This window comes from Gobio gobio (genome assembly GCF_949357685.1).
Source record: "Gobio gobio genome assembly, chromosome: 6".
NCBI classification, from domain to species: Eukaryota; Metazoa; Chordata; class Actinopteri; order Cypriniformes; family Gobionidae; genus Gobio; species Gobio gobio.
The window spans coordinates 42,515,581-42,587,669 of record NC_137102.1 but is presented as its reverse complement, the minus strand read 5'-3'; the positions used below and the strand labels follow the sequence as shown (position 1 = coordinate 42,587,669).

Sequence of the window (72,089 nt, the reverse complement as noted above, 5' to 3'; positions counted from 1 at the left end):
AAAAAATGTAGCATAGATTAATCATTTGCATTAAAGGAACACTCATTTTACAAGTCCCCTAGAGTTAAATAGTTGAGTTTTACCGTTTTAGCCAATCTTTGTATCTGGCGGTAGCACTTTTAGCATAGCTTAGCATACATTATTGATTCTAATCAGTCCATTAGCATCTCATTCAAAAAATAACCAAAGACACTTTCAATATTTTTCCTATTTAAAACTTGACTCTTCTACAGTTAATTTGTGTGCTAATACCAACTGAAAATGAAAAGTTTCAATTTCCTACACCTATATGGCTAGGAACTACTTTCTCATTCCTGCGTAATAGTCGCGGATCTTCGCGGCCGTACAATGGCTGCAGCGGCGCAATGCATACGTGGGGAAGACATTGCACATATGTTCATTTAACCGGATTCGTTTGTAAATAAGAGACTGGATTTGCAGACAGGATGAGATTACATGAATGCGTGAAGCTAATCACTAATGTGAGTAAAAATGTTTTATATGTTATAGTATTGCATTGTTTCAGATCAAATTCAATGTTACATTGTGTACATGTCTAACTAAACATAACTTACCACTGTCACAGGGCAGCCCAATGTCCCGGGGCTATGCGTTTTCCAGACGGGCTACCAATACATATCATCATAAATTGTGAAATAACATTCCTTTCTTGATGTGCGTTCACTCTCTTGACTTGATGTTAGAAGGAAAAATACAATCGCGGAAGTTTTGATCATGCAGTCTGCAACGCGTATATCCACCGATGGGGTGGGCCAAGTAATATAAAATAACATTCATATTAATTGTGGGTGGATGAGAGATAAATCATTGTGTTTGCTCTGGTGTTCCGGTTGCCATTTGTCACACACTTTCAAAACAATGCCTCATGCGTACTGATGTGGGAGCCGAAGCTCATTAAATATGCAAAGCTTATCCAATCCTAGCCGTGGGCGTTTGCTTCCAAGTGTTCAGTGCCGCACGCCCATCAAAACCGACCGTGCCTTGAGAGAGCCTTAAAACCATGGCATAAAATAGCCTATTAATTATTCATTATGATGTTTTTGAATGTAAAAACCACGCAAACGTCACAAGTAGACCTCAGAAAACAGTGTAAAAACAATTTAAAAGCCAGTTCATGACACCTTTAAAGGTGGGGGAGGGGTAGAGTTGCCTTCAAAAATCTGTTGAATCACATGTGGTATTTCCTGATTTCCTGTTCTATCACGTTAGTTGATAGTATTGGTGTCAAAACAAAAATGCAAATGAAAATAAAACTGCTTTTAAAAGCATAAAACAACAAGGTTTAGTAAGTTATTCGATTCAGGAGACTACATTTGTCCAGTTTAAATGAAATTGCACATATATTTAAACGTTCTATCTCACACAGTCACGACCAAATGTCGTTGGGTACACAATGACAAATTTAAACAAGCTTAGGTCAGTGTTCAAGGCTCAGTTATAAGAAAGAGACTGCAAAAACATGATGACTTGGACTTTTTCATAGCTCGGCAAAAGAAGAAATCACAGAAATCGGTAGGCACTTGTCGCTGATGCAGTAAGACTCTCTTCAAACTGTTGCCCTGCCATGACAGTATCTGACTTGAAAGATGAAAATGCACAAGCATAAAGTATCTTTTGAGCCTGAGAGAGAAATATATTAACATGAAAAATATTAACAAATAACTAAGATAAGGTTTAATTATACAGAATGCAAAAAAAATCTATAATTTGTGTCCTTCATGCATGCTAAACACATGTAAATAAGGTCCAGCACACACTCAATCTATACACGAATAGTGAGTATTTGGTATTTTGCTCAGTATGCTACTTTCTATAGCTGACAGCAAAACGCTGCACTATTCCAGTCCCACCAGCCAGCCCATGTGATTTAGCTTGATGCACAGTGCCGCATACTCCATGACCCGCTGCGAAAAGCAATAAAGTTTTTTTTTGCTGGTCGTGCCTGTGGGCATGCTCAAAAGGACACAGAGAGCAAAGGAACAAAAATACACAAAAGCAAAGTGACCACAGCCGCAAACATCAGTCTTAACTCTTCTTTTCTGACAACGGCATCCCCGCTTCACTGTCTCCCTTCCAGGGCCACCACACATGTGAAATAGAGACACTGATAATAAAACAAACAGACATGCTGCATTTATATGGTCAAGTGTCATGAGCAGAGGTGAATGGCTTGTGTCAAAGTAGCCACTCAGAAGACCGGAGATGACTAATGATGGACCTTTTTCATAACTATCATCTGAAACCTCCATCATCAAACACAATTTCACAGACATTAAGCTTGACCAACAACCACAAAGGTGCCTGCTTCTGTCTGCTATAAGGTGCGTGGTGTTACATTTTAAGATAAAGCTGGTTTTAGAGTGTGGTTTTAGAATCAATGATTCTAGTCAACATTCAATGTATACAGTCAATATATAGTAAATACAGTATGCAGTCTATGTACACAAAAGTGTGATTTTTGTTTAGTTTTTTGCTTTTATTCAGCAAGCATGTATTAAATTGGATTTTATATGGGGGGGGGGGTGCATCACTGATTCAACAAAAATTAAGCACCACTCTTCGAGCTTTGTCTTTATATATATATATATATATATATATATATATATATATATATATATATATATATATATATATATATATATATATATATATATATATATATATATATATATATATATATATATATATATATATATATATATATATAAAGACAAAGCTCGAAGAGCTCTATATGCCATTAAGAAAAAATTCCAAAACATTGACTTACCAATTCCAATCTGGTGTAAAATCTTTGATAGTGTGATTCAGCCCATAGCGCTTGGGGTTTGGGGTCCACTCAGTGATCAGAGCTACACTAAATGGGACAGACATCCAACAGAAGCCCTACACACAGAATTCTGCAAACTCATCCTAAAAATACATAGAAAAACACCCAATAATGCATGTAGGGCAGAATTAGGCCGATTCCCTTTGATTATTAATATGCAAAAAAGAGCCCTCAAATTCTGGATGCACCTAAAAGCAAGTCCCACAGAATCGCTACATTTTAAAGCGTTACAAACCCAGGAACTGAACTCCGAAAAAAGTCCCCTCAGTCAGCTGGTTCTGAGACTGACTAACCCGACTAACTCTACTAACACTAACCAGTCTCAGACCAGCACTGCTTCTCACACAAACATCAGAATAAACCAAATTATCAAACTATCTAAGAATACATATCTGGAACATTGGGATCAGGAAACTAAATTACAAAGTAAATTACAATCCTATCGAACTCTAAAGTCAAATTATGAATTGGAAGAATATCTCCAGAGTGTCAGAGACACAAAGCAGAGACGGATCCTGACCAAGTACAGGCTCAGTGCACACAGTCTGGCCATCGAGACCCAGACACAGAAAGAGCTGGTTACCCAGAGAGCAAAGGGTGTATGTTCACTGTAGGACAGGAGAGATCGAGACAGAGACGCACTTCCTCCTTCACTGTCAAAAATACATTTCCATAAGAGACCTACTTAAACAAATTCAATACATTAATAAAAAACTTTACAGCCATGACTGAAGTAGATAAAATAAAGATAATATTAGGAGAGGGACAGACAGCAGCACTGGCTGCGAGATACGTGTGTGTGTGTGTGCCACAGCCTGAGAGACAGCAGGTGAATGTGTGTGTAATGTGTGTATGTTGCGTCTGACCTCAGTATGTTTCCCTATTGTCCACTACAGTGACCCTCAGTACATGTGAGTGTATATATATGTTAAAACACTGTGGTATTGTTACACTGTTTATTTAAGTTTAAGTTATGTTGTAATATTTTCCTCTATTATATTGATGTTTATTATCATCATTAATATTATTATTAATGTTCACGTATAATTATTTATGTTCATATATGTATTATTATTTATGTTCATATATTCCTAGCTTTGGCAATATTGTACGATTTACATTCATGCCAATAAAGCAATTTTGAATTTGAATTTATATAGAGAGAGAGGGGGGGGGGGGGTATATATGAAGACTTCAGATGCAAAAGCCTTTAAAATAAGCATTCTGTCAGGATTCTATGTATAGGTTTCTACCTAAGTACCGGTATTCTGAATGGGCTGAGGCTGGGATTTAGTGGGTTTGCAGTGAAAGTATTTTATAAACGTATACTATATGCAGAGAGCATTCACTCAGTATCGTTATCTCATTTTTGACCTAAGTGGCTTTTAGAGACTTTTGCATCTGAACTCTTCATATATATATATATATATATATATATATATATATATATATATATATATATATATATATATATATATATATATATATATATATATATATATATATATATATATATATATATATATATATATATATATATATATATATACAGATGCTGGTCATATAATTAGAATATCATCAAAAAGTTGATTTATTTCACTAATTCCATTCAAAAAATTTAACTTGTAAATTATATTCTTTCATTACACAGACTGATATATTTCAAATGTTTATTTCTTTTAATTTTGATGATTATAACTGACAACTAAGGAAAATCCCAAATTCAGTATCTCAGAAAATTAGAATATTACTTAAGACCAATACAAAGAAAAGATTTTTAGAAATCTTGGCCAACTGAAAAGTATGAACATGAAAAGTATGAGCATGTACAGCAGTCAATACTTAGTTGGGGCTCCTTTTGCCTGAATTACTGCAGCAATGCGACGTGGCATGGAGTCGATCAGTCTGTGGCACTGCTCAGGTGTTATGAGAGCCCAGGTTGCTCTTATAGTGGCCTTCAGCTCTTCTGCATTGTTGGGTCTGGCATAATCGCATCTTCCTCTTCACAATACCCCATAGATTTTCTATGGGGTTAAGGTCAGGCGACTTTGCTGGCCAATTAAGAACAGGGATACCATGGTCCTTAAACCAGGTACTGGTTGCTTTGGCACTGTGTGCAGGTGCCAAGTCCTGTTGGAAAATGAAATCTGCATCTCCATAAAGTTGGTCAGCAGCAGGAAGCATTAAGTGCTCTAAAACCTGGTATACGGCTGCGTTGACCTTGGACCTCAGAAAACACAGTGGACCAACACCAGCAGATGACATGGCACCCCAAACCATTACTGACTGTGGAAACTTTACACTGGACCTCAAGCAACGTGGATTGTGTGCCTCTCCTCTCTTCCTCCAGACTATTGGACCCTGATTTCCAAAGGAAATGCTAAATTTACTTTCATCAGAGAACATAACTTTGGACCACTCAGCAGCAGTCCAGTCCTTTTTGTCTTTAGCCCAGGCAAGACGCTTCTGACGCTGTCTGTTGTTCAAGAGTGGCTTGACACAAGGAACGTGAGAGCTGAAACCCATGTCTTGCATACCTCTGTGCGTAGTGGTTCTTGAAGCACGGACTCCAGCTGCAGTCCCCTCTTTGTGAATCTCCCCCACATTTTTGAATGGGTTTTGTTACACAATCCTCTCCAGGGTGGGTTAACCCTATTGCTTGTACACTTTTTTCTACCACATATTTCCCTTCCCTTCGCCTCTCTATTAATGTGCTTGGACACAGAGCTCTGTGAACAGCCAGCCTCTTTTGCAATGACCTTTTGTGTCTTGCCCTCCTTGCGCAAGGTGTCAATGGTCGTCTTTTGGACAACTGTCAAGTCAGCAGTCTTCCCCATGATTGTGTAGCCTACAGAACTAGACTGAGCGACCATTTAAAGGCCTTTGCAGGTGTTTTGAGTTAATTAGCTGATTAGAGTGTGGCACCAGGTGTCTTCAATATTGAACCTTTTCACAATATTCTAATTTTCTGAGATACTGAATTTGGGATTTTCCTTAGTTGTCAGTTATAATCATCAAAATTAAAAGAAATAACAATTTGAAATATATCAGTCTGTGTGTAATGAATGAATATAATATACAAGTTTCACTTTTTGAATGGAATTAGTGAAATAAATCAATTTTTTGATGATATTCTAATTATATGACCAGCACCTGTATATGGTAGGTTGGTATAGGAAAAATATGGTATAGGTTGATAACACTGATTTAATTCAATAACCGCTTGTCTATCTGTGAAAATGTTGTTGATTTACTCTGGAAAATGATTGTTGATCTCTCAGAAGACTTAAAGGAATGTTCCAGGTTCAGAACAAGCCATGCTAAATTGACAGTGGCATAATGTTAATTACCACTCACCTTTAAAAAAAAAAAAAAAAAAAAAAAGGGGGTAAAAAAGAAAAGAAGCACAATTCTGGGTATATCATCCCTCTTAAAGTGAATCTAGATAAGATCCTCTAGATAAGACCCTATTCCTCAGCTGGGATCATACAGAGCCCTCTAAAGCTATTCGAAGCCCTTTGAAACTGCTTTGATTTGGACCTTCAACCCATTGGTTGCCATTGAAATACATTATATGGAGAAAAATCCTGGAAAGTTTTCCTCAAAAAACTTAATTTCTTTTAGACAGAAGAAAAAAAGACATGAACATCTTGGATGATATGGGGGTGAGTAAATCATCAGGAATTTTTCATTTTAAAGTGAACTAATCCTTTAACTCCTCCAAAAATCTATCAACCTTGTCACAAATGCTGTCATCTGAGCTTAACTTGTACTGAACTCAGAATATCATTTAAGAAGGCTATTTTAAAACATGCAGCAAAAATAGTAATATAACAATAGCAAAAAACTGCCATCACTTCCCTTAGGTGAGGTCAAAATAGCGGCCGGGTCATAGATATATACATAGATACCGCATTAGTGCCTGCGTGGATCATGGCGTCGAATGAGGAATCTACGTATATATATGACCCGGCAGCTATTTTGACTTCACCTACGGGAAGTGATGGCAGTCTGGAGAGCTGAAGACATACGTCTGATATGAGGTGATATATTTGCATAAATACCGTTCGGTTTCTCTCAGAAACCGATCGTTTCGTGTCTTAAGACATCAATGTGTCGTCACGAGCCGCAGGGTTTAATTTGAAGTTGTCTGTCCATGTTTTTTTTACTCTAATAGAATTCGTCTCCATTGACAAGCATTATATTAGTGACACACAGCAACGGTTGGAGTTAAAAATCTTCATTTGTGTTCTACTGAAAAAAACGAAGACACCTACATCTTGGATGCCTTAGGGGTAAGCAGAAAAACATAAAATTTTCGTTTTTGGGTGAACTATCCCTTTAAACTACCTCATGTCTCAAAGCATATAACATTACAATAATAATGAACATAAACAACTTAAAGAGCACTGACCCGTACCACCTGACTGCTCCAGATTCATTTCTGCGTTGACAGTGTTGCCACTGAAAAATTAGAGTCACAAACCGTTCCAAGTAACGTCACAGGTTTCCATCTCTTCCAAATTACAGTAGTCATGATGTGAGCGCACCATAAGCACGTTGTTTTGTTATGTCTAATTCTGCATAGCATGAAACGCACTGATGACATGTGATGTCTGCGCGAGTAGGGTGCGAGGAGGAGGTAATAAAATACGTTGACAGGCAGGTAGGACATTGAATCGTTGCATTCGGACCAAATATATATATATATATAAACATACATACATAATAGCCTACATTTAGACCACTTAACTTAATTGCTATCAGGATGTTAAGAGACTTTCAACCAACATAACAAAAACGTTTCAGGAACAAATCACCTACCCTGCCTTTAATCCACATTAAATAATGCTTATTGTCAAAGACAGACATGGGGGGGAGATGAAAGACAGAATGACTAAAGCCACTAAGATATGACAAACAAAATTTCATGCAGAATTTAGTACAAGATTGTCTGATCATGTAAGGTTTTTACATAGACCTATATATTTAAATGACCATTAATTGGAATTAATAAGCACGACTGGAATTAATGAAACATTATTATGATAGAAACAAGGAGGGATGGGCAAACGGGGTATCCAACAGGAATGACAAGAGTGTGTCCGTCACGCGCAGAGATAGCATTTTTTTTAAAAAGTTCCTCTCACCATGAGGGAGGCAGGATGCGCGAGAGGAACCAAACGCAATTACACCAGGCGCGAGCTGACGCGCGGCCTCGAGGACTGAAGCACGCTGATTACATAAAGTCTCAAGAGTCTTTAGGCGGACAGTATATCGGACCTAGAGTGGTTTCCTGACAAATTGACCTCTCATTTGTTTTCGATCCGGGAACAGCTTACAAAGTGAGAAAAACATCCGTTTTATCCTTGTATATTCAGTCACAACCACAGAATTAAATTAAATTGCACTGTATTTTAGCCTACATCTTCCAGACCAGAAGTAGGCTATTACATTTTTTTCTTGAAGTGAAACCGCAACAAATTATGGTGAGGCTGAACCTGAGCACCCCAATGGAGAAAAAAGCCCAGCTTAGACCAGCTTGATGGTTTGCTGGTCTTAGCTGGCATCCAATCTGCACTGCTGAAAAAAGCTGCTTAAAGACCGACGGAAAATGAAAAGTTGTGATTTTCTAGATATGGCTAGGAACTATACTCTCATTCCTGCGGTATAATCATGGGACTTTGCTGGCCATGGGTGCAGCGGCGCAATGATATTACGCAGCGCCTGTTCCTTTAAGCGGGTCAAAGATGTTTATTTTACCCAGGGTATACTGTGAAATTGAAATTCAATTCAGAGCAAATCAAACTAAAGCGAGAGATTTATCATGTATGCTACGGCCACCTGACAGATGGTGGCACGTGGGTGCATTAGGGTTATTTTTTGACACTGTGAAAATCATCTCGCTGGCACCTAACAAACTAACCAGCTGGTCTCTCACAGTCACACAATCCTATTCTTCATTTTGGCTTTGGTTAAGATACAGTTTGACTATCCAAATCACTACAGACTTACGTGGATTGTATCACAATGCTTGTTGAATCATAGGACAAATAGTGTGAAGATGATCCATAAATATCAGCAAGCACGCTGCTGGTACTGCAATTTCAAGTAGCTCTTCCTACATTTTTAGACCTTGAAGTGGAAGTTTATACAAATTGCTCATGAGAGAGACAAATGGTAACTGGGTCATCAAGGCTAACCAGTGCTGCTCCCATTGCAACGCACCCACAACAATATTTTGCTATAATGCATGTGAATTGCATTTTCTAAAAGCTAACCATTATGGATAATTAAGGAAGTTGATAAGTATTCAAAGTGCTTTCAAGAGTGACCTGCCCAAACATCTCATTTCACCACTCAAAACAAATACATGTTCGATGCTGCAGATGTTGTGCAACTAAATTACTTCAAAAACATGATTAGCAAATGTGATTTGTAGCCATGTCGTAAGCAACTCTCTCTATCTCTTCATTTTCTCCCAGCAAAGTAATGGAGAAGAACTCCCCATTTACATTTATTGAAATCCCATTTGCTTTCCATCTGCTAACTAGCCACCTGTGAAACTAGTTTTTAACAATCATTGGGGCTCAGGGCCACCACATCGTCCCATAGCCTTTATTAGTGTTTATTTTCAGCTATAAAACTACTGAGGGGGGGCCACAGCGAATCCTTGCATTATAAAACAACGTGACAGCGCACATTTGGTGCTGGGACACTAAGGTGTGCTGAAATGAAAATCAGAAATAAATTCCCCCTCTAATTAAAAAAAAGGACAACCAAGTCCAGACCCGAAAGCCTGAGGACAATTGCAAAACAGCACAAAATACAATCACTATTTTCCTTGACAGCTTAAGGTGTTAGAGATTGTTTACTTCTGTTCAGCAAGCGCAAGCACTAATAGCCCACAAGACAAGACCAATGCAGACAAAGACACAATGCACTATTTGCATCTCTAAAATACTATTACGAAGCAGTGGTGGCAAGAGGAAGGAAAAAGTAAGACACTTAAAACAGGGCCTCAGGCAAAAGTGAAGAGGAAAATATTCAGAGTTCCTGTGCGGATGGAGACAAATGGGAAAGATGGAAGAAACTAATTCCATTACAAAAACGAATAGATTTTTATTAAGCCATCTGAGCTGATATTAAAAGTTTCATCTAGAAATACAAGCAGATTAGATACAGTACCCTCTAAATAGTTGAACACAAATTTAGGGTAGAACTGCATATAGGCTTTCAAAAATGTATTTATAATTACACAATATACCAAATTAATCCCATTAAAGAGCAAATCACTTAATTTGGAGACTTTTTTACAGATAATATTGATCAATTCAAAGACAACTTTATTGTGGTAAAAACATGATGGTGATATTTCAAGCTTCAAATCCCTTAAGGAATTTACACACGGGTCAGGGGGCATGATTAATTGCGTTAATTTTTGCAAACACATTTTTGTATTTAATTAATCACAAATTGATTAAGAGCCCTAATTTGATAAAATATCAAACCGGGTGCCATTTATTTGAATGAAAAAATAGCACAAACACAATAATTAGACCAGTGGTTCTCAACCTTTTTGCCTGAAAGGTTGAACACAATGTTTGAAGGCCCACCATATATTGACTATTTCCTCTGGTATTTCTGCTGTAATTATGACATTATGAATAGAAACAGGGAGTGTTGATATTAAATGAATCACATTTCATTTTGTGGTTCCAGAATATACATGATTGTTTGTTGTTCAATAAAACGATAGTAACTGAGGGATTGACTTCTTGGGGGGGGCTTTTTTTAGCATTTTGTTTTTACAGTATAAACAAATTATTTAAAGTGTCATGAAACTACACTCACCATCGTGTAATTGCGTTCATGATTAGACCTACAGCTGTATCAGCGTCCTAATTTGCACATATTTCATTTGAAGAAGACGTGATTAAATATGTGTGTACGAGCGTTGTTAAACTCATTTTTCCACGCAGAAACCACTTTTATGTTGTTAGAATTCTCCGTAGTGCAATTTCATGCGTAATACACCGAGGTGATTGGGTTAAGAGTTCATTCTCATGAATAAAAGCAGAAAATGGTTCACGTCAGCTAGTTTTGCTAGACGTACGCATTGATGTCAGAATCCATGATGTTGCTCCGACTATGCTTTTCAAACCCGAAGACAGAAATTGCTCCAACCAAGTACAAAAAAAAACAAATTCCACTTATGTGTAAACTTAATGAGTACCTTTAGTGTTTTCATTGATGTGCAGTCTGTACATCTGTGTTTACAACTAAATTTGTGATAGGGTTTCAAGACCCTTTAAGGACATCATGCAGCCCTAACTAAAATGATCTTGGGACAAGTTGCCTAAAAAAGTACCTGGACAAGAAAAGTATAGTTTTGGAGAAATTTGTTGCCACTTTGCAGATGCAGCTGGTTTGATATTTTGTTATCTAATGCAATGACATTCATACATTAGGTGTGACTCAAGGTTCAAAATAAATTTAAGACACTGTGCAACTTGTGAATACCCGTCAAAACGCTTACCAACCAATACATCAGGATCAAGAAGAAAAAAAAACACAAATAGCAAAAATGCAAGGTTTTATTGAGAGTAGGTTTAGTAACTGTGGTCACTGCATATACATGTGAGATGTGAAGAACAGAAGCACACTCCCACTCAGCAAAGCTGGCAAACTGGAGTTTTGGCTTGTCATAGTGTCCATTGGGATACAGCGCCCCCTTATTTTATAATCACAAACAGCAAGAAGAACTGCAATGGATGGGGTTGTAATACTACTGAAACTGTGGCTGAAAACTCGACGAATAACATACATGAGAAAACTAACGGAAATTGATCTAACTTCAAGAGAAAGGGAGATGAGAGGAAGAGAGAGACAGCTTTGGGTTTCTCATGCACAGACGAGCCAGCTCTTACAAAACAGTTGGCATTAACTTTCCTCGAAGCAGATTTCATTAAGTTAACCGAAGTGCCTTTCAGGTTACATCACTAATCTGCCATTCATTCTTCATGTGACTGGTCTCACCCTTCCTTTTGAAACTCAATTGACCTCTTCCCTCATCTCCATCCATCCCTCCCTCCCTCTATGCTTTCTCGCTCTGGTATTTAAGGTGCAGCTGAAGCACGTCTTCCTGAGAGATCCTTTCCCAACCCTCGCTGTGGACGTGGTAGAGATTGACTTGGCCTCCGCTGTAGGCGTCACGGTAAGTAGCTTGGTAGATAGCGCGGCGGCCCAGGTCACAGGCTTCCTCTACGGTCAGGTCGTAGCGAAGGCCACTGTCGACGACACCGTAGGCGTACATGGATCCCGAACCAACTGCGAACAGGTCTCCGCACACGCGGTTGCCCTCGGAGTCCACGTAGTAGAGCCCTGCGTTCAGAGGAAAGCAGAAGGAAGAGAGAGACCATCAGAACTGCTCTATATCCTGCTGTGCTAAAAAGGCAGGCGCCTCCACGAAAGATGAAAGCGTAAAAAGCAGCAAAACCCTTAAGAGAGAATTCAGTAGATCAATGTAATGTTATGAAGTATGAACAAATAATGTTCTGAACTATACAAGGTCAAATCCATCTCGATGTGTACATGTGAGACAAGGAATCATGGGAAACAGTTGGTTTACTATTTTTTTTTTCTGACAGCCGGATGCTCAGTAGCTGAAGCTCTGTCTCTTGGTTACCTAGGGGCTTCAGCCTAAAAGCAGGATGGGAAAAAAATGAAATATTACAGCTTACATCTTGCTAATACTAAGTAAGCTAAGGACAAGCTACTGACCAGGCACAAGCAAACACTGCGTCTAACCCAGGGCGGCGCCTGAGGTGCTATTGATCGCTCCAAAAACACCAGAATTAATTATTGATCTATACCTGAAGACCTGACCTCAACCCAAACATGATGGACGACGCAGATCACAGTTGGTGAACTGGTGGGTCACTGTCTGGCCCAGAAGCAGACCACTTCAAGGCAAGTTTCAAGTGTCAGAAAGGCTGCGCTATGACAAAACGAACTCCTACAGTTATGGTGACTACGTCCCATCTGTGCTCCAGCAGAACCAGGCTGCAGATGGACCGTTAACCAGATAGTTCACCCCAAAACGAATAACATCATCGTTTACTCACATTTTGGAACATAAAATATATTTTGAAGAATGTTTCAACTGATTTTGTCCACACAATAAAATTCAGCAAAACAACATTTGACTCATCAACAAAAAACGAAAGCCATACAGGTTTGAAACATGAAGGGGAGTAAATTATTTTTTGGTGAAAAGGCTGCACTATATATAGAAATTATTGAAATATTCAAAAAATAATAATGAAATCGCAACTGAATGATTTAAATTAGTGGCGTCAATGTTAACACATGCTATTACGTTTTTCCTGTTTAGCACATTAAAAGTCTTTAACGCAATTAACGCCGTTTTTCTGTCATCTTTTGGCTAGAGTTATGTTATATTATATGATCATACTCCTAGGCCCAATTCAATTTCTACCCTTTGCCCTACCCCTTTGTTTTGCATGTTCACGTGAAGGGGTAGGGGTGTCTCAATTGTCTTTTGGCTGGAGTGGTAGGGGTAAGGGGAAGGGCTAGAAAGCCCTTCAAACGAAGAGCTTTCGGGACCATACTTTAAATGAAGGGGTAAGAGGAATTTCCCTGCATACACCAACTGTTGTGTTGTGATGTTGCCACTCAGGATCGATCACTTGTATGTTGCCTGGCTGCCAGTTTCTCCGTAGCTTGCAAAAACACGCTATTTGAGTGATGATCAGTTAAAATAAATATCTTGTCATCCTTCGTAATGCAGTCGCTATTTACATTACGTAAACTCATTTGTAAAATCTTGTGTTACCAAGGCAACAAATGACACAGTAGAAAACAAAACCATATCAGTACTGGCCGACTGGGCACTGAATGGAATGGGTTAATAAACCGAGAACATTTTGGCCGATGGAAAAGCTTGTATGTTCTGTATCATTCTGTATCGTCTTAGGAAACTCAAAGGCTCATATGTTTTCGAACTGAAAACGAGCGCCGTTTTCTTAAGTCCAAATAAAGCACAAAATATATATTTTTTTAAATATAAAATAGATTTGGGATTGGGCCTTATACATGCAAATGCTTTTAAACCATTCAAGCGCAACAAGACAAAAGAGAATGTGTTGTCTGTGAAAGTCCTGACACACGATGCACAGACAGAAGCATGCCAGAATAGAGTTCTCTTTGTGCTTGAATGAACAATAAAAAGATTATATTAAAGTTTTCATTCTTTAAAAGACCTAACTTAATTTCAACAATTATGGGGTGGTCCGTCATTATGGATTCAAGTGCATGAAGACAAGACCTTGAGTCAGAGGCAATTAAAAAGTTCAGTTTTTGACCCTTCTCAATATTTTCCATAGCCAGGAGTAATGCTCAAACCTCAGCTGTGAAGATACAGCCTTACTGTGCGTTCACACCGCCGGCGGCGAGAGTGTCAAAGTGGCCACCGGAAGTCATTCATTTTCAATGGGAGCCGGCTGCAAGCTCCGGCGAGAACGTTAAAGTGGCCGGAAGTCATTCATTTTCAATGGGAGCCGGCTGAAAGCTCCGGCGAGAACGTTGAAGTGGCCACCGGAAGTCATTCATTTTCAATGGGAGACGGCTGCACGCTCCGGCGAGAGCGGTGCGTCTCGGAAGATTTGTGAGTTGAAATCAGGTCAGCTTTATGATAACGAGCTATGACGTGTTTCGGCTAGTAAACATCTATAATCTACATGTTGAAATTAGACTAGCACTTAACCACAACCACACAAGGCTTTTAATTTTATTCACACACACCACACAAATGACTTTTAACTTCTTTTTATCCATCTTTTTTTTAAACTTTCATATTTAAATGATTTCATGAAGTCAATTTATACTCTCCTTGTGGTCAGTCAGCACAAATGCCGATCAACAGGCTTGTTTGATTTGCAGCCCCTTTAAATAAAGTTTTTAAAAAGACCAAGCAACCGATCTACGTCAGGGCGTCAGCGTGTCCGCAAATCTTTCTACAGCGTCGTTGGCAGGGCGGCCAGAGCTAATTTTGACACTCTCACCGGCGGTGGTGTGAACGCACAGTTAGTCCGGAATTCAAATCTCATACTGTTGATCTTCTATCACCGATTCTGCTGCTATGCTGGTTCTTAAATAAATGTAAAAGAGTTGTGATAAAATTAGACTTGTGTCAGATCTGCGTCATGTGCAGCAGCAGTAGGCCTTAAAGTGACAGCAGCCACTAATGCTGTCTGTCATTAAAGTTAAAGTTAATCAAAGAACAAAAGGTAACAGAAAATTACTCACTGCTCTTGATTAAAGAACTTTTGTAGCTTTAATAAGAATTCATCTATATTTAGTTTATAATTTATGACTGTTTGACAACTTTCTGTATATTTCCTACCTGTTAGACGGGTATGAAGGAAACCGGTAAATATGACATTTATTATGGGTTTATGTGAGGATTGTTTTAAGTTCACTTAAATTTTTATTTTAAGTGACTTTTTTCACTTAAAAGTTATATTTTTTTGAGGCCTAATAAATGTTTTTGTGAAAAATGATATCTTTCAACTACACTAACGCTGAATGGCTATAATTATTGTTTAAAGGTGCACTGTGTAATATTTATAAGGATCTATTGACAGAAATGCAATATAATATACATAACTATGTTTTCAGTGGTGTATAAAGAGAACATAATGAACCGTTATGGTTTTTAATTACCTTCGAATGAGCCATTTCTATCTACATACACCACGCGTCCCCTTACAGTGAAGTCACCATTTTGCGCCGCCATGTTTCTACAGTAGCCGTAAACGGACAAACTTCTCTACAGAGCACTAGCCACTCTCTGCTGTCTCAGACAACGACATCTTTGTTCTGTGTCGGCCACCGTAGCTTCTCTGTGTGCTTCATAAGGGAGGGGTGAGCGGTGGAAGGTTGAAATTCACAACCTCACCCCTAGATGCCGCTAAAATTTACATAGTGCACCTTTTAAAAAAAAAAATTTTATTCATGTTGACATCAGTAGCTGTATTCATGTCACTGATACTGGCCTTCATTCATAAAAAGATGCCATTAATCAAGTATTTAAAATATACTGTCCATGTTGTTTCTACATTAATTTGGAGAGCAATTGTGAAATTACTACATTATTAAATATATCAAAAACGTGTTTTAATGGCGATTAAAATCACAGAAGAAAAAAATCTGGAATTTATCTAGTTAATTTTTTTTAATTGATTGATAGCACTAGTTTTAATTTTTCAAAAAGTTAAGCAACGTCAAAGTTGTAGTTCAATGCAGATAGCATAAACACAACTGTTACTTTGTGTGAGTGTGCTCTCCAATGACATATGTGACACTACAACAAGCTGTTGTGACTCTCTCATACCAAACTAGTCAGAGAGAATGAGTCAGCCCAAGGCACCAAAAGAGCATGAAACATGTGGTCTCTATAATATCAAATTGAGTTTACACACTTAAGCCGCGTTTCCACCGCAGGAACTAGGAACTTTGGGGTGGTACTCTGTGTGTTTCGACCGCAGGAACCAGGGTCTAAATGAAGTTCCGGGTAAATATTTCCCCCTCCAAACGGCCCTGCTCGCGAGGTAGTACTTTTTCAAAGTTCAGGAACTTTCGGGCGTGGGACTTGGGCGCTGAACATGCTGATTGGTTGAACTCACGCAGCATTTTATCCGGCATTTTTAAAAGTCTTTTGTGAGGTTTGTTCTGCGTTCAGTAAATATCAGTCTTGCTCTTTCTGTCCGATGGCACGCGTTGTCTCAATAGCTGACAATAACATACGTTGTCTTATTTTAAATTTAGCTTTACGAGCTTTCAGAATACGCTTTAGTATGCTCGTCTCTTTTCCGCCATTTTGTTAATTACCTCTTTAGTAAACCAATATATAACTAGCTTAAGCAGCGCTGCTTGCATCTCCTCCATACTTGTTTTTGTTGCAGACAGTATTGCAAAAAAATTATTACTGTCCGTCGGTGACTGGGAGGAACAGTCGCGGGCAGTCCCAAGTAGACATGTGCCGGTAAACGGTAATGCGATATACCGCAATAATGAACATGCACAATATTGTTATCGTGGGCACTTCAAAATATCGGGAATAATTATTTATTACGAATTATTCCGATTTTTAGAATGAATTTTAAGAATACTTTACCCATCAACTGTTTAAAATGAACAACACATCAAAGAGGAATGCGCACTGATGTAAATAGGCTGTGCATGAGCCGAGCACATGGCGGAACGCCTGAAGGAGACGCGCTGAAGTGCACATTCACATTCACCTGACAGCAGAGGGCGGTGACGGAACAGCAGAAATGCAGCCGTTTCCCCGGTAACCCTCGTAAACAAAACTATATGGTGCTCGTCATCACATAACCTAATACTTAATACTTAAAGACTTAAGGCAATTCATTTTCAAACTTGAAATTTTTTTATTTTAATATGGACTAAATTACATGCCCTAGATATTGTTTGAATATGTTCTGACTGTTGTTCAATCACACACATTACAATAAGGCTCCATTATTTAACATTAGTTCATTCATTAACAAACTGACAATGATAAATACTTCTAAAGCATGTATTAATCTTAGTTAAATGTACATTTCAGCATTTAATAACACATTATTAAAATCAAAAGTTGTAACTATTATTTAATGGACCTGAACAAATACTAACAGTTGCTTTTTTTAACTAACATTATCAAAGAAGAATAACTTCTTTATAAATGTAGCTATTCGCTCTTTGTTGATGTTAATGCATTAACTGGTGAGACATTATTGTAAAGTGTTACCTATTGTTCTTTATAATTATTTTGCACTTTAATCTGTTTTAAATATTTGTTTACTTTATACATTTTTGTGTATTGCTTTATTGTATTTAAATGTTTGGTTATTTTGTTATAAGAAAGTTATTAAACCTGTTATAGTATGACAACACTTTTTTTGCAACTTATTTCAACATCGTGATAATACCGTATACCGTGATAAAAGCTTCAGCAATTAAATCGCAACATGAAAATTTGATACCGGCACATGCCTAGTCCCACGTCTTTGGACTAATTTGCCTAATCTTCACGGTACTTTATACCGCAGTGGAAACGCAGACAGTAGCAGGTCTGGGGGAAAAAAAGTTCCTGGTACAAATTGTTCCGGGTAATTTCGGTGGAAACGGGGCTTTAAAGCATCACTGCATGAACACATTACATTTTTTTAACAAGTAATCACATATCCAGCCCTTTTAGGTGAACCTGTTAATGAGAGTGCGGGTTAGTCTGATTGCAACGTGAAGAACAAGTATTGAAAACTATTATAAAATATTCCTTTTGCACTCTGAAAAGTTTGGATAAAGTTCTAAAAACCCCAAAATCAGCTCACAGAGACATTTTAAGGACAATCTTAGGAAGTGAGGCTCAGACGCCTTCAACAAGCAAATTACACCCTCTGTATGCATCGTTAGCTCGACCTGATAATCGTTACAGCTCCCTGAATATATGCAAGGTAATTTACCATTTTGTAGAGCCAAGTGTGACAACTAAAAACAGGTTAAAAATGCAATAGGACGTCTCTTTCAGCCGCAAGGCACCGGTTCTCATTAGGAGCGGAGTGCGAGGGTTCTTCAGCAGAATGGGACTTTTTTTTTGTTTTAAATGTACAACACCTGGGACCGTTTTATCACACAACGGCCGTTGCATGCTACCTGCGTCACTGAGGAAGGGTGTGGAAGTAAAGGTGAACAAAAGAGGCGCTTGAATTTGCGAGCCCTCGTAAAGCAGAGGCGCCGAAGCGGGAGCGATCTCAGGATGTTACGACAGCCAGACACCTTGCACTCCATCACAAAGGTGACAGGCAGTTAGATGTGCAAGACTGAAAGAGCGGCTGTCTGCGTGCATGAATGGCAACTTCAAGACAAAAGGAAGGAGTATACACAGGTGATTGGCTGACTGCTCCGCTGATTGTCACACAGCCATGGTTGGTTAAGAGTGCCACTGATGAGTGCAGCTGCTCAGAAAGCAAAGCAACTCTGTGTACAGACGTCGAAGCATGCATGCACATCGCCAGTCCGTGTCTACAGAACATGAAAAGATGCCAGTTGAAAGAGCTTCATACGTCTTTGAGATAGCAGTCCTGCTGATATTTACAGCTCCTGGCAGGACAGAAGTTTTCTATGCTTTCACAGTAGGTGCACAACAAGCCATCGGAGAACAAATCATAAGTAGATCCAAAATGAATGTGTAATGCAGAAAGATACCGAAAGAAAATACAGACCATTATGAAACACTTCTTGAATTGCTTGACCTAAGGTCAGATTGGCCTTGTAAACACCGGCACCACTTTATGCATATCATGCATGAAGAGTGTCTTTTAAAAATCACACATAGCCAAATAATGTTAAAAATCGTTTTAGCTCAAACACAGTAGGTGACTGAATCACACAATATTTAGACCCCACTGTGATCGAATCGCAAATTAATTTTAATAGCAGCTGTAAACATAGCCCATAACTCAACCAGCAAAGAGAGAACGCATCTGTAGTACGGCTCTAATAACATAAGGGCTAAAGCTCTGGGGCGTCACCAATGGTCTCAACAGAAGTTGCACTGCATACCATGTTTGTCATAAAAACCATGTCATAGTTTTTTATTTAATGTATTTCTCACAGCAGACCCTTAAATGACAGGAATAAGATTGCCAGACATTGTTAAGGCAGTAAATGTGCTCTGTTTAATCAAGATTGATTTAATTTGCACAACATTTACCTCTCTATTGAATCACAACGCAGCTAGTGCTGCTATCGAACTTCTAACAGCAATCACTACTTGCTAAATTGATCGGAAGATTTACCACGTAGTTTTGTTTGCCTGCCAGGCACAGGTTGTTTTGTTTTTTTTCGGGGCCACGCTAGCCTGTGTCACTGCATAAACCCCAATTGATCGAGCTGACAGGTTTTTGCATGCGACCTGATTGCCCTGGCTGAGAGCCGCGTCCATCATGGTGTTGCTCCCTCCTGGCCCACAGTCACCGGCATATTGATTTCCCATTACTGTGTCACTGTGCTGGGCCTCTTTAAACACATTGGCCGTGATGTAGAGCAGTTACAACACACCAGTGTCTGCATTTGAGGGATGCATCACTATCACAGAGCGCTATGTCGCCATCTGGTGGTACTTGTTAAAACAGCTCCCTGGTTTGCGCACTCGTGCTTTTGAACCGCATTTTGTAGCAGTAATTTATCTTAGTCTTTCTCAGTCAGTTGTGCTTCATTTAGGCTTGCACTCCTCATGTTAGGAAAAAACAAAATGAACTGAAAATGGGCAGAGCTCACCATTAAGACCATTAGATTAAAAGCCTCTTATAGATCTAAATGCAATGTCCAATTAAGAAAAATGGACATCAATAATTTTCTAGAAAAGCAAAGGTCTTGAGAGTCCATTAATGTGCAAGTTTGCGATTCATCTAAAAAAGAAGTCTTGGTGCTGCATATTAAAACCAGATTCCGGCTGCCGCCTGGCAGAAAATTATGGCGAAAGAGCTATTTTTACAAAGCCGTTTCAGCAGAAAGGCAGGGTCAAATCAGCAGAGAAAATAATCACATAATTTGTCCCCATGCCAACTACAGCAATCATTCAAAACATAAATGGCGTAAAAAAAAAGCCCCTTTTGACAATCTTTTACATCACTAAGCTATTCGATGCAAATGGTTTACAGCTGGAATGTTTCTGCTCAACGCCTTTAATGGAAGCAGAAAGGAATCGGAATCACCTTTAATTAAAAGCAAATATTATTGTAAATACCAAAAATGTATAACAAACTATGTAATTACCACAATCCTCAGTCCCAGTGCTCACAGGACAATTTTATGAGAATTTTATTAACCAGGGTTGTATTAATAGCGGAGAAAGTTTTTATATTTATGACAATGTTAATGCCAATTCTTTACATTTGAGTTACCTAGTAAATAATTAATTATTAACAAAAGCAATACCTATATCAAAGCATAATTACTGGCAGTTCCAAAAAATAATTACATAGGCAATACTTTTATAAATGATATACACTATTACTAGGGATGGGCATTTTTGTCAATTTCTCATTTCGATCATCGATAGGTTTCAAAAACGAGTACTCGAGTACTCGGGGGCGGGGCATGTGCAGGGGGCGGGGCATGTCCATCATTGAGATAATGAAAACTGTTATGAAAAAGGTTATTGACCAATACAAACGTGACATGAAAACAGGTATATGAAAACATGAACATATAAAACAAAAAATAACTACTAGATTATGATGCATAAATGTCTTTGAAAAAGAAACATCTTTATAAAATGACTGTCTCAAATAACCAAGTCAGTAATATCGAGCATTGCCTTTGAGCTGAAACTGTGAAATAACACCACCCTGCAGAGCTTGCTAGCTGGTTAATAAACTCAACCAAACGCACCCTATATCAATATTAATATGAAGATTATTATGAACCTATTACGACATAAATCAACACAAAAGGACGTGAATGCGCACGTGAACTTCAGCGTGCTAGATTTTACAGGCTATGGTTTGAAACGGAACATTTTGAATGCGCTCTTCCCTTAACAACGCTGATACACGGACAACGAAAGCACACAGAAACAACATTTTATCAAAATCCTATTCTCATTATAATGCTATGACAGATTGACTCTGCACATCATGCACTTCATTTTATTTTAAGCGCGTTTTCAAACTCATAACGAAAAACAACTTTAAATAAACTAGGTCTACTGTTAAAAAATACGAGAACAGTATAGCACCGCTGCATTACTAATATCAATGATTCTGAGAAAGAAATAGCCTATCTAAAAAGAATTTGACTGTCTCTAAACCATCATGTCGAGCATGAAATATGCGTTTGAGCTGAAACTGAAGAGAATGAACAACAGCCGGTATAACGGCAGTGCTTTGCTAGCTTAATAAGCTCAACCAAACGCTTCTTATATTAGATTAACCATATAGACAACATAAAGTAATCTTACAACGTGCATCTGCAGAAAAGGACGCGAATGCGCACATGAACTTCACGCGCTAGTGTTCTCGCTAGTTTCTCTGTGGATCAGCTGATACACGGGGAACTAAGCACAGATCATTCACAGCATTCTAATTTCCATCGTGTTCTCATTATAATGCTATGACAGATTGGCGCTGCACATCTTGCACTAACCATTCAATGATCACAGTGATTCCAGACATCACTGCAGTGCACGCCTCAGTTTCACTTTATTTCGCCGCGGTCTGGAGGTGCTGTATAACGCTAACCAATCAGACCTCCGGTACCGCGCAAAACGATGCAATAACCAATAAAAAAAAGAGACAAATATTTTTTTTCAGGGCGATCATCGTTCTCATGATCGATGATCGCTGTCACGTTCGAGTACTCGATTAATCGACCGCTGTTGCCCATCCCTAACTATTACCAGTATGTATCGTGTATTTATTATAACCAGTGTGTGTAATATCCATTACCAGTGTGTGTGCGTATGAAAAATTTAATTTATACTTTTTATTATAATACAATATAACATTTTATAAAAGTGTGGCAAAAATGCAACACAAAATTACAACTGTCTAACCAAGGCAATGCTTTTATCAATTATATACACTATTACCAGTATGTATAGTGTATTTATTATGACCAGTGTGTGCGTATAAAATTATAAGTATTTATACTTATTATAATAAATATTTTAGAACTTTATATAACTGTGGCCAAATGCAACATAAAATTAAAACTTTGTCTAACCAAGTCGTAATCCAATTTACACATCCGTATGATATTATTTACCTGGCCCTCTTTTGTCCCAGCCGCAGACCATCGTGCCCATGCTGAGGCCCATGCCTTTGTACTGATACACCATGTTAGCCAGTAGCTTGGAGGCAGCTGCCACTGAAATGCGCTCTTTGTTGCGCAGCTCGTAGATGCGGCACTGCCTGGCCAGCAGGCGCTCCCAGAAGCTGCAGTCCGCGGCTCCTCCTGCCATAGTGCCGAGCAGGTATGGGTTGATTTCAATCACCTTCTTCACTGTCTGTGAAGCGATATAGGAGCCGGCAGTCGCTCTGGAATCCACGGCCACAATGACGCCATGCTCAAACTGAGACAGATGAGAGAATTATATTGATGAAGCTTGCACATTTATTCACAATTTACATTTTACTTTAATGTTGATTTTACAGAAAACAACAAAATGCTGATGTATAATATTTAAATGTTGCTATTATGCTATTATGCTATTTTAAAGGGATAGTTCACCAAAAAAATTTAATTATCCCATAATTTATTCATACTCAAGCCATCCTAGGTGTATATGACATACTTCTTTCAGATGAATACAATAAGATTTATATAAAAAAATGTCCTGGCTAATCCAAGCTTTATAATGGCAGTGAATTGCCTAAAAAAAGTGTATCTATCCATTATAAAAGTACTCCACACGGCTCTGGGGGCTAATAAAGGCCTTCTGAAGCAAATCGATGGGTTTTTGTAAGAAAAATATCAATATTTCACATGTTATGTTGTAAAATAACAGACCACCTTCCGTATTCAATACACGAAAAAGCTTAACTGCTTAACTAGCGTGAGCATTTTGAACTACAAGAGGTGTTACACTTTATATGCAAGTTGAACACGGAAGGTGGTCCGTCGGAAGCTAGATATTTTACTTTATAACGTGTTAAATATTGATATTTTTCTTACAAAAAAAATCCATTGATTTGCTTCAGAAGGCCTTTATCCGCTTGTTAAAGGGATAGTTCACCCAAAAAAGAAAATTCTGTCATCATTTACTCACCCTCAAGTTGTTCCAAACCTGTATGAGTTTCTTTGTTCTGCTGAACACAAAAGAAGATATTTTGAAGAATGTTTGTAACCCAAGCAGATAGAGCAACCATTAACTACCATAGTATTTTTTTCCCTACTATGGTAGTCAATGGTTGCTCTATCTGCTTGGTTACAAACATTCTTCAAAATATCTTCTTTTGTGTTCAGCAGAACAAAGAAACTCATAGAGGTTTGTAACAACTTGAGGGTGAGTAAATGATGACAATTTTCATTTTTGGGTGAACTATCCCTTTAAGTTGTGACATAAGGAACGCCGTTTCTGGGTCCAAGCCCCAACTCGTTTCATTTGAGAATGCCATCGACGGCCATTTACAAGCGCTATTTATTCATATTAAACATCAAACATTTTAAAAAGTTAAACATTTTAAATAAGTGCAGTCTACACAACAGTCTCTATGCTCACAGTGTCACAGATATTCATATTTTAGCGATTTATAAAAGATGACCACTGTCTGGACATCTGGAATTTTATAATAGATAAAATTTTTTGTAGTATTACAGCACATTGTGGGTGTATATTAGCACCGTTTGTTTTTTTTCTTGTGGTATGAGGATAGAGCGTTTGGACCCGGAAGCGCTAACATGTGACGTCAGACTTAACAACCGGATTAGCCCCCAGAGCCATATACATATCATATACAACTAGGATGGCTTGAGGGTGAGTAAATTATTGGATCATTTTAAACTAACCCTTCAAAATCCCCAGATTTTGGTTATATTTGGTGATTAAGGGTGTACTCACACTAGGCATGGTTGCCTTGTACCGTGCCCGAGCGCGATTGTCCCCCCTCCCCACTCCCCCGCTGGCCTGCACTCACATTGCACTTAACATACCGGACCGGAGCACGCTTACGTCATTCATGATGCAAATTTTTGTTTTGAAGAAAACGGGAAGAAAAGTGTTTTCGCTAATAGACTGCCTAAAACATTTATCATTTATGCCATGCAGCGATTTTCACTTGATTGCACTGCACATATCAGAATATTATTACGGAGGCAGCTGACTTTGACAGAGGAATTTGCAGCTTTACTCGCAAACTACAATTCATGTTCATCAATGAGGTGAGAACCAGGACCGTTATAAACGTGAATATACTTGATTTAATTGGAAAGTGTATCCAAGTAGTAATAGTTTGGTGTTTGCTGTCGTAATGTTGATAGTAGCGCGCAGCTGTTCCGTGCTCCAGCACGGTTAGCACTCACACTGCATGCGAACCGCGCCCGAGTCCAACTGAACCGTGCTCTGGCCCACCTCTTCCAAGCGGGCCAGGGCCGGCTAATTGAGCCGCGCCCGGGCACGGTTCGGATCACTCACACTAGTCAAACGAACCGCTTACAGCACGTGTTCGAAACGAAACACCCATTATCATATATGAATTTCAGCTCAGGAGGTTTCCTCAGCACTTGTATACACAGTGATACAAACAGTAATTATGCCGTCATTTTTTCCGTATCAATTCCAGCGCGAGTCCTCATCCTTTTGAAATGCGTGCAAAGTAGATTCGTATTAGGGATGGGCGATATGGACTTAAAAATTTATCCCGATATTTTCTAGTATTTATTGCGATAACGATATCAATGACGATAAATGTAGTATCATTCCCCATGTTTTATATATATATATATATATATATATATATATATATATATATATATATATATATATATATATATATATATATATATATATATATATATATATATATATATATATATATATATATATATATATATATATATATATATATATATATATATTTAATTAATAATTTTTTAATAATTTTTTTATGTAAAATTCCACACCAGCCTTTTCAGAAATGGAAAAGTTGCAGATATAATTGTCTTCTGTTAAAGTGCAGGAAATGTTTAAATAGTGCAACTGTGCTAAAAAACGTCACACAATACAAACAATAATAATTTTGAAATCAATGACAAGTTTTACATGTAAACCGATTCAGTATTTATTCATACACTCATGGTGCAAACTGGTAAAATAGCAGAAACAGCAAAAGTAATTATCCCAAAAATGTCTTCAGATTACAAAAAAGTTGAAAATAATGATTTAATGATAGAACTTCAGTAATTTGAGTTGATAATATAATAATACCACGAATTATTCTACTAATAAAAATAAACTGCACTAAGGAATAATGAGCTTCTGGGTTCATGAATATTAATCACGTTGTCAGCGTTCATTCCAACTGATTGGCTGAAATCAAAACAGGCACAGTAATAGGTGCGCGCCAGCCAATGAGATTCCCGTTTGTGCATTCCTTTCTTCCTGTTCACGAAAGGCTGAATAATTCCAAATAAACGCCATTACTTACAGGAAAATGCAACAACGGATATTGTTTACATGTAGCACGTCAATTCTGTTTGATATAAGACTCTCGCTCTCTCTTTGAGTGTGTGTGAAACACTGAGCGCTCTCAGTCGCGCGCCTCACACTAGTGTTTAATGTGCGTCATATACACTGCGCATTCATTGAGATTAACTGAAATAGTGTGCTTTACCGATCGCTTGAGAAAGAGCAAATCTCTTAAGCGCTCAGTCCAAGTGCTCAGCGAGTGAAAATACATCTGTATGGTTCAGATTGCCCTCAGGTAGCCCCTCGTTTAGCTATGAACTCTTCCGCAGCTTCCACCATAGTTGTTTTTGTTCTGCACGTGAGATGCGGATTCAGTGCCGCAGCTCCTATCAAGCACTGCGCGTAGAGCACCGAGTGCTGCGTGGGGCACCACAAGAAATTCTCTATCCAACCCCCGTTCAGCTATACAGAGTGACGAACGCAGCCACCGCGGCCATCATAAAGTAATAACGTTTAGGGCATCAAGAGACGGCCAGCGGTGGCACGGTGCGGATGGGTCGCGCCATCAACTAGGCTTTATCGTTATTATCGCGGGAAGGCAAATTTTTATCGTGGGGAGAATTTTTACCGGTATATCGCAAACGATAAGATATCGCCCATCCCTAATTCGTATCACAGAAAACAGTCTTCTTAACGATGTCGACAAAATGTACCAAATTCTTCCAGACCTCAGCAACAATTAGTGTTTGAGGGCAGATCAAAGTAGACGTTTGCGGGCGCTTTGCAGGCCTTTTACATTCAAACTGCATGAAAGGCAATATTTGAAAAAGCATAACAGGGGCTCTTTAATCTGAATAATAAATAAATCAAGGAGTCAAGGTTTGACTTGTTTAGCATAACACAATAACGACACCATATGGCTCCATCAAGCATCTTTCTCCATTAAAAGCCTTTTGAAAGTTGCATTGTCAAGGTTCTCTTATTTTTTTTCAAAAACATAATCACTAATATTTCGTTATATTTTATCCTGTCTGCAGATTTTCATGTCACTAGTAGCATGAATAGTTTCATCAGCCTATCAGTACGGTCATCATTTAATAGAATATTGTTGACTTCAAACAGAATGACACTTTATGATATCAATAAGCTATCATTTGTTTGTTCTAACAAATAGACTAACACAGGCTTTTGAATAATTTATTATGTCAATGCAATTTATTGCCACCCACTCAAATAAATATGTATTATGCCACTGAAGACATTAAATGACATGTAGTGCCAAAATACAGGGGTATTGGCCGGGAGTTAAAAGGGAAATTAGAAAAGTTTTAGGCAGAGCTATACCAATGCACCCAATGTTTTTTTTCCCTGCTTGATGGATTCCCCTTGATGAATATAGAAAGAGAGAGAGAAAATGACTGCGGATTTACAGTTGAAAGCAGACATTTTTCAACAGAAGTGGGTGTTAACTGAGGCATTTTTGCTTTAAAGGAAATAGCTTTAATATTTGTAAATGTATGAACAATGTAGATAATGTAATAGGATGTTGTGTATTTACTGAAGTGGAAGAGTACCCTATATTTAATTTAGTTTTTCGGTTTTCTTTTATTTCTTATACTTTTTCCTTTAATGCTCTAGTCAGACGCTAATGTCGATTTGTTAAAGGGATAGTTCACCCAAAAATTACAATTCTGTCATCATTTATTCACCCTCAAGTTGTTCCAAACCTGTATGAATTTCTTTCTTCTGCTCAACACAAAAGATATTTGGAAGAATGTCAGTAACCAGACTTCCATAGTCAATAGAGTCCATCAACTGTTTAGTTCCCCATATTCAACAAAATATCTTATTTTGTGTTCAACAATAGAAAGAAATTCTTACAAGTTTGGAACAACTTGAGGGTGAGCAAATGATGACAAAATTTAAATTTTTTGGTGAACCATCCCTTTAAGGGCTGTCAGGGATTTACGTATTTATTGAATACTTTTTATTATTACTATTCTAAGCAAATGTTATGTAACAATGTTCCATTTATTTAAAACTAAAATAAATAAAATGTTCAATAAAAAGAGTTTTTAAAAAACTACATGTAGTGAAACCTTAATAAGAGTGTTAAAAAGTGTTGCAATGGAGCTGTGAATTTACAAAACATTTGTCAGTAACCTTTAGGTCCACTAATAAATGCAATCTCATGTCTGGATCACATAGGTATGAACAAGCTACAACTGGACGCTATAGTCCACAATGATAAAGCACATTAGTTGCTGTGTCATTATGGGTATTTCTGGTCATCTTCACTTTAGCATACAGACTCCAGCTTTGCTCCAGTATGTACTCATACTATAATCCGCCTTCATTTAAACTTCCATACAGACTTTTAGAGACTTCGCAGCACTGTAAACACGTTTTAACGTGTCACACAAGTTTGCGGTTCTTGTTAATGAAACGAATAGTGGCGCTGCCCTTTAAGACAAAAAACAATAGATTTATCAGTGCATGTTACTTTTCATACGATAGAAATGCGCTAAAAGTTCTACGCAAGTCTAATAAAACAGTTAAATGAGTAAACACTGGTATACTTGGTGAACTGTCTAGTAGTCAATAACTTAATCCTTTCGCCTTCTATTCATTTCAAACGCTGCATAAACATCAGAACAGTTTTTTTTAATAGACACGCTTCTGAATGTGTCAATTATTAGGTTATTGTATGGAGATATTAATGGAGGGGTAAATAGTTTTCAAACTGTCCAGATGCTATTAGCTGCTGGCTAAATGAACTCACTTTGAATGCTAAGGTGGTCGTGCCATGCAGAAACTCGATTTTTCTCTCCTGTTCATCCTCTTCACCCAGCGGTTTCACGGCAAAGTTCAGACTGTCACTCAGTGCGTCTCCAAAGCCGAGATCCGTCTGGTTGGGGCCACAACCGTGCGATAAAGGACGGTCAAAGCGATCTGAGAAATTCGCAGACTCACTCCGCAATACACTAGACAGCGCCATGTTTCAGATAATAACCAGAAGCGGCGTTCTACTTCTTGTCTATTACATGTTGAGGATGCAATTGATTATGGCGCCATCTAAGGGCCAGGATGATCGTTGTAGCAAAATTACTACAAATTACAAAATTATTTTTTACTAAATATGCCTAACATTAAAAAGTGACTGACACTCTGTAATGTATCATAGTGACCGTTTTGGCTTTAAAAAGTACATATTTAATATCACAGCTTGATAAAGTATACGTATAGCTATACTGTCATTGTTGCTAACACTGTTTCTGAATTCAGAACCGCATAGGCTATTTTTTTCCATATAAAGAATAGTATGCGGTTCCAAATTCATCATGTGTGAACAAATGTAATCATTTGACTAAATTCGTTCATACGTTGATTCACCACAAAATAGGCCTAAAATATGAATGTTATAACGATAGCTTCCTAAAACACAAGGAGAACAAAATGCTTAATTATTGTCAATGCTTGGGTCTCTAAAAAAAAAAATTGGACTATGAAATTGTTGATTATTTTGATCTTTTTACCCAAATGGTTGGACATTTTAAAACTGATTGTTTCATTGATACTTTTCTCAAATTATTACTTAATGACACATAAACTACAACACAACATTTTATTGCACAAGTACATTGTCAATTGGAAATGGACTAAATTTGTTAACACATATTAATGACATTTGTTGAATAATATTGATTTAAAGTATAAAATTAATCATTCTTGGTCCTTTGCAACAACAGCAAAGGGAAATCCAATGTTTTTATGATTACAATTCTTTGTCTGAAAAAAATGCATTGATAACTATCTTATTAATTTGGTTTAAATAAAGAGTTTATGAGAATGTATTTGAATTTCCTGTGCATTTTGTATTAATTTGATCTGTGCTGTCAAGTGAACCGCCTGACATTGTTCTACTCACGACTGCTATTTCTGTCCATCACATTCACATTCCATCCATGTCTTTTTTTTTTTTTTTTGTGTCCCTATCCACAGTGTACTGAATACATATCACCTTCAACCAGCTCGTCTGACTCTGTTTTCTGTCTCTCTTTCTCCCTCTCCTTGATCTTCTCCTTCTCTCTCTCCCTCTCTCTGTGGTACTCCTCCTTCAGATCTTCTCTGTTTCTGCGTCTGCAGCCATGGGCAGTGATGTGGAAAAGGTCTACATTATTCCCAGAGTAAGCATCCCAGTGAGTGGCTCTGAAAACAGCCTCCCGGGCCAGTCCCACCGCCTCTTCCACAGTCATTCCCCATCTCCAACCATCATCAAGAACAGCGTATGCATAGGGTGACCCTGAGCCCACTGATATTATCTCTCCTTTCAGTCGCAGGCCATCACTGCAAACATAGCACACTCTGGGACCAGACCGTCCTCCAAAAGTAGACAGAACATTTTTTGTATTTTGATCTGACACAGTTGGATTTAGTGCATGAGTGTCCTTCAAAATCTCCTCCTCCTCATTTATTGAAGCCATTTTCTCACTAGCTAGAGCAGATTCATATGAAATTTGAGAGACAGTGGTATCACGTTCCATTGCTTCTTTCACATCTGCCATTTCCATGCTAGACCGTAGGGTTTCCTGCTGTATCTGAGTTTCTTCTCCATCCCATCCACATAGAGTTGCTGCCACACACACATTAGTGCCTTTGAATGGATGAAGCATCATGGAGAGCAGCTTTGCAGCTCCATTGACGCTTAGTCTCCTGCGATGGCGAAGTTGGTATAGCCTCATCTCACGGGTGAGGATCCGTTCCCATAGCATACAATCGGCACCACTGCCCGAGGTGTTGACCACCAGGTGAGAGTGGATGGGCATAATCTTCTGACTTATCGGGCAGCAAATTAGACCCTTACAGCTGGCGCGAGTGTCCGCAGCGGCTATCACGCCATCCTGAAATATAAAACCCAAAGTGGTGGTACCATGTGATAGCTGAAAGGGTTGCTGATGAGGTGACAGAGAGGAGAAAGTTGAAGAAAGAAGAGTTGGCGCCTTTCTTTTTCTGCTGTTCTGCTGAGGGGGGGAAAGAAAATGAAAAGGACTGTCTCTGTCAAACTCAAATGGTGTCCTCCACATGTATCCCATCTCATTTGGCAGATAAGTGCATGGGCTGCTGTCATCAAGGGTCTCGAGGAAATCACAAACATCCTGAAGAGCCATCGTTCCTTTTAGTAGTAATAGCTGAATTGGTGCAATGTTGAGCCTCGGAAGCTGCAAAAAAGACCCTCGAGACCAGTTATTTATATAGGAGGTGGAGAGTATTCACATGTAGACAAGAATGCACTTGTGATGTGTCAGCAAAAATCTTTGCTACCCATTTTATCTGATATGCTTCTGTGGTCATCATTGAGGCACAACAAGCGACTCTTCAAACATAATAATAAAAGTGCTGAGATGAGAGTGTAATGAGCTCAGTCTGTTATTCACGCACACACAAGGACTCAAATGCAAATCTCACAAAATATTCTCAAAAAGGTTTAGGAGCAGTAGAAATAAACCATGTGGATTACAATAATGAATTCAGATGAAATGCCTAATTGCTCATATAGTTGACTTGTGTATTATTGCAAGAAACAATTTAATGCTTTGATAGGTTTTGGGACAATGCATTTGTTTATGTATGCAAGTGCTATTGGGATTTCCCTAAAATCTTTTCTGAACTAAATCTTTTTCACAAATTATGAATATTTGATTACAACTTTTATAAGTATTTTGGTTTAGAAATTGTTTAAGATTGTAGCTGATTACTAGGGCTGTGCGATATTGAAGAAAAATGCAATATGCGATATCCTGGTTAAATAATGCGATATTCGATATGCGATACGATATTACTTTAAGTGTGTAAAATCTATTTCAATTATATTTAAAAATGATTTAAAAACTGAGAATGATACCATTTGTGTGTTTCACATTCTTTCTGGGAAAAGAAAGCATCGCTACAACTTCTGAAAGTGACCAGCAGTGTTTTAGCAAAAATTAATGTCACAAATCTGACAATATAATTTTAACATCAATGTAAACAAACAAGTGATTTTCTCTTGTTCTTTTGTTTTTTGACAGACAGTGGCAGGTTTACTGTATTAGCAGGCTGTCACTTTAAGACCTAATGCACGGATCCTATTGACACGCATTCGGTTTCTTTCCCCAACTGATATTGTTCACTTAAAGCACAACCGACTGTGCTTACATGAATACTCATCGAGACAGACATTTTGACGTAACTGTGTTTGACAGTTCGAGTGTGTAACAAGACATGAAACAGAACTGAAGGGATCACACGCTTTCAGAGAGGCGGTTTGTGCGCACCTTTCGGTGTGTGTGTCAGACAGTGCGAGACTGCAATGAGTTGTTTTTCGCAAGTTATTGTGCTTAAAAACTCGTTTTAACGTCAAGCAAGTCACATAAGTAACAGTCGTGTGCCCAGTTTATTCTCTGCTATATCATCGACCTGAAACGCACACTTTTCAAAATGTTGAAGTATATTGCGTGCCGTTGCGATATGCATATTGCGATATGTACATTTGCGATATTTAGATAATTTTGATGTATTGTGCAGCCCTACTGATTACCATGTCAAGTCAAGTTGATGTTGAAAAAAAGCATTAAGAACAAATACAGTTTATAAAATTACAACAACAAAAAATGTATATGAAATAGCCTAAATGCTATTTTTGTTTTTATGGTATCCACAAACAATCATTGGCTGTCGTAAAACTGAAAGCTTCAATTCAAGGATTCACAATCAGATTTAATAATAAATATTTAAATCTAAGTGCTAAATATCTGGTTTATTATCTGATATGTTTTTCTATCTTTTTTTTTTTTGGCTAATAGCGCTGAAACTTAAAAATGTAGTTAGCCAAATTGACTGGTGGCGAGTAAAAAAGTTAATTTCACATTTCACATCCCCTGTGAATGTGAATAACTAATTCAATGTTTTGGAGAGCTATTGTAGGCCTACTTGAGGCTATACTAAAGCACTCAAATATTCTTTTATTTGTAAAATTCCAGTGCAAAATCCATTTGGCACACGGGTTTAATCTGGAAACATGCAGTGCTCCGTTTAATTAAAAATAACGCGGCGTTACCGTGGTTATTATCACTAAACTCTTTATAATGAATAATCCTGTTGTATTAAAAACAACCTGATTATTACATAAACGACGCAATCCCTTAAAACTAATTAAACGTCCTCTCAAATTTACAGCAGCAAATTCAAGTTCGCCTCAGAGCAATTCGTCTCTTTCTAAGACTTTATAAACAACAGAAAGGGACGTGTTTCTAGTCTGCTGCATGGCTGTCGCGTCTGCCTCGCCTGCCTCAGAGCTTGACCTCGTTCTGGGAGCTCTGAAGTCTCGCGAGAGTCGTATGAGAAAAAGAAACTGCGATTCAAACAATCGCCATTTTGGATCCATCGCCACATGGTTGCTAAAGTGCAGGCACACTTGTATTGAGCCAACATGACTTCAGTTTCTCCATAGCCCTGTATCAGTTTCATTTTCCCTCCCATCCAGTCTCCTAACGATGGCGTCCGGCAGTGCAGGTAGCAGGGTCTCCTGCGGGAGAGATTTGAGTTGTGTTCCCGAAGTGGCGGATACTCTCGCCGCGGTGGCCAAATTAGGGTAAGCAAGGGGAGCTATCGGCGCAGTAACTAAGAAAACATATTTCAAAATTGAAGCTATTTGAAGTGAAATGAGTGCAGTTGAAGTTCACTCGGCTATGTCGCTGCACGTGATGCACATGAGCATTTGCTAGCTTAGCGGCTCCCTCAGATCTGCACACATGAGTCTGCGCATCATTTTGGCCAGTAACGTATGGTTTAAACATTTATGGGCATCTCTAGAATGGAACTTAAAAATATAATTGTTTCGCATTATTATTTAATATATGTTTTTGAATGGACTTATTCAATCATGTTGATGTGACGTTCGTTTTCCAGGGCAATAATGTCAAAATCATTACTGAATGCGTCTTCAGTTCAGTTATTATTAAAGTGGAGGTGATTAGAGATGCATGCATTATATTCAAAGGTCTGACGTCATCATGACTGATGTGATTGTGAGCCTGATGGAGAGGTTGATGGATTACTTGACAGCTGAATATTGAATAGCACATGATTTATCACTGGATTTATAAACTTTTTGTGTTGTAATGCCTAACAAGCTTGGTGTTTCTGAATTCTGAAGAACTTAAAGCCAAATTTGAAGACCCCTCCCCTTTGAAGACTTTTACTTAAGGCAGCCAATATCTGTTTTCTTGGTGTGCCTGTTTGTCTAAATGCATGTCATTCTGTCCTATACAGCTTTGATTTCCTGTGCATGCCGTTATTCCACCCGCGGTTCCGACGGGAGTTTGAACTGGACCCTGCTAAGTCACGACCCGGAGCCCAAACTCGTTCTGACCTGCTGTTATGTGGCAGAGGTGAGATATAAAGAAACTATTGCATTAGTGAATATTTAGATGCTTTACACAGTCAATTGCACTTTTTTGTGAGGTTTTCAAGCTCTTAAAGTGGTCATGTCATAAGAATTTTTCTTCATCTATGAAATGTAGGGATCCATGTACATATCATAGATATCAATGAAAACATATTGTAACTTTCAGAACTCAAAAACTTCCTCCCCAGCCCAAAAAGTCCATGTGGCTGCTCACGTTTACACCCCAAGTATTCTGAAACTTGCCCTGTGGTGGTAAAATAATTTGGAGGAAGTTGTAGGGATGATATTAATCCTGACACCAGATGAATTAATGATGAGTAAAATGCAGCAAAGTCACATTTCACATTCAAAGAGGGACTTAAATGCGATCCATTTAATTTTAAGGGTCAAAAACGGTTATGAAACCTAAATCATGGCTATTTTTGCCACAAAAACCTTAACTAGCTTTTAAGCGAACCTCAGGGGACAAAATAATGTGATTTAAAGATTGTGTGATAAGACACCTTTTAATATAATTTTCTCATTTAAAGATTGTGTGATAAGACACCTTTTAATATAATTTTCTCATTAAGTTCCTTTTTAAGAAATTAAAGCTTGAATAATTAACATGTTCTACATTTATCCATGATACTCTGTCCATTTACAGAGCTACATACACTTAGACATTATGATTAAATCTTTGTAATAATAAGGTGTCCATTCTTTCTTCATTAGATTGGAACACACTTATCGTGGGAAAGCTGTCCTCCTGGATTGAGACGGACTCTGAGTTGACCACAGAGCGCAGAAACGCAGAAGCGGTATGTTCACACTGTCTTCTGTTTGTTATTATTTTTTTATTATCTATATGTTTGAGGTTCTGTTCAAATTCTTTAAACATTTCTCATCTAATCTGAATTCATTAGCTCGATTTGCTGTAACCTGCTGTTGTCACAAATTACGCCTACACGTGTACAATATCTTGACCCGATTGGGCTCCTTCAAACGCACTGCTGTATAATTGTAGATGTAATCAAGAGTCTGATGCAAACGAGGACCATTTTTTGGAGATCTGCCCAACAGAAAGGAAGCTAAGCAGATTTGTTGATTATTTTTGATGTGATCTCTCCTTCTAATGTCTTTTGTGCCCTTGCTGCAGGCGCTGGTACAGGAGCTCAATTTCTGTGCTTATCTCGGGCTGCCAGCTTTCATGATCCCCCTAAGGGGTCCGCACTGTGCCAACCTGGCTCGCATCCTGCTCAACCACATCCACACAGGACATCACTCTTGCATGGTAATGGCAGTCTGTAGCATACAATGAAAACAAATATGCACAGAACACACCATTATTCGTTTATGTATACACCCTGGGCCTATGATTTACACATAATCTTCGTTCTGGCTGCATCCCTTTTTTTCTCTGATGGAAATTTAATTAGCCGTGTGAGGTATACCATTAATAATTTTTGCTTGCTGTCCATCTGTTATTTAAAATAATACTATATGCATTAGTCATAAAAGTCACGTGATCAGATCCTTTTGCAATACTTATAGAGCTGTCAGTTTAACACATTAGTGTGCTTAATTGTATATAAAACAAAATTAAGAACTTGCTGGGGTTGCATGATTAATAGTAATTAACCCAAAATCACGCTTAAAGGTCCAGTGTGTAAATTTTAGTGCCATCTAGCGGTGAGGTTGTGAATTGCAATCGCCCACCGCTCACCCCTTCCTTTCGATGCACATAAAGAAGCTATGGTGGCTGAGACAGGACAAAAAGTCTCCGTCGGAGAGAGCAGAGAGTAGCTTGCGCTCTGTAGAGAAGAAGGTCCATCTAGGGCTACTGTAGAAACATGAGGGCGTAAAATGGCTCATTCTAAGGTAATAAAAATAATTGCTTTTTTAAGTCCACAATTAGTTATTTGTAATTTGAAACACTGTCTTAAAAGCACAGTGCTCAGGATACTGATTAAACATGAAGATCTGATGTAATTGCCAACAATTCTCATCATCAAGTGTAGACCAACAAAAATTATGCAAACGCATTATTTAACACTGATACACTACTATTAAAAAATAGTGTACGATTTTTTTTTTTTTTAAGAAATTATTAATTTTTTCAGAAAGGATGCATTAAATTGATCAAAAGTAACAGTAAAGATTTTCTTAAATTGTTACAAAAAGATATGTTTTAAATGAATGCTGTTTTTTTTTTTTTTTTTTTTTTTTATACTTTCTATTCATCAAAGAAGTCCTGAAAAAATGTACCAAGGTTTCCACAAAAATATTAAGCAGCACAACTGTTTTCCACATTGATAATAATAAGAAATGTTTCTTGAGCACCAAATCAGGATTGATTTATTAGTTATTTATTTTGTAATTATAGTGTAAAAACCATTAATTCCACACCTCATTTACATTCAGGGCAAACATTTTACTGTCATGCTTACTTATTAGAAAGTAATTTATTAGAAACATTTGTACAAAATACAAAGACAACATCTGTTCCAATAAGGACCAGGAGTATTAGCGCTGCACGATTTGGGGGAAATATCTAATTGCGATTATACTGGTTTAAAAAAAAAAAAAAAATATATATATATATATATATATATATATATATATATATATATATATATATATATATATATATATATATATATATATATACATATACATATACATATACATTTATATTTAAGAAATTTAAGAATAAATATACATTTATTTAGAGAAGTGTTATTTTTCCTTTTTTTTTTTACCCAAAATAGGATGGAGTAACACACTCCAGTTTCATTCATACTGAATGCCAGAGGGTGCCCTCGAGCAGAAACGCCACATTTGCGTCAGAGAGAAGTAATATAATGACATTTTCAGGAAATCACTAAAGTGAAGCTAGCCCTGTGTAGCTGAATAAAAAGACGATATAAACGCTTTGATTAAACATGAAGATAATAAACACACGATATATGGTGTATTTGAGTTCTTCAAGCCTTCTCGGGTATTTTCATCATAATAAAGTATATTATAATGCAGTGCTAATCGACATAGACTTCTACACTGTATAGAATACTATAAAAATAATGAATCATCTGCCTCATTCTGTGATAAGAAGCCACATCAGACATTTCAAGCACTCGACTGACAATATGAAGTGAGTTAAAACATGTTATTAAACGTTGTCTTTTTTGTTTTTTCAAACGCATGTTAAACGCACGACTCAAGCTCGCAGTGCTTTCAGACGGAGCAGCGTTTACTACTGATCACAGAGCCGCTCTTCACTAACATGCTAGGCATCATTTTATTTCATTAAAATTGCAGCCTTTACGTTTTCATAATCGCTCATAAGCCAAATCGCGGTTCAATTTCGATTAATCGTGCAGCCCTACACAGTATCAACTTAATTATAATGTTAAGCCTCTTGTGATGCATCAGTGTGCAAGCAGAAACAAATCCATTGGGTTTTTCTCAGTTGGTTGCTCTTTTATTGCTTGTAATGCTGCTGCTTAGTTGATTAGGAATAAATTAGTTCAATGGTGATTTTGTTTTTAATTACATAGTTTTGGATACGAGTTCCACTGTTGGCTCCTGAGGACACCCGTGAAGATCTCATTGAGAACGAGCCGTCTAAACAAATGGATGATGGCAGCAATGATGAGAAGACCTGGGCATGGTGAGACAGCTAAAACAAAGCCATTTGTTCAATTAAATGTAGATATTAAATAAGTTATCTAATGAAACATCCCATCAAGGATGACTGTGACGGTCTCTCCTGGTCCATATTTGGGTCTGCTGTGTGAGATTAAATCACTCCGCTGCATGGAGAACAAAGCAATCTTAGGCCTCTGTTCATTTAATTTCCTTTTCCCCTCTTCAGGTGGCACTCATTCAGAACACTCTGTGACTATAACAAGAGAATTTGCCTCGGTAAGAGCAAAAAAGCTCAAATGTCCAGTGCTTATAATTGGCCATTACAAATTAAGCAGTGAGTACTAACACTCATAGTTTTTTTTTTTCTTCTGTGTGAAGCAATTGAGATTGGAGCAGACCTGCCATCTGACACGGTGATCGACAAGTGGCTTGGAGAGCCAATCAAAGCAGCCATTCTCCCCACCAGCATATTTCTAACCAATAAAAAAGGATTTCCTGTGCTTTCAAAATCCCACCAGCGAATTCTTTTCCGCCTCTTCAAGGTAAATGTTACCAATATTATGTCAAATTTCTTTCGATTCAGTGCGGTTATCTAACAATCTACGGTCTCCTTAGCTGGAGGCTCAGTTTATTTTCACAGGGGCGAACCGCCACAGTGAGAAAGACTTGCGCTCGTATCTGCAGTATCTAGAGTACCTCAACCAAAACCGTCCAGCACCTAATGCCTACGAGCTCTTCGCCAAAGGCTATGAAGATTACCTACAGTCACCACTGCAGGTGCGTTTGCCTTGTGCTATTTTTTTAGCACAATATTGATTTCCTTTGGTTTTTATTACACTAATGTGATGCCTAATTGTTTTTAACAGCCTTTAATGGACAATTTGGAGTCACAGACGTATGAAGTTTTTGAAAAGGATCCTATCAAATATTCTCAGTACCAACAGGTGAGTTAAAAGTACTTGTAAAAAAATCCCATAGACTTGCATTGAAGGAGGGATCTCAGCCATACGTGATCATCACAGTATAATAGTGTTGGGGAGGAATATTTTTATTCAGGGTTGTAACGCTGCATTCACACGGGGCGCCAGGGTCAACGCTTCTCATTTACTTTGAATGGGTCGTGTGTTGCCGAACTGAATTGTGGGTTCCGTTGCGTCTTGCGGCAGAAATCATAGGTCATCTGATTGGCCATTGCAAGTGTCAGCCAATCAGATCACCTATGCAAATGCCCTAGCGCAGACGCTAGCCAATTGCATTCATGCGTTAAGCATTGAAGCCGACGCCCCGTTTGAATACAGCGTAAGGAAACACCCTAGCAACTACATAGAAATGTGTTAAAAACATTCAGAGCACCTTGGCAATTACATACTCTACTGTAAAAAGTTTGAGGTCAGTATTTATTTTATTTTTTTTCAAAATAAACTTTTATTCAGCATGGACACATTACAATCTTTAAAAGTGGCAATTAAGACTTTTCCATTGTCCAAAAATTATATTTCAAATAAATTAATCAAAGAATCCTGAAAAAAAAAATGTGTCACAGTTTCCACAAAAATATTAAGCAGCACAACTGTTTTCAACATTGATAATAAGAAATGTTTCTTGAGCTCATATTGGCATATTAGAATGATTTCTGAAGGATCATGTGACACTCAAGACTGTTTTGCAATCGCAGGAATAAATTAAAATTGATGATATATTAAAATAGAAAGTTATTTTAAATTGTAATAATTTTTCACAATATTACAATTTTTTTAAATCAAATAAATGCAGTCTTGGTCAGCAAAACCTTTTCTTTAAAAAACAAAACCTTGCTGACCCAAAACCTGTGAACGATGCACCCTTTATTGTGGCAAAAGAAAGAATCTAGCGTGAACTGTTGTTACTAACAATTGTTGTTACCGCAATTGTTAATTGTGGTGAATTTATCTTTTCCAACAGGCTGTATATAAATGTCTGCTAGACAGAGTTCCTGAAGAACAGATGGAAACCAATGTGCAGTAAGTGACTTCACACATTACCAGGTGTCCCATTGAAAATCACAGAGATATGCTGTTTGCTTGGCAGACTATGTCAACACGGAGTTTTCTTTTCAGGGTTTTGATGGTACTAGGTGCAGGTCGTGGTCCACTGGTAAACGCCTCACTTCGTGCGGCAAATCAGGCTAAGAGGAAGTTGCGAGTATATGCAGTTGAGAAGAACCCTAACGCAGTAGTCACGTATGTAACTTGATTTTTCCTTCTTTTCTCCCCTTCCCTTGGCAGTTAAATGCTATAATTAGAGTATATTTTAAACGTTTTTGAAAGTTAACGTTGAAAGTCTCACTAAGGCTGTATTTATTTGATTAAAAATACTATTCAAAAAAAGTTTTGGTTTTTTTTACTTTTAAATTAATTTATTTTTCTATTTATTTAATTTAATTCACAGATTACTTCTATTTCTTGAATACATTTAACTTTTTTGAATAGGTTTGCTTTAAAGGTGAAGTGTGTTCAAAATTTCAAGTGCAATAATTTCTATGGAAATCAGCAGTGCTTTGGTGTTTCCTTTCTTAGGCTGGAGAACTGGAAATTTGAGGAGTGGGGTGATCAAGTGACTGTTGTGTCATGTGACATGAGGGAATGGACGGCTCCTGAGAAAGCAGATATAATTGTGAGCGAGCTTTTAGGGTCATTCGGAGACAATGAGCTTTCACCTGAGTGTCTTGATGGAGCACAGCACTTTCTCAAAGGTTTGCAATGATATCAATTTTGTCTCCGTATTAATTTACCCTGTTTTAAATTTCATGATCAGCTCGTGAACTGTTTGTTTTTTCTCTTAGATGGTGGTGTAAGCATTCCCTGCTCCTACACATCTTTCTTGGCTCCATTGTCTTCATCTAAACTATACAATGAAGTCCGAGGCTGTCGGGAGCGGGACAAAGACCCCGAGTGCCATTTTGAGACACCATATGTTGTCAGACTACACAACTTCCACCAACTTGCAGACCCCAAGCCATGCTTCACCTTTGTACACCCCACCACAGGTATGAGATCATGCAGAGACAGACACATAGATGCCAAGAAGACCAACCTCCAGTTTCTTTTGTAACTCCTTCTATGAAGCCATTAACTCTTGGTCTATACCCTGCACAGATATGAATAATAACCGGTATCAATGTCTCCGATTCCCCGTTGGATGTAATTCAGTGCTTCACGGCTTTGCTGGATACTTTGAGGCCACACTCTACAAAGATGTCATGCTCAGTAAGTCTCATGTAGTAGCAGTGTTTGTGGCACAGACGTTTGCGTTGTTCGTTGACTTTTCATATTTAAATAGTAAAGTAACCACATTGAGTATTTTTCGCAATGAGGGCAATTAAGAATCATTGCCATTTAAATATAATTTACACGAGGAGGGCAATCACATTTACATCTAATAGACCCTTTTCACAGACTGTGACGCGTTTTAACGGTCATCAATATCGTAAATCCTGCAACGTTTTTTGTATTTTCATTTTTTTAAAAAAATATATGTACATTTATAACACTAATACTTTGTATTTTATTACTTTTGCATCAAATTACAATAAAAAAGTTACTGCAGCTGTGAGGGTGTTTACTAATAGCGTCTATGGGAGTGATGGTAAAAATTAACATATTTCTCTCTTTTCACTGCAGTTATCAATCTCACTCTATTTTTTCCCTCTTTTTGAAAGTTGTGAAATCACTGCTGTGGCGTTTTTATTTTGCTATGTGAGCAAATGGGGACACAAAAAAATATTTAATGAATTCTCTCATTCACAGCTATAATATGTAATGAATTCTCTCATTCACAGCTATAATATTTAACCCAACTATGACGCCTTCCGCTCTGAGAAACCCGGAAATGTGAAAAGGGTCTATTGGTTATTAATCTACACAGAATACATCAAAGTGTTTAAATTATCTTTATTAACTCAGGTTTACTGAACAAAAGTGCTGTAACTCTAGTTACTCTAATTCCAAAAATCATCGAGGCAAAATCAGTTGCCTCGAAGCTTCATGTAGTCCATTTAACTACACACGGTCATGTTGCAGAAAGACATTTTTTGTGTAAGGACTCGTGCATAGTGCGAGGATTGCGGTTATATCCGCAGGTCAGGTGGGTAAAGTAATAAAAAAAGTAACATTCCAAAAATTGCGGGTGGATGAGAGATGAATCATTAATGTGTTGATTTTCATAATGACGCGGAACTCTAATTTCACGGTAAAACGCAATGAATGTGGGTCTTTCAGTTTCAGCTCCTCTCAAGATCAGAGACTGCAATGCGAGAGAGAGCGGCATCAGCACTGGTAATATAATTTAGTCTCGCTATTTTTAAATGAAGACAGCTGTGTGTTGAGCTTCACGATGCGACGCTGAGCATTTAAGCTTAATTTGCGGCAGTTCGCGTGTCAGCTCAAAAGATACAAGCAACTCTAAACACATGAACAGCATGAATGGAGTTTGCACATGCATTACCGTCATTGTGATGTGTAAGTGAAATGTTTAATGGGACTTTATATATATATATATACTTGATATCTCTGAAATACACCATTAAATGTTAAATGTTCAAAGCTAAGCGCAACAAATAGCAGAACAAGCTGTAACTGTGTGCGCGTGATTCGCAGCGCTCGTGTTTTCAGAGCTGCGTGCTTTCATTGATTTGCGTAATTTAAATCTCACACTTTAATTATATTTATAGTTCCTAACTTAATAAAACAAGCTGTGTTACTATGATGGATTATTAGCTCAAAATGTAGATCTGTATGTGCGATGTAGGCTACTTTATCTGAATCAAATATTAACACATCTCACTCTTTTGCTCACGTTCCAGCGGTTACTCCTCTATAGCTATAGGTTGTCGACCCTGGTTTAGATTATTTAAGAAATGTAATTTCGCCAAAGAATATTTTTTAAAGCAACCTACTTCAGTGTAGTTAATGTTACGATAGCAATGCGCTTAACACTGAGAATTTGAATAATTGCAATGTGACGATTGGGTGCGGAGATATAAATCAGAGAAAATCAGGTGCGGGTGGATGGTTTGTTTTTAACAGTGGATTCGGTGACGTTAGCGCTGATCCGCGCATCTCTAGGATGCCCATCTCTACTCTAGTTCTTGTTCCAAGTTTCCTTCCTGTCCAATATTTTTTGCTTCTTACAAAAGCTACAAAGCCTTCCAAAAAGACAGTAAAGGCTTATGTCATGCCTTAGCTGAAGCTGAAACTTGAAAGTTAAGTTGCACAACATAAACGCAATGTTTAGGCATTATTATTATTTTTTATATTACTATTATTTTGATTTATATTTATAGGTTGTAGGATTAGTTTTAGGTTGTACTATGTTTACCTTTCTAAAGTAATTTTAAAATGTATTTTTATTTATAAAAAATGTATTTATGTATTTGTATTTTGAATATAATATGGCAATTGACTGCACTAAAATGGTTTAGTTTTCACAGATATTAATGTCTGCAATTTCAGCAATAAAACGTATTTTTTTTTCTACAAAGGAAACAAATTAGTTGTTCATTTTAAGATACCTGACTTATTTTCTCTTGTATATTTAGTATTGCTCTTTAATAAAGAAAAAGTACTTCTTATCCGATGAATCGATGGAATAATGGGTAGAATACTTGATTACTAAAATAATCGATAGCTGAAGCCCTACTGTTGTTTATGTGTGGCATTTTCAACAGCTCTTTCTTCATCCTTGCAGGTATAAAACCTGAAACGCACTCTCCTGGGATGTTCTCCTGGTTCCCCATCCTTTTCCCTTTGAAAGTAAGTGCAAGAAAGTCTACTTTCTACACTTTTTTTTTTTGTACCGAATGAAATGCAAGCATGTTATTGTTCAACATTGGGGTCAGTAAGGTTTTTGTACAAAGGAATTGATACTTTTCATCAGCAAGAAAGCATTACATTGATCAAAACTGATCAACTGACAAAAGACTTTTACAATGTTAATGCTGGTCTTTTGCACTTTCTATTCATCAAAGAATCCTGGAAAAAATATTAAACGGGACAACTGTTTTCAACATTGACAATAATAAATGTTTCTTGAGCAGCAAATCAGAATATTATGGCACTTTTCCACTGCGTGGTACGACTCTGCATGGCTCTGCTTCAAAGTGGGTGGGATTATGTTCAATGTTCAATTAGGGCTGTGCAATTAATCGAATTTCGATTTTGCCTCCCAACGATCACCAAAATAGTACAATCGAGAAAAAAACGATTATTTTGCCATGTTCAGTTTTGCAAGAACACTCTTATTTTGTCTTGCGTTCTGAACGAAACGCGCACGCGCTCATCCGCCCCTCCCGAAGCCACAAAATTTCTCAGATCGTGAGTCTCCTGTGCATTGCATCCGCTGGAATTTAAAAACTCGGCACGAGCAAAGATGGCAGAAGGAGGGCAGTTACAGCAGCGTTTGGTGAGCAAAAAAGGCAAAACCAACTCCGTTGTCTGGGAACAGTTTGGCTTCGAGGAATCAGACGACGAGCAGAAATATGCTACGTGCAAGATTTGCTACATGGTAGTGGCTGCAACGCAAGGGAACACCACGAATTTGTTTAACCACTTGAAAATTAAACAGGGTGACCTATGACAATCTAATAAAGAAACAAAAACTGACGAGAGCAGGGGTGCCGTGTAAACGTCCTTTTTTTCCCCTCATATTTTTCAGATAATTCTCTCTTTGTAAACTTTGTTCAATGCATGCGAGTGCTGCCGTATGTTTGAATATGACCAGTCGTTTTCACCGTCATCCCCCGGGTTTAGTGCCAGAAGACGCGAATGAGAAGCCACGTGCGCTGTGAGGAAATGTATCTCTGTGCGCTCATCCGAGAGCGCGCACACGTCTCTCAGCGCGCAAATATTGAGTTCTCTTTCAAGTCTTGCTCTTGAACGGACAAACTCACACAAAACGTATGTCAACATGTCCAACTTGATGAGTATCCTAGCAGACATAGTCTGAATATGCCTTAAGTGAACTTTATACAGTCGATAAAGTCAAGACGACGCATATCCGATCCGGATTGAATAGCTTTTGTAAGTTTAATAGGATTCATCTTTAATTTATGCACTCAAATATGCAATGTTGTTTTACATTTGATACATTTCTGTACCTGAAAACTAATGTTAGACGTACCTGAAAAGCATATCTAGCCGAACCATATTGTTGATCTTATTTATTTGTGGTTATCATTTTTACGTGAATACTTTTATACTTTGATTTGAATATATGTTATATTATTTATTTTAATAGTTCAAAAAGTACAACAAATGTTACAATTTCAATTGAATTGTTGAAAGGTGTATTTTTAATAAATACAACACATTCCCAAAGTCATGTGAAATAATCGTGTTACATAATCGTGATTTCAATATTGACCAAAATAATCGTGATTATGATTTTTTCCATAATCGAGCAGCCCTATGTTCAATGTTCAATTTATTTATAAAGTACATACTAATACAACAGAAGTTGACCACAGTGCTGTACAAGGGCCAAATACTACATAATTATACAATCACATTCAAATTCAGTTTCATTACACCACCATTAAAATATAAAATAAAGCTAAAGAGCGGTCTCCCCTCATTTTCCGGTACGTCCGTGGGATCACTAAGAGATTTAGTGAATCAGAGCGTAATGATCTCTTTGGTTTCTTTACCTGGATCAGATCGACTATGTATGTTGGAGCAGTGTCATGTAAAGCTTTAAAAACAAATAATAAAATCTTAAAATTAATCCGATAGGAGACTGGCAGCCAATGTAATTGTCTTAGTACAGGGGTGATGTGCTCATTTTTCCGCGTACCTGTCAGAAGTCTTGCGGCTGCGTTTTGCACCAACTGTAATCTGTCTAAACTTTTTTGTTGAACACCATAATATAGTGCATTACCATAATCTAGTCTCGAGAAAATAAAAGCATAAATTATCTTTTCCAGGTCCTTCTGTGACACAAAGGACTTGATTTTAGCGATTAGTCTCAAAAAAAAAGAAACTAGTTTTAACGACTTCGTTTATCTGTTTTCAAATTTTAATGCACTATCCCAAATTATACCTACATTTTTTACCTGATGCATCCGAAAAAGGTGAAAGTGTACCCAAGTCAATTTTGGATGTATCAAAGGACTCGGAAGGGCCAAATATAACCAGTTCTGTTTTTGTTTCATTTAAACATAAAAAATTTGTGGACATCCACAGCTTAATCTCATCAAAACATTCTAGTAGTCTTTCTACAGCTAAAGAGACAGTAGGCTTTAACGGAAGGTACAGCTGGGTGTCGTCTGCATAGCAGTGAAAAGAAATACCATATTTCCTCATGATTTGACCTAACGGAAGCATATTCAGTGAAAAAAATACTGGTGCTAAAACGGATCCTTGTGGAATACCACACGATAGCAGCGCTGAAGTAGATGTAGATTCCCCGGTCTGAACAGAAAAAGTTCTGTTTTCAAAATAAGACCTAATCCAATTCAGGCAATTTCCTCGAATCCCTTCATGATTTCTTTGCATACAACATTAAAACTATTAACAGCTTCTTGTACATCAAGATGTGCAGATAAAAGATTCACTTGAACACATTGTAACATCTCCATGAAAGAAGCATTAAAGTCCAAATATGTATTGGGCATTAGTGGACGAAGCCATTTTTTAACTGGACAAAGTTTTTTCAGTTGGCAAGGAAGAGAGACAGAACATAAGACCGGATTGTGGTCAGATAACAAAGTCATCAATGATAATGTCCTTGACATCTAAGCCAAAGGACATGATCAAGTCCAGCGTGTGTCCCCGGTTATGCGTAGGCCCCTTCACCATTTGCTGAAATCCAAAGGAATCAATTAAATTTAAAAAGTCTTTTGCTAAGAGGTTTGTTGGACAGCACACATGGATATTTAAATCCCCCATAACTAAAATTATCATATTTTAAAATAATATCTGCAAAGAGAGTATCCAGTTCTGAAATACAGTCCTTATTTGCTCCTGGTGGTCGATAAATAACAGCACAGAGGATAGGTGTTATTGATTTGATTTAAAAAGTTTGCAGTTCAAAGCTTACAAACTGCCGAAACTCAATCAAAGTACAATTAAAAGTGTTTTTAAAAATAGAAGCCAGTCCTCCTCCCTTTCCTATTTGTCGAGGACAATTAAAGACTGAAAAATTATTCGGAACAGCCTCTCCCAAAACATACATATTGTCATTGTTCATCCAGGTTTCAGTAAGAAACACAAAGTCCAAATCCCGAGCTCTAACAAACTCATTTAGAATAAAATACTTGTTTTTAAGAGAGCGCACATTCAACAAGCCCAACCTTAAAGCTGATCCGTCCATGATCTCCGACGAGTGTACTCGATCAAATGGCACAGGGCAAAGATTCTGCACGTTGTATATAACGATTACTGTACCATGCAGTGGAAAAGCACCAAAAAGTGACCCATACCATGCAGTGGAAAAGCGCCAAAAAGTGACCCGTAAGAAGTGACCCGTACCATGCAGTGGAAAAGTACCATTAGAATGATTTCTGATGGTTCACGACTGAAGTTATGGCTGCTGAAAATTCAGCTTTGCCATCACAGGAATAAGTTAAATCTTAAAATATATTCAAATGGAAAACAGTTATTTTACATTGTAATAATACTTTACGAGATTACTTTTTTACTGTATTTTTTGATTAAATAAAATGGAGCCCATGTGAACAAGAGACTTACTTCAAAAACAAAAAAATCCTACTAAAAAATATGATTTTTGGGGGGGGGGTGGTACTGTGATGATTGAAATGGCGAAACGGTTTATAATATATGTATTTCATGCACAGATTGCTTCTGACAGCGCTGCATGAGCTTGCGGCTCCAAATGCGGGACACCCTTAGCATGTTTCAAAGAGCCAAATGAGAGTTTAAAAAAATCGCTGTTAAATCACCAGTTGCCCCATAACTTTTTTTTATGAATTGTGACAATATTTTGAAAATATGATATGGCTTAGCATGATCATCAAATCGCAACAGTTGTGATTGATATAAATATATAGTCTGCATAGTTGAGACTAAAGCAACGTGTTAATTTTCAGTTTCAATTCACAGTAAATGCTACCTTGCTACCAGCGTTTGAGTCGCTTATAATTGTATTTGTGAAAGCAACATGTGCCAACTGTCTTCCCAAGTTAGTAACAAGAATCGTTTATAAATCTGTTGTCAACTAAGAGAAGCATCAAGGTCTCCCGTTAAAATAAAAGCTCAATGGTTTAACGATTGAAAGCAAACAAATTAGGACAACCATAAATGTTAGTATTGTAATTTTACTGTTCTGTAAAATAAGATGTATAAAAAAAGTGATAATACTAGTTAACAATAATAACAACAATGCTATTAATACTTTAATTATAACATTGTATTATACTGTATTATGATTATTAAATGCTAATTTTAATTTGACAGTACAATAGTATCTGTTAATGCAATAGTAAGATTCCTTCATTAATTTAATTAAAACAAAGATATTTCGGGATGGGGGTCCTTCTTTTTTGTCTTTAGCTGATCACGTGCCTGATTAATAACTCTTTTGCCTTGGAGGGTTTTTTTTTTTTTCATTGCTATGCGTTTTGGGATGCTTTCTCATTTAAGTATGCATGCCATACTACCTTAATTTGAAGTTTTACACTTCAGCTCATCCCAGTGCATTCTGGGAATACCTTTTCATTAAGTGCAAGTGTGCTTCATCTTAGCAGTCAGCTTATCTTTATAATAGACTTTTATCTAACTGTACAGTTACGCTGATACTGTATTATTAATGCTGCTGTTTCATCTGCTCTTTCTTCAGTGCTCGATTGCTATCTAAACCATCACACAATGGGCCCTATTCTAACGGTCTGAAGCGCAAGGCACAGGTGCACTTAGGGCATGTCCGAATCCACTTTTGCTAGTTTAGCGACGGAAAAAAATGGTCTGCGTTGGTCCAAAAGGGTTGTACCTAGTCTCTTAATGAGTCGTGTTTTGGGCGTAACATGCAATAAACCACTCAGAGTCTCATCTCTCATTCCCTTTAAAAGCCAGTTGGCAGATTCGCTATTCACATGGCGGAATTTGTGAGTGGAAAGACTGAATGCTTCTCCAGAGAGGAATGTTTGTGTGCTCACTGCGTGTGTAATAAGCAGAGTGTATGTGCATTGTGCACCCACCAATAGGTGCATATTACTAATGCGCCCTTTAAATAACACAGAAAATACAGCAGTCGTTTTCAGTTGCCTCAAATTAGAACACACCTCGTTTTTACAGGGAGTGCAGAATTATTAGGCACGTTGATTTTCTGATCATATTTTTTTTCCAGGCACATTTGACCAATTCCAAACCACAGTAATCCTAATAACTACTATTGATTTAGTATTTAATTATGTATAAGTGATATATAATTGTTCATGAAGGCTGGAAATGAAAATCACCTTATATTCAGGTGTGCAGAATTATTTGGCATGTTTTCTTTTACAGATAAATTGAGCCAAAAAAGAGATTTAACTCAGACTGAAAAGTCAAAAAGTATTAAATGCCCATGAGAAGGATGCAATACTAATGCAATACTAGACATTGCAGTTAAGGCATGACCATTGGACAGTGAAATGCTCGTTGGGTCAGCAGGATCTGACAATAACAGGTGGTGAAGAAAAGACGCCTGTTAACTGCAAAAGAATTAAGAATTAAGGTGAAGAATTAAGGGTGAAACCATCAGGAACCCTTTAGTCTCCAGCGCCACCATTTTCCAGAGCTGCAACCTACCTGGAGTCTCCAGAAGTGCAAGGTGTCAGGATCTCAGAGACTTCAGTTAGGTAAAGAATCCTAAAAAATGACCCCCACTAGATAAGAATCACAAGCTGAAGTGTTGTAAAATACATGAAGAAGGTTTTTTTATAGGCTTTATGGACAGATAGGTTGAGAGTGACTCTTGAAGGACCAGCACCACATCCTCTAGTACCACTGTTTGAAGAATTCATCTTCCAGAATCTGGCAATACTTTTTGGGAGTTCATTTTTAGTCCATCTCTGCAAAACGGACTTCAGGATAGACTAAAATGAACTCCCAAAACGTACTGCCAGATTCTGGAAGATGAATTCTTCAAACAGTGGTACTAGAGGATGTGGTGCTGGTCCTTCAAGAGTCACTCTCAACCTATAAAACCTATAAAGCCTATAAAAAAAAGCAGGCTTCATGTATTTTACAACACTTCAGCTTGTGATTCTTATCTAGTGGGGGTCATTTTTTAGGATTCTTTACCTAAGTGAAGTCTCTGAGATCCTGACACCTTGCACTTCTGGAGACTCCAGGTAGGTTGCAGCTCTGGAAAATGGTGGCGCTGGTGACTAAAGGGTTCCTGATGGTTTCACCCTTAATTCTTCACCTTAATTCTTAATTCTTTTGCAGTTAACAGGTGTCTTTTCTCCGCCACATGTTTTTGTCTGACCCTGCTGACCCAACGAGCATTTCACTGTCCAATGGTCACGCCTTAACTGCAATGTCTAGTATTGCATTAGTATTGCATCCTTCTCATGGGCATTTAATACTTTTTGACTTTTCAGTCTGAGTTAAATCTCTTTTTTGGCTCAATTTATCTGTAAAAGAAAACATGCCTAATAATTCTGCACACCTGAATATAAGGTGTTTTTCATTTCCAGCCTTCATGAACAATTATATATCACTTATACATTATTAAATACTAAATCAATAGTAGTTATTAGGATTACTGTGGTTTGGAATTGGTCAAATGTGCCTGGAAAAAAAATATGATCAGAAAATCAACGTGCCTAATAATTCTGCACTCCCTGTATATCAGCACGGCCATGGGCGAACAGATGGGCGCGAGTGCATTAGCTATTTAAACAACGTGGCGCTGGGTGTGAAAATGATAACTGAATCTAGCAAAAACGCTTGTTGATAGGGCCCAACATGGGTGTATGATAGGGCCTTATGTAAGCATTTACCATTTGGTAAGAGTGCATCATAGACATAAAAACAGGTTTGAAGCCAGTAAAGCACTGTCAAAGCGTGGCATTTAATCAACTCCACAGTTAATGCGCTACAGTCACTTTGGGAATGTAATCCTAACAACTATTTCTTTTCCTCTCTCTCCTGTGCAGCAGCCGATCCCACTGTCCTGCGGCGATAATGTGAGTGTGAGGTTCTGGAGGTGTAACAATGGAAAGAAGGTCTGGTATGAATGGGCTGTGACCGAGCCAACATGCTCCGCCATTCACAACCCCGCCGGCCGCTCTTACACCATCGGCCTGTAGCAAGACTCCCACACTGGCATCTACTCACACACGGGGTTACACTGACTTATTTTTGTTATATTTGATTTTCAGTCAAGTGGCAGGTTTAAATATCTTGTTTTAAGGGCCCAACTACACTCACAGAGATCGTGTCTTTGGTCATTTCTGTAATAAAAATCATAAGGATGGAAATTAAAACGGCACTTACGAGGTATCCTTTAAAGCAATGTGCGATTGTCCTGGTGCTCTTTCTCAGTTCAAACACCTCTGATATTAAAAAAAGAAATGAGGTTTGGAGTATTTGGCACATATTAACAAAAAAAAACGGTTAGTTTTTGAACACCATTATTTTCTAGAGCTGATTATGTGAGTCAAGTGGTCTATTTTGACATCGTATATAATACATCAGCCTTATTTCCCTATTGCCCATCAATGCCCCATGGTTAGAACAATCATAGTATGATGTCCCAAGTCAGGCCATGTTAGGAATCATATTCCGTACTTTTATACTGGTTTTTTTTCCCTGATAAAAATGTATTGTCTTAAAACATGAATAATAAAAAAATGAAACAAAATATGTGATCTTTCTCTTCATGATTGTTCCGCCCCAAACTCAAGCCATTGGCTGAGGATAAGTTATTTTTGTACGCTTTTGTACAGTTACAGTACAATCTTTCTCCACCCCCACCCCCAAAAGAGGGGAAAAAAGTCAATTTATAATGTTTTTACCATGAATTGTAAATCATAATTGACATAAGTCATTTCCACGTCAATTTCAACTTCTCATTATGATTTAGTATCTCATAATTATGACTTTTGTCATAATTATTTCATGCTCCATATGCATCATCAATTATTTTTGCCATGATAACAGGGCTCTTCCCCCAGATTTATAAAAAAATATATAAAAATCTTAAATGGTATAAGAAAAATCTTATTTCAAGAGGTCTTAAATATGGGGACAGAAAAAAACAGGAATTGTTATACGGCTTATTGTGATTGATCATTAAACTTAAAAAAGGCCGCAATTTAATTAAATTTGAGCTATGCATGTTTTAAAGTAAAAACACTGCGCTGTTACAGCGTGTTCTACAGCCTCGTGGTTTCAGAGCAGTTCGCAATCAAAATCATTGTTTTTACAGTCATTTTATGGATTAGGATGTTACAATACTCAATTCATTTTATTTATGCGGGTTTCCACATCTGGCGGAAAACCTGTACATAATCCAAATGCGGTGGACACTGTATGAACGTGAATGGGCCAGTAAAGAAGGAGGTCTTAAAAAAAAGGTCATTTAAAGCTTTACATTTGTTTTGTTTTTTTAAACCTGCAGATACCCTGGATAATTGTGTAGTGAAAATCTGAGATTGTGACAGCTGAGGTTAAGCCAAGCTCTGTTGTGTTGTGCTGGTCGGGATGCTCAAACAGACACAATATTTACATGAACTTTTTTAATGCTGAATAAATTACACATTTATGTAAACATCAAATTGTTGTATGCAAAGAACAGTCACTTTAGCAGTTTGAATGTATTTAAGACGGTGTGTAATTTGTAGCTAAACAATTATAGACAAGTGAAACCCATCGGCTCTGGTTTTGTTTACTCATGAACACTCATTAAGAGAGCACAGCTTGTGAACAATGGAGATTTCTGCCAAGACATCTGAACCTATTTACTAGCATCACAAAGGGAATATTCACTAATAGCTGTTCAAGCACTATTGATTATGATCCATCACTTCTTGGTGAGCAACGTTGGAAGAAACTTCAGAAGACACTCGCTTTAACTAGTTAAATTATCAATGCGTTTAGATTCTTTGACCCTTTTTTTCAGCTATTTCAGAAGCACTAATTTCTTTGGAATTAATTTTTACAAGCCATTGCATCATTGTTTTGGTCATCGTCTTGGCTTCTTCGGGTACTTAAACATCTTAGGGAGTTGCCGTTGGCTAACAAACTGGGTGATTTGTAAGACATTTTCACTTGTAAATCAGCCTTGGAAGGGTATGCGTTGTGAAAAACGCTATACAAATATATTAAAATTTAACTATGGGAAAAAGCATTGATTTGCATGGCTTACTGAGAAGCTTTGGTCTCTTGCGAGAGAGCTCATTTTGTGTCACGGCCCCTTACAAACATAATTCTGGCACTATGAAGTGCTGAAAAAAATGGCCACCTCAATATTTCTGCTGGTTTGTGTTTTGTGTGTCTGTGTATATTTTCAGATCATCTATGAATCATAATTATTTCATACGCCATATCCTTAACAACCCCACTCTAATGATGTCGGATAGAAATCAAAATGTATCAAAGCCTTACAAACTTTAAAAAAACTAAAACATGTTCCAATCTCTTTGGAAAACCTATTTCTGACACAAGGAATAATATCCTACTTTGTTAAATCTTAAAGTCGTAGTTATAGATAAAATATTACAATTAAGAGATTAAAATGTCGATTCATGACAAAAAGTCAAATATCATACTTGTTTTTTCTCATAATTTGTTTTGTATGATTTACCAAAGCATGGGTTTTTCCTTGGATTACAGAAATTGGTTTCCATAAGAACTAAAATTCATGCATTTAAATCTATCTTTTTACAAATTATTTTTGTAATTTTGTCCTCACTTCAACAGGTTTTAATCTTTTAAAGTGTTGATAATATCAGTGATTGTGGGTCAAGAGGTCAAACATATTAAAATGTTATTTGTTTATCTGATTATGACCCAGGTTCATTTGTTTGTTTGGGCCACAAGAATAAGACTATTGTAATTCCAATGGGCCACTGAAAAAAAAAAAAAACTATTTGTAGTTGCGTAATATTGCCTGTTATACTCATCTACTAAACTAGACCAAACCAGAGCTGTAGGCGGGTTTATCAGATTAATATGTTAAGTTTGGGGCGGGAGGATAAAGTTACAGAGAGTCTCAACATTAACACTTAAGCACAGAGTCGCTGCTGTCTGTGTGAAAATGAGCAGCAGTGGCGCCCGACGCAGGGCTGCATCGGTGCCGGACTCAAACACAGACAGAGAACCAGCAGTGGTCTTGAAGAAAGAGATCGGACTCCTCAGTGCGTGTGGTATTATTGTGGGTAAGTCTAAGAAAGAGTGTTTTATGCTTTACTTCACAATTCTCCTTCCACTTTAAATGGTACAAAAATACATTTAGAATGTAGTAGAAGATACATACAACATGTAGAAGATAAGAAGTAGACCTATAGTTTTGTGTCCTCTTAATACATACAAGATATTTTGAAGACCGTTTTAACTGATTTTGTCCAAGCGATGAAAGTGAAAAAAATGTTATGTTTTTTTCTCTTTTATGTTCCATAAGAAGAGCATACAGGTTGTATGATATATTTAAAAATGTAAGAAAACGATGTACTGTATGGTACACTATATTACCAAAAGTATTGGGCCACCCCTCCAAATCATTGAATTCAGGTGTTCCATTCATTTCTATAGCCAAAGGTGTATAAAATCAAGCACCTAGGCATGCAGACTGCTTCTACAAACATTTGTGAAAGAATGGGTCGCTCTCAGGAGCTCAGTGAATTCAATCGTGGTACCGTGATAGGTTGCCACCTGTGCAACTCATGAAATTTCCTCACTACTAAATATTCCACTGTCAACTGTTAGTGGTATTGTAACAAAGTGGAAGCCATTGGGAACAACAGCAACTAGGCCACAAAGTGGTGCCACGTAAAATCACAGAGTGGGGTTAGCGCATGCTGAGGCGCACAGTGCGCAGAAGTCGCCAACTTTTTGCAGAGTCAATAGCTACAGACCTCCAAACTTCGTGTGGCCTTCAGATTAGCTCCAGAATAGTGTTTAGAGAGTTTCAGGGAATGGGTTTCTATGGCCGAGCAGCTGCATCCAAGCCTAACATCACCAAGTGCAAAGCACGCTGCCAACGGACTCTAGAGCAGTGGAGACATGTTCTCTGGAGTGACGAATCACGCTTCTCTGTCTGACAATCCGATGGACGAGTCTGGGATTGGCGGTTGCCAGGAGAATGGTACTTGCCTGACTTCATTGTGCCTAGTGTAAAGTTTGGTGGAGGGGGGATTATGGTGTGGGGGTTGTTTTTCAGGGGTTGGGCCTGGCCCCTTAGTTCCAGTGAAAGGAACTCTTAATGCTTCAGCATACCAAGACATTTTGGACAATTTCATTCTCCCAACTTTGTGGGAACAGTTTGGGGAAAGCCCCTTCCTGTTCCAACATGACTGCATACCAATGCACAAAGCAAGGTCCATAAAAACATGGATGAGTGAGTTTAGTGTGGAGGAACTTGACTGGCCTGCACAGAGTCCTGACCTCAGCCCGATAGAAAACCTTTGGGATGAATTAGAGCGGAGACTGTGAGCCAGACTTTCTCGTCCAACATCAGTGCCTGACCTCACAAATGTGCTTCTAGAAGAATGGTCAAAAATTCCCATAAACACACTCCTAAACCTTGTGGAAAGCCTTCCTTGAAGAGTTGAAACTGTAATAACTGCAAAGGGTGGGCCAACTCCATATTAAACCCTACGGATTAAGCATGGGATGTCATGTTCATGTGCATGTAAAGGCAGACATTCCAACTTTTGGCAATATATATATATAATATATAATATTTATTCAATATGTGATTCAAAAGGATAGTTCACCCAAAAAATGAAAATGTTGTCATTACTTACTCACCTTCAAGTTGTTCCAAACCTGTATGAATTTATTTATTCTGTTGAACACAAAAGAAGATATTCTAAATAATGTTGGTCTGGTTACAGTTGATGGTGCCCATTGACTTCCATAGGATTTTTTTTCCCTTTTTTTCAACAGAAGAAATAAATTCATACAGGTTTGGATGGAACAACATGAGGGTGAGTAAATTATGACAACATTTTCATTTTTGGGTGAACTATCCCTTTAAGTGAGAAATACAATATTTTAACACTGGCTCCATCTTGGCAGAGCTAATGCCGCAGGGAGTTCAAGCAAGTAGTGCCCAAGGAAGGATTATAAAATGCTGAAGAGATTTATCAGTAGGAGTCTGGTGTTAGGTAGCAGGTTTAAACCTAAACTAGGTCAATAACATGGCATGTAATTTAGACTTGAATGCAAGCTCACCAAATGTCTTTGCCAGTTAACTCACTGCTGGGTTAATGCATGTTATCTGAGATTTAAGCTGTGAGTAGGTTTTTGGGTTACAGTGGATCGGGTCACTATCTTCATGTGTTGCCCATTAACAGGTACTGTGGTTTTGGCAATGGTAAGTATGCGTGTGATAATTTGCGTGATCTTTTTTTTCCACACAAAATTGTTAAGGATCTGTCAGATTTAGGTTTTGGATGAGCGGTAAACTGGATAATTGTTAATATGTCCATACATGTGCCCTAGAGAAAAGCAACACCAAAATGCTCAATTGCCATTGTTCCTGTTTTTGCCTTGGATAATTCTTGACCTAAGAAGCTTAGCGAAAGCTAGTAAAGGATTGACAGATTGACGTTTTATTATCTTAAAACGGCATAAAAAAATGGTAACACTTTACAATAAGGTTGTATTATTTAACATTAGTTAATGCATTAGTTAACATGAACTAACCATGAACACCTCTGTTCAGCATTAGGTGTTCTTTGATAAAGTTAGTTCATAAAAATCCAGCTGTTCATGGTTTGTTCATGTTAGTTCACGGTGCATTAACTAATGTTAGCAAGATTTTAATAATGCATTAGTAAATGTTGAAATTAACATGAACTAATAATGAACTGCACTTATAAACCATTTATTTATCTTTGTTAATGTTAACTTTCTATGTTGTTTGCAATTATTTGTAACTTTTTTTATATAATATTTCTTGTATTTAATTTTACATAGCCTATTACATATGATATTTTTTACAGTTTCAGTCATGTTTTATTTTTGTTTTGTTGACAAACAATTAACATTCAGTGTTAACTTTGGCTAAAGATTAAATAGTAGAATAATATTTGTTTTTTTCCATGTGTTAGAAACAGTACAGAAAATCAGAGGTGTAAAGAGTACCTGAAAATCATAACTGAGTAAAAGTAGAGATACCTTACAGCGAAAATAACAGTCACCAAATCTTATACGACTTGAGTTTTAGTCTGAGGCCTGGTTTCACAGACAGGTCTTAGATTAAACCAGGATTAGGCCTTAGTTCAATTTTCAATCTTTTTTTTTTCTTTAAATGTCCCTTAAAAACTACTATTTTAAAAGATATGTCAGTGGCAGTTGCTTTCAGTTCAAACAACTCAAACCTGCATTTTAGTCTGGGACTTGGCTTATGACTTGTCTGTGAAATCTGGGGTTAGAGTATCTGATTTTAACAGTATTTTTACTTCTTTTACATGCCAGTTAAAAACAAGAAACAGTTGATTTGTCAGGAGAGCAATCACTTTATTTTCTAAAGTCAAAACACAACTGAACACCTCAATATTGCAATCAACACAACAGCCAAACGTCTACATACACTCAAGTCTCAGTTAAGCTCAAGTGCTCAAAAAGGGCATAAGTAAACCAATATCCTTCAAAATAGGTAAATTCGAGATAACGGATAAGTAAAATAATGTTAAGTAAATTAAATAGTCCAAATGAAATAATCAAAGCCCACTTGCACTGGACATGCTGGTTCCGACCTCATCACTTGCTGCAGCCATGCATCTCATGTATGAAGCCTGCGATTCACAGCAAGGCCTACCTGCTAATGCACTAGTACATTAGCTTAAAGTAGCCTTGTTGACAAGTTTGGGTGAGTTAGGGCAAAACGGACAAGATATAGTATCTTAAATGCCCTGTAGGTGGCGATATCGCTTCTTTTGGCCCAAAAAAACTATTTCAATATTTCAGCTCCAGAGTTTGAGAGAGATCGTGGTTTCCGGTTGCTTGCCATCAAAAAATCTGCTTGTTATTTAGAAACTAGAAAGTATATTTAAGTCTCTTTTTTCAGTTTAGGCCTCAAACGGTTTTAAACTGTTTCGCGAAAAGACGCGTGAACTCGTGCACTGTTTTCTCTGCGCACAGAGAGATGGTTCGCTTTGCTTCTCATGTTCACGAGTCATTTTTTTGAGAATGGTTGTTTCTGTTATTTTTCCACTGAACTAAGCGATCTGAAGGGTTTTGAGCGCTCTCTATTGTCTCACTGCCATAGCGGGGCTGAAATGCCATCAAAATGTGTGGAATTTTTTTTATTTATATTTATAACATAAATCTATGATATATGAGTTTTCACACAAGCAACAGTGCTGTCTTTCCAAACATCTGCACTGTGACAACAGTTAAAAAAAACAAGTTACTGAGTAACTTTCATAGACACATTCTGTTTTTGTTCTAACAAAGAAAACAACAAATAGCAGAACCGCTGCGTCTCTGAGTAACACTGTGTTTTATTCCTCAATCAGCATATTTGAACATATCAGATGAGTAAATAATTTATTTAGGCTATCCATTCATAAATACAGTCGTTTGCTAAGTTAAATTAATTAGCACTTTGAACGAATCGGTTGAATGAAGGATTCAACTCACTCTTTCAGACGTGACTTGCCGCCACCTACGGGCGGTTTTAGTTTCATGGGTTTTTTGGTAACACTGTACAATAAGGTTCATTAGTTCACATTATTAACTACATTAGTTATACATGAACTAATAATGAACTGCCCTTATAAAGCATTTATTAATCTTTGTTAATGTTAATTTCAACATTTACTAATACTTTATTAAAATCTTGTTAACATTAGTTAATGCACTGTGAACTAACATGAATAAACCACGAACAGCTGGATTTTTATTAACTGACGTTAACAAAGATGAACAAATACAGTAACAAATGTATTGCTCATGATACAACTAATATTAACTAATGAAACCTTATTGTAAAGTGTCACCTTTTTTTAAGTAGCCTATTATTCAATTAATTTAAGCTACTAATTTCATCAACAGTTTTACTAGATTACTTTACAAATACTCTCTAAAAAAATACTTTACTAATACTATCTAAAAAATATTCCATTACTTATTGCTAGTTACTTTCCAAATCCCATATCTAAATCCCCTCGACCAGTTGAACAATTTAAAGTTAGACATGAAACAGCTCTTTTAATTATTTTAAATAAATAGTACAATTGCATAAATTATTCTAGAACTGACCAAAGTATTTAAAGGGAGATGGTTACATTACATTTTAACATAAGATGTAAGAATTGTTGTAGTCTATACAGTATTTAATGGAATCACATCATAAGTAACTAATTAAATTACAGAGAAATTGAGAGTAATTCTTCACTTTTTGAAGGAAAAGTAATTCGATTACAGTAATTAATTAATTAGTTAGTAATGCATTACACCAACAATATGCAACTGCAGTGTAAATCATTCATGCCGCATCTGAGCTGCACTTTATTTGATAGATTTGACAATACAATTAAAAATATTCATCTCTGACTTTATTGCTCAGTGTTATTTAAGGGTTTTGATCTTCTCTCGACTGAGAGACGCATCCTGTATTTTAATGTATTATAATGTCTATTTAATATTACCTCTAAACTTTGACTAGGCTAGGCCTGTTGCATATTGATTGTTCTAGGAACCTCAAAGCATATTTAAATGTTTGTGTATGTTGTGCTACTCTATAATGATGTTCTAGTGGAGGTCATTTGTAGCATAGGTAGGCCCAAACATAAACTCAAGCCCAGTCCCGCCCTGATTCTGTTGATTTGTGCTATTGCTTATAATTTATTCTTACTGACTGTTTGCTTGTCTTAATATTTATTAAAATAATAATAATACTTTTTTTGTGGTGGGGCCAGTGACATTTTTAGCAGGGCATGTAAAAAACTTTGACCAGAATGAACCTAGTTAAGCTCCTTTGCATTGAGCCCTGTAAATATAGAGAGTTCCTTTCAAAACCTGCCTCTTTTGTTATAAAATTAAGTTTTGTTACGGGGAAAAAATAATGTTAAAAGTTTGGGCCCACCGGGCAATTCACTTGGCCCACCCTGCATCTCAAAGCTGGAGCCGGGCCTGGGTGCAATGCAAAATGTATTGAGTAATGAATAATGTAGGCCTAGTCAAGAGAGTAAAGTTGATAATATATTTGGTACAAACTATAAAAAAAAAATAGCAAAAAAGATACACCACTGACAAAAATAAATAATGAAGGAAAGGGACTCAGGAAGGTGCTTCAGTAATAATAGAAAAAAAATCACCTGCATTTCAGTGCAATACAGCTACTTCATTCTATGTATCTATTTTTCCACATCTCTTGAGAATTCCATCTCTTTTCGTTTCCAAACAAAGAAACCTTTCACTGCTCAACAGGCGAGCATTCTTAATATTTTACCAGACTGGTTAAAACCAGCCCTCAAGGTCACAAAGCACTCAAGAAAACCTTACAAGAGAAGAACACAGACTGAGAAGAGCAGAGCAGAGACACATGGTTTTATAGGATATATACAGTATACTGTTCAAAAGTCTGAAGTAAGGTTTACAATGTGGTTGAAAGAAAGTGTCATTATGCTCACCTGGGCTGCATGTATTTGATCAAAAATAAAGTAAAAACAATAGTATTCTGAAACAATAAAATAACTTTCTATTTTAAAGGGGTGATGAACTGAGAAATCAACTTTTTCTTGGGCCTTTGATGTATAAAAGTTCATTGTGATATTAGAATATCCTGTAAGTTTCAGAGCTGAAAACTTCCTTGTTAGTCAAAGAAAAGCTTTTATTGACACCAGGCCCAGAAAACGATAACAGATAAATATGTACGCCTGCTTCTGTAGCCCCACCCACCGACTCGTGGAGCTAAACGGATCGTGCTACCAAGCTATAAACATGGCGAAGAGAGTAATACATTGCGCTGTGCCTGGTTGTGGAAGAACACAGTCCCTGCATAACCTTCCTTTGAATTATAATATTAGGAATGAGTTGTTAAGTCGTGGCCTAATGGTTAGAGAGTCGGACTTGTAACCGGAAGGTTGCGGGTTTGAGTCTTGGGTCCGGCAGTGAATAACCAGCGCTCTCCTCCACCCTCAATATCACTACTGAAGTGAGACCCTTGAGCAAGGCACCAAACCCCCACCTGCTCTCCGGGCGCCGCAGCAATATGGCTGTCCACTGCTCCGGGTGTGTGTGTGTTCACTACTGGGTGTGTGTACTTGGATGGATCAATGCAGAGCACAAATTCCAAGTATGGGTCACCATACGTCACTTCACTTTTTTCACTTTTAAATTTTATTTTTAATGAAGTTCCAGCTCACGTGGGGAAGACATTTGCACGTATGTCCATTTCACCGGATTCGTTTGTAAATAAGAGACTGGATTTGCAGACAGGATATTACATGAATGAATGAAGCTAATCACTAATGTGAGTAAAAATGTTTTATATGTGATAGTATTGCATTGTTACAGATCAAATAAAATGTTACATTGTGTACATGTCTAACTAAACATAACTTACCACTGTCACAGGGCAGCCCAATGTCACGGGGCTATGTGTTTTCCAGACGAGCTACCAATACATATCTTCATAAATAGAGAAATAGCATTCCTATATTGATGTGCATTCACTCTCTTGACTTGATGTTTGAAGGAAAAATACATTCGCGGAAGTTTTGATCATGCAGTCTGCAACATTGGCGCAAGCGTATATCCACAGATGGGGCGGGCCAAGTAATATAAAATAACATTCATATTAATTGCAGGTGGATGAGAGATAAATCATTGTGTTTGCTCTGGTGTTCCGGTTGCCGTTTGTCACACACTTTCAAAACAATGCCTCACGCGTACTCATGTGGGAGCCGAAGCTCATTAAATATGCAAAGCTTATCCAATCCTAGCCGTGGGCGTTTGCTTCCAAGTGTTCAGTGCGGCACGCCCATCAAAACCGACCGTGCCTTGAGAGAGCCTCTAAACCATGGCAGAAAATAGCCTATTAATTATTCATTATGATGTTTTTGAATGTAAAACCCGCGCAAACGTCACAAATAGACCTCAGACAACAGTATACCTTTTTTTTTTTAAATCCAGTTCATGACACCTTTAATATACTGTAAACTGTAATATATTCCTGTGATGGGAAAGCTCAATTACTACAGTCTATGCTTATTACCCCAAGCATGCTTGTCCCATATCCAAAACAATAGGCATTAATAGAGAGTTGGACCTACCTTCTAAATATTGGAACATGATGATTATGGGGATTTACTTTATTTCAGATGCAATGAGCTACAATCAAGTCCTTCTGTTAATTGCAGCTGGTTGTTTGTTTTTATTTTCCAGGTAACATTATTGGGTCTGGGATCTTTGTAAGTCCAAAGGGTGTGTTGGAAAATGCCAGTTCAGTGGGTCTGGCTCTCATAGTGTGGACTCTCACGGGCGTCATCACTGCCGTCAGTGCTCTGTGCTATGCTGAACTGGGCGTCACAATCCCAAAGTCAGGCGGAGACTATTCCTATGTTAAGGACATTTTTGGAGGGCTAGCTGGGTAAGACCAAGTCATTTTTTTTAGATGCAGGGGAGAGCGGGGCTAACGCTTTTTGACGTTCTCAGTTTGTGTAAATCCACTTGTGGTTCAGAGTATTTATTTTTTTCCCACATTAATTGCACACATGTCTAGTACAATTATGTGGTTTTGTTTCATTAATACAGTGTATACTTTTGTTCTTGATTTACCCCTTTTTTTCCCAACATTTCTCCTTTTTTTCTTGATTGTTTAGTGAAATGTGACAACATGCCCCATTTGTAGGGTAGGCCTACATTGTAACATGTGAGGGGCACATTGTAACATGACCAAATGACAGCTAAAAAAATATCCAAGACAAACTAAAATATTTTGTCAATGAAATACAATTATTAACTTTTTCAAATAAAATAATAGCATTTTTTTTATCATTAAAAATAAACACATTTTTAGTTTGACAACAAACACACCTCAAAACACATACAGCATAGTTTAAAAAAATTAAGCATTTCTGAACATCGACTCTTAGTCATTATTCACCTTTTTCTCATGGTTTCTTAAAAGAATTCATAAAAGTATATAATATAATAGCGTAGTTCTGGGGGCTCATTGTAACACAGTGTTACAACATTCCCCATCTGCGCAACTGGGATTTAAACGCGGCTCTCATCTTCTGCTGGTTAGATCAGCATTAAAAACAACAGTTAAATAACAGATATAAGATTAAAATAATAGCAGATTTTTCTTATTTTAAATAAACACAAAAACAGAGATGAAAAATAAGTAAGAAATTTCCTTTTGCTATGGTTAAATAAATGTTCAGTAATATCTTCCAAAGAGATTTTCCAAAGAGATTTTTTTCTCTAAATAATGTTGACATGGCAAGTAGTAAATACATTAAGTTTCATCATCCTGGCATGTGTGGAAAGTGTTAAACCATGTGTTACAACTAACCCGTGTTAGGTTGTGCCCCGCTCTCCCCTAATAGTAATGTAAGGTCTTACAGGGCTTGTCTTCTGAATAGGTTTCTAAGGCTGTGGACTGCAGTGTTGATGATCTATCCAACTAATCAGGCTGTGATTGCCCTCACATTTGCCAATTACGCATTGCAGCCTCTTTTCCCTTCATGCTTCCCCCCAGAGAGAGCTTTGGGTCTGCTCGCTGCCGTCTGCCTGTGTAAGTAAATGCTCACAGTTAGAACATATACAAAACAATATGACTGTCCATGACCACATGTTTTATCCAAAAGCATCCTGTCCCTTCAGATCCAACCCTGCTTAACTGTTTATAATTAAGTGCATCTGAAGACCATGGGTGCGTCTCAATTGCAAAATCCTTCCAGTGCACTGAAACACAATGCACCGTATAAACGAGGACAGTATCGATGCTCACTATGTTCCCTTAACAAAAGTTCTGAAGCATTTAACATAAATCACGTGAGCCAACTCATACACATAATGACATATAATAGATAAACATACATCACTAGACAGGTAGTGAACATAGCTAACATTTATCAGCTATTTACAGTTGAAATGTTGCACGTAACAAGCAAAGTATTTATCATAATTTACTTTAAATAATCTTGAAATATAATGTCACAACGAAATCAGGCTGTTGTTCAGTAGTGATGTTGTACAATGGGGACATTGTCAATTTTGCCCTGTCCTTACTAGTGCATGAATTTTCTACTGATTCACGACCTAGGGAGGTTATGGGGCTAATTGAGACGAACCCTTTGAAGTGTGCTAAATAAATGGGATTAGAGTCTATCGAGTTAAGGAAATTATTGTAATTAAAGTAAAGTGTAAAAATCACTTTATATATATTTTTATTCTTAGTAAGCCTTGACAACAGGTAACGCTTTGAATCAGAAAAGTGGCTTTTCATAACATCTTCTTGCTCAGGAACTGGTTCTAGACACTGTATATTAATACTGAACTGAAACATGTGAAACATTGTGACTCATGGTGGGAGGGTTTCAAAAAAGCTTGTTCACACAGGTCTGTCTTCTCTTGCAAGAGTTCAAATTGTACATGTTAAAACCGCATGTTTATGGCTGTTTCCAAAGCCATGGAATAATGTTGTCTGGCGACTTTAACCATGGAAGCTTAAACCTGTTGGCTGTTCTTGCTTTGTTTTTCAGTTCTTTAATCCAAAGCTGTTGTTTTCATGTTTGTAAATCTAGCAGCAACAATTCAGTATTGATATGAGTGTTTTCAAACAGCAGCTTGTATTGTGTTTTCTGAATTTTATGTTAGTCTATATATATACACTCACCTAAAGGATTATTAGGAACACCATACTAATACTGTGTTTGACCCCCTTTCGCCTTCAGAACTGCCTTAATTCTACGTGGCATTGATTCAACAAGGTGCTGAAAGCATTCTTTAGAAATGTTGGCCCATATTGATAGGATAGCATCTTGCAAATGGAGATTTGTGGGATGCACATCCAGGGCGCGAAGCTCCCGTTCCACCACATCCCAAAGATGCTCTATTGGGTTGAGATCTGGTGACTGTGGGGTCCATTTTAGTACAGTGAACTCATTGTCATGTTCAAGAAACCAATTCGAAATGATTCGAGCTTTGTGACATGGTGCATTATCCTGCTGGAAGTAGCCATTAGAGGATGGGTACATGGTGGTCATAAAGGGATGGACATGGTCAGAAACAATGCTCAGGTAGGCTGTGGCATTTAAACGATGCCCAATTGGCACTAAGGGGCCTAAAGTGTGCCAAGAAAACATCCCCCACACTATTACACCACCACCAGCCTGCACAGTGGTAACAAGGCATGATGGATCCATGTTCTCATTCTGTTTACGCCAAATTCTGACTCTACCATCTGAATGTCTCAACAGAAATCGAGACTCAGCAGACCAGGCAACATTTTTCCAGTCTTCAACTGTCCAATTTTGGTGAGCTCGTGCAAATTGTAGCCTCTTTTTCCTATTTGTAGTGGAGATGAGTGGTACCCGGTGGGGTCTTCTGCTGTTGTAGCCCATCCGCCTCAAGGCTGTGCGTGTTGTGGCTTCACAAATGCTTTGCTGCATACCTCGGTTGTAACGAGTGGTTATTTCAGTCAAATTTGCTCTTCTATCAGCTTGAATCATTCGGCCCATTCTCCTCTGACCTCTAGCATCAACAAGGCATTTTCGCCCACAGGACTGCCGCATACTGGATGTTTTTCCCTTTTCACACCATTCTTTGTAAACCCTAGAAATGGTTGTGCGTGAAAATCCCAGTAACTGAGCAGATTGTGAAATACTCAGACCGGCCGGTCTGGCACCAACAACCATGCCACGCTCAAAATTGCTTAAATCACCTTTCTTTCCCATTCATTGAAGCAACTGCCATGTGATTGGTTGATTATATAATTGCATTAATGAGAAATTGAACAGGTGTTCCTAATAATCCTTTAGGTGAGTATATATATATATATATATATATATATATATATATATATATATATATATATATATATATATATATATATATATATATATATATATATATATATATATATATATATATATATATATATATATATATATATATATATATATATATATATATATATATATATATATATATATATATATATATATACATATATATATACATATGACTGACTTAATTCCTCTTTTTAGTGCAACTTTGCATGGTTACTGTCATCAATTTAAATTTGAATGTATATAATTCGTTTTTTTCCTTGTAGTGCTGTTAACTTGGATTAACTGCTTTAGTGTCCGCTGGGCAACGCGTGTACAGGATGTGTTCACCACAGGCAAGCTCCTCGCCCTCGGCCTCATCATCATCATGGGCATCGTGCAGATCTGCAAGGGTAAATTATAACAGTCCATGGTGCTATGTATAAAATCCATTCATTCATTAACGTCACTTATTTTAAACATATTTTAGAGTTGTTTAAAAGTAAAAGTTTAAAAGAGTAAACATATTTTACTCATATTTTATATTGTTTTCCATATTTTAAAAAATGGTAAGGTTGCCTCCTTATATTTTGCATATTTTCTGATTGCATATGTGACAATAATCCATTCCAGTATTATTTAATTCATATGCTGTTTTCCAATATGTTATGTATATGTCTTAGCTGCAGTCATAAATAATAAAGCAATTTTCTTTCTTTCAAATCAACCTCACCATAAATCACCAAGTTTTTCCTTAAAATTGATGACAGTAACACAAATTCATTATTCCAAAATGTTTAGTTCTTGACATTTACAGAACATATTCCTTAATTATTTCTGCATTATCAGCAAAATATTTAATGTGCGCAAATAATGGCATTTCGAGTGGGCTATGTGCTGTGTACTATTTGTGTGTGTTTGGGTGTGGGGTTCAGGTATTCCTAAAATGTCCCCAGGATGGCAATAGGAACCTTTGATCTTGTGGACCTTTTTTGGTCCTCATGAGGAAAACAGCTTATAAATCATACTAAATTATGTTTTTGTGAAAATGTACACATGCAGAATGTTTGCTGTGAGGGTTGTTTAAGGGTAGGTTTAGGGTCTATGCAAAGTCTCCATAAAAAATGGTAGCCCAACCTGAGGGTGGGTGTTTGTGTGTGTGTAAGCATGTGTGTGTTGCTATCTAAGTGAGGACATACATACCATAGGCGTAATGGTTTTTATACTGTAGAAACTGTACATGCTATCCCCCTATACACGACCATTCTGCATTTTTACATTTTTAATAAAACATTGTTTAGTATGTTTTTAAAGCTATTTTAAATATGAGGACATCTGAAATGACCTCGTATTTCATGTTTACGTCGTAATACCAGTGTAATACCCGTGTCATTATACAAAATGTGTGTGTCTGTGTGTGTGTGCGTGCGTGCGTGCATGTGTGTGTGTTGTTTTTGAAAGATTCTCTTTTGCTGCAAGGCTGCATTTGTTTGCTCAGAAATGCAGTAAAAATAGTGCTATTGTAGAATATTACAATTTGAAATACATGTTTTCTATTTGAATATATTTTACATCTATTTATACATGTGATTTTCTGTCATCAGTGTCACATGATCCTTCAGAAATCATTCTAATATGCTGAATGTGCTCAAGACAGATGACAAAACAGTTTGTTTTGAGTGCTGCTTAACATTTTTGTGGGATTCGTGATGTATTTTTTCCTGAATTCTTTGATGAATATAAAGTTTAACAGAACAGCGTTTATTTGAAACAGAAATCTTTTGTAACATTATACATCTCAATTTTGATGTCACTTTTTGCAATGTTTTTGTAATATTACATTTGTTTAATGTTAGACTTTTATGTGTTCTTGCTAAATGCTCTTTATTCACCAAAGGCCTCGTAATAGAATTTGTATTGTTTTTACCACTGCCATAAACATATTTCCGAAAATGAATACAGTCTAAATTATGTATCAGAGCAAGGAAACAATGAAAGCATGTGAAGTATTAGATGTGAACATGAAGGGCTTGAATATAAGAGGGCAGGTATTAAGCTAAGAGTATTACATAGGCATTTCATATTTGACCCATTTTAGCACTATAAACAAAAGAGCACAAATCCATTAAGCACAGACAAGCTCACATATGAAGTCGACTGTCATGCTGGGCCGTTTGTAGTCTGCTTTCATGTGCTTGGTATCCCTAGGACAAAAAAATGAACGCTGAATGTCTTCTCAAACAAATCCTCAAAGAAAGAGCCATTGATTTTGATAATGGAAAGTGTACTTCACAGTGTATAATATGCTTTCCTGCAACAAAAATGAAAAATTAAACTCGTTATGCAGTAGCTTATACAACTTTCTCCATTGATTTGAGTACTCTCTACATATTAATTCAGGCACAGGACATGAAATGCTTCTCTGTTTTGTGTCTCCAGGTCATTATTATTGGTTGGAGCCAGAACATGCATTTCACCCTGTCCAGCCCTATGACATGGGCCGCATTGCACTTGCTTTCCTTCAGGGCTCCTTCGCTTATTCAGGCTGGAACTTTCTTAACTACGTGACAGAAGAGCTCATCGACCCCTACAGGTGCACTGTCATTTGACAGGGATGATGTACAGTCAGCCAGTAACAAAATAATATCACAAAATAATAAACCCCAAAAGAGAAAGATCTTAGAGAGCTTATTTTATGAAATCATTTCCATGCAAAATAAGTAAAAACTAGTCAAAACTTGTGTGGATTAGCCTATTTAAAGGCACAATTTGCAAGATGTTTCCAACAATGTTTAAATCCAGAGAAATAAGCCTTTTGTACCAGGACACAGACTGTGCGTTGCCTTTCAATGACACCTGTGTTACCCTCGATTTTATTTTGTAGAAACCAGAGACTCTTTAATATAACTAATCATTGTTAGTATCATGTTTTACCATGCTTAATATCGATCTAGCTTACTGCAGTGTGCAACAAGTGTCTCATAGCAGCCGCCAAGCGAACACACAGTAACGTTAGTAAATAATTTTCAACACACTCAAATGTATCTAATATGATCAACAGCGCTGCATTACCCCACATCAATATTGACTTTTAGCAACTAATCTGCTTCTCAATTTTTTCTGCTGAGAAAGAAATCTCATGTAGGCTATCAAGTTAATTCATGTATCTCCCATTCAGTTTCAGAAGAGATTTCAGCAGTATCTCAGACTGTTCGGGTTTATCAAGAAAGCAATACTGAAACATCGGAGATTTGTACTTAAATATTTCAAATTCTTCAGATATAAAAGTAATGGGGGCTATGTGATTTGTTTTATGTCTATGTTTTATTTCTCATGAGGCATTTTATGAGAGACAAAGTTGCTATTCATTTCCTACTCTGGACAGATACAGCTTTGCCCAAACAAATTACAATCAAGATTCAACCCATGTTTTAATTCTTTCTTTACAGGAATTTGCCTCGTGCGATCTTCATCTCAATCCCTCTGGTCACTTTTGTCTATGTATTTGTGAATATTGCGTATGTTACAGCTATGAGCCCTCAGGAACTGTTGGCCTCTAATGCTGTTGCTGTGGTGAGAACTTCATTAGAAACATTAAACAGCCTATTCAACATCAGTAGATCTGACTGATTTATCTGACATTATTGTCTGCTCACTTGTATGAACTTGATCAGCTTTAACTTTTTTCTTTGACCCCTGTTTCTTTTTTAATCTCCATCAGACATTTGGGGAAAAGCTGCTTGGGGTGATGTCATGGATCATGCCCATTTCTGTGGCTCTGTCCACCTTCGGAGGGGTCAATGGATCCCTTTTTACGTCATCTAGGTCAATCTTAACGTGTTATTTCTCATTTGCTCTTTCAGTTGGCATTACATTATCAGCATTATCATTATCAGGGTTATTGACAGTGGATCTTTCTCAGGTTGTTTTTTGCTGGTGCAAGGGAGGGTCATCTTCCCAGTCTGTTAGCAATGATTCATGTGAACCGCTGTACACCCATCCCAGCTTTGCTTTTCAGTGTGAGCTCTTTATTTCTTTCCTTAGATTATGTAAAAAGCTTTATTTTCTAAATGATATGCTATGTGCTGGTAGGCGCTTGTATTCTAATCAAATACTGATTCATTTTATAGTGTATATCAACTCTGCTGATGTTGTGCACCAGCGATATATACACCCTCATCAACTATGTTGGTTTCATCAACTACCTGTTTTATGGGGTCACTGTTGCCGGGCAGATTGTGCTTCGCATCAAAAAACCAGACATACATCGGCCAATCAAGGCAAGGCTGAATCTTGTTGACTTTATTTTGTAGTTTTGATATAGTGTTAAACCTCAAGGGCTGTCAGATCCCAGCATTAGCCTGTGAACAATAATTATGTATAATTATAGATTTCTTTCTTTCTTTCTTTTTGTACTGTGCATGTGTAGTCCTTTACTGTAATCAACAGGTTTCACTCCACAGGTGAGCTTGGCTTGGCCAGTCATTTTCCTGATTTTCTGGGCATTCCTGCTGATCTTTTCTCTGTATTCTGAGCCTGTGGTGTGCGGCATTGGTCTGGCCATCATGTTGTCAGGTGTTCCTGTGTATCTATTTGGTGTGTATTGGGAAAATAAGCCCAAGACCTTCAGTTCTCTTGTTGGTATGTTTTAAGATTATGTCAGTTATATTTGCATTAGACTAAACAGATTATGAATGTTGCCTACAGAGGCTAAAGACACTCCATCTGATGTGTTCTGTCTACATAGCTAAACTGACACACTTGGGACAGAATCTGTGCATGGTGGTTCGTCCAGCTGAGGACAGAGATGAAGACAAAGAGGAAGCTGGAAAGGTTCAGGTTCATTGATGGATATGAGCAATATGAGTTTGGTAGATTTTGAAAATGCAAAACAAACATGCACACAACTGTGGAGACTACATTAATCATTTAAAAATATGTATTTTCATTTGTAAGACTGGCCTTCAGAAATATCCTTGGTGCAATACTGCCACCCATTGGCAAGATTATTAGACGCAATATAAATATTGCAGAGAATTTTGTATTTTTATATTGAGCATATTAGTTGATGTTCTCTTGATCAGTCTCTGATGTTTGTATTCCCTAAATTGTATTCTCTATTTTTAAAATGGTTGAATAATTATGGTGAAGATAAACACATTTTTGCATTTGTTGTGTGCAATTGTTTAACGTTTATTCACATTTAAGACTTATTGAAAATACATTTCCACCCAAAACAACACAAATAGCAAATGAGGAAACAGAGGAGAGAGAGAGACTTGACTTTTAAGCCTCTTTTATTTCCAAACATTTTTGAAAAAAACATTACATATTACATTACACAAGAAACATTACTTAAACATACTTACATAAATATGCTATATAAGCACATCAAAATACATTTAAATTTTAAAACATTATATCATAACCACTTTCAGGAAGAAAGAAAGAAAGCTGTATAATAAATGTGTATTTACCAGCATGCAATCTTGCCAGCATGGAAAAGGTCTGTAATTATATGAAGAATAGCATGCTGTGTTATATAACCCACATCCTACACCCTTCTTTCATGGTGGACAAGGACAACAAAACACGTCCAGATTTCTGTTACACTGTTGGCCTTCACAGAATAGTGAAGGTAAGGAACTCAGCACCATTTGACTGGAGAACTACTTTAAACAGACCCATTTCAGCACTGTGGCCTTTATCGAGGTTAAAATATATTAAGTTAAAATAAATACATTTAATACAAACTAAAGCAAAGTTCAAAATTAAAATCAAAATGTGA

General features: G+C 37.3%; 4 protein-coding genes across 6 annotated transcripts; 2 read left to right on the top strand and 2 right to left on the bottom strand.

The window, feature by feature from the left end:
• Positions 1-11,428: 11,428 nt before the first annotated feature.
• psmb5 (proteasome 20S subunit beta 5) lies at positions 11,429-29,110 on the bottom strand. Its single transcript, XM_079819061.1, has 3 exons — positions 28,852-29,110; positions 22,709-23,015; positions 11,429-12,232 (listed from the first exon to the last, which is right to left on the bottom strand). Exons 1-3 carry the CDS (start codon positions 29,065-29,067, stop codon positions 11,946-11,948), a joined length of 810 nt encoding a protein of 269 aa, XP_079675187.1. The 5' UTR covers positions 29,068-29,110; the 3' UTR covers positions 11,429-11,945.
• Positions 29,111-30,061: 951 nt separating this feature from the next.
• Positions 30,062-31,237, bottom strand: psmb11a (proteasome 20S subunit beta 11a; the record flags this gene model as incomplete). The annotated part of the gene is made up of 1 exon (XM_079820462.1): positions 30,062-31,237. The coding sequence occupies one exon, from the start codon at positions 31,235-31,237 to the stop codon at positions 30,062-30,064; it is 1,176 nt and encodes a 391-aa protein (XP_079676588.1).
• Positions 31,238-33,461: 2,224 nt separating this feature from the next.
• On the top strand, positions 33,462-51,970 carry prmt5 (protein arginine methyltransferase 5). 2 transcript variants are annotated; one of them, XM_079820548.1, is made up of 17 exons: positions 33,592-33,699; positions 34,380-34,498; positions 35,230-35,315; positions 35,654-35,788; positions 38,055-38,167; positions 38,372-38,421; positions 38,524-38,687; positions 38,761-38,922; positions 39,012-39,089; positions 40,087-40,145; positions 40,242-40,364; positions 40,701-40,876; positions 40,967-41,170; positions 41,280-41,390; positions 42,402-42,458; positions 43,870-43,934; positions 51,281-51,970. In XM_079820548.1, the coding sequence occupies exons 1-17, from the start codon at positions 33,602-33,604 to the stop codon at positions 51,431-51,433; spliced, it is 1,953 nt and encodes a 650-aa protein (XP_079676674.1). In that variant the 5' UTR covers positions 33,592-33,601; the 3' UTR covers positions 51,434-51,970. The 2 variants fall into 2 exon arrangements, with proteins under 2 accessions (XP_079676675.1, XP_079676674.1); XM_079820549.1 differs by lacking the exon at positions 42,402-42,458 and having other exon boundaries at positions 33,462-33,699; positions 51,281-51,964.
• A 2,367-nt stretch (positions 51,971-54,337) lies between these two features.
• slc7a8b (solute carrier family 7 member 8b) lies at positions 54,338-71,489 on the top strand. 2 transcript variants are annotated; one of them, XR_013816670.1, is made up of 11 exons: positions 54,338-54,505; positions 62,688-62,892; positions 63,893-64,044; positions 66,589-66,714; positions 68,741-68,894; positions 69,751-69,874; positions 70,023-70,126; positions 70,224-70,320; positions 70,432-70,581; positions 70,731-70,942; positions 71,049-71,474. XR_013816670.1 is itself a non-coding variant. In XM_079819057.1 (11 exons), exons 1-11 carry the CDS (start codon positions 54,385-54,387, stop codon positions 71,147-71,149), a joined length of 1,512 nt encoding a protein of 503 aa, XP_079675183.1. In that variant the 5' UTR covers positions 54,338-54,384; the 3' UTR covers positions 71,150-71,489. The 2 variants fall into 2 exon arrangements, 1 of the variants encoding a protein (XP_079675183.1); XM_079819057.1 differs by having other exon boundaries at positions 70,765-70,942; positions 71,049-71,489.
• The last annotated feature ends 600 nt before the right edge of the window (positions 71,490-72,089 follow it).

What these genes read in the sequence shown, in the direction of transcription:
- slc7a8b (XM_079819057.1), top strand. Translation starts at nt 54,385, where the DNA reads ATGAGCAGCAGTGGCGCCCGACGCAGGGCTGCATCGGTGCCGGACTCA. An exon ending in CCTCTAATGCTGTTGCTGTG is followed by an intron (nt 69,875 to 70,022) that starts GTGAGAACTTCA and finishes AATCTCCATCAG; the next exon opens with ACATTTGGGGAAAAGCTGCT. An exon ending in ACATACATCGGCCAATCAAG is followed by an intron (nt 70,582 to 70,764) that starts GCAAGGCTGAAT and finishes TTCACTCCACAG; the next exon opens with GTGAGCTTGGCTTGGCCAGT.
- prmt5 (XM_079820548.1), top strand. Translation starts at nt 33,602, where the DNA reads ATGGCGTCCGGCAGTGCAGGTAGCAGGGTCTCCTGCGGGAGAGATTTG. An exon ending in ACCTACAGTCACCACTGCAG is followed by an intron (nt 38,923 to 39,011) that starts GTGCGTTTGCCT and finishes TGTTTTTAACAG; the next exon opens with CCTTTAATGGACAATTTGGA. An exon ending in AGAGAGCGGCATCAGCACTG is followed by an intron (nt 42,459 to 43,869) that starts GTAATATAATTT and finishes TCATCCTTGCAG; the next exon opens with GTATAAAACCTGAAACGCAC.
- psmb5 (XM_079819061.1), bottom strand. Translation starts at nt 29,067, where the DNA reads ATGGCGCTGTCTAGTGTATTGCGGAGTGAGTCTGCGAATTTCTCAGAT. An exon ending in CGACCACCTTAGCATTCAAA is followed by an intron (nt 23,016 to 28,851) that starts GTGAGTTCATTT and finishes CATCTGTCTCAG; the next exon opens with TTTGAGCATGGCGTCATTGT. An exon ending in CTGGGACAAAAGAGGGCCAG is followed by an intron (nt 12,233 to 22,708) that starts GTAAATAATATC and finishes CTCTGAACGCAG; the next exon opens with GGCTCTACTACGTGGACTCC.